This window comes from Aedes albopictus, chromosome 2 (assembly GCF_035046485.1).
Source record: "Aedes albopictus strain Foshan chromosome 2, AalbF5, whole genome shotgun sequence".
NCBI lineage: Eukaryota > Metazoa > Arthropoda > Insecta > Diptera > Culicidae > Aedes > Aedes albopictus.
This window is the reverse complement of record NC_085137.1, coordinates 82,023,913-82,096,001: the sequence shown is the minus strand read 5'-3', so window position 1 is coordinate 82,096,001 and position 72,089 is coordinate 82,023,913. Positions and strand designations below refer to the sequence as shown.

General features: G+C 38.8%; 1 protein-coding gene across 1 annotated transcript in view; it reads left to right on the top strand.

The window, feature by feature from the left end:
- The first annotated feature begins 70,619 nt into the window (after positions 1-70,619).
- LOC134287646 (uncharacterized) overlaps positions 70,620-72,089 on the top strand; it is a 9,131-nt gene continuing 7,661 nt past the window's right edge. Inside the window, exon 1 of the mRNA XM_062850005.1 lies at positions 70,620-72,089. This exon is cut by the window's right edge and continues 7,661 nt beyond it. Within this exon, the coding sequence (XP_062705989.1) occupies positions 71,436-72,089 (654 nt within the window). The 5' untranslated portion in view covers positions 70,620-71,435.

The window sequence follows — 72,089 nt, the reverse complement described above, 5'->3', positions numbered from 1 at the left end:
TGCGCTGGTCGTCGAGAAGCAAGTGAAACGCTCATGTAGACGATACCTAGCGTCGCATTTGTGGGATTAGGATGGATGTTACGATGGCCGTGATAGACAACTATGGACAGGTTTTAACGAACTCGCCTCCCCAATTGAAATGCTTGGGACACCTTTTTCAGGCGATGGGCACGCCTCCAACACCTCGATATAACCTATCTAAGGCGCGGTGGGATTCTATGTAAGTATTACCGCGTTAATACCGTTCCAACTTTTTTCCTTCTATTTTTATTTAATAGACCCAATCACGCTATCATAACAGGGCCAAATATTCTCAATAATTTAATAACACATGAAATTTTGTAACCTGTAAATTCGAGGCGAAAGCTATGCTACCCGTTCGACAGTCTGCTGAAGGCTGGAACGGATTTCCAGTGCCAGAAAGCATTCAAGCTGTTCATGAAAATTTTCTACATGGATCTTCTCTCACTCATTACGATTCAAAGCTTACGTCGTAACGAGGTGTTACAAAATATTCTGGCGACAGCACTTTCGGCCGCAAACCGATTACCAACCTCTGCTCCGTACCATCGGTTACCGGTCTACACAGTCAATCGTTTGCATTGCTTCGCCCTTCTTCTACTTCTCTACAATTTTAAATCACCATCAATCTGCTCCAAGAATCCAAGGAGTTTCAGTAGAATGAATTTATTATGATGAATTCCAGGGCGTTTCAATTGGATTATTGATGTTTCAGGGACGTTTTGAGGCATTTCAGGGGCGTTTCGGGGTGTTCCGAGGTTTTTTGCGAAGCAGTCTCTGAAAATCCTCTGAAAGTTCCTGAAATGCCTCCGAAAATCCACAAAACGGCCTCGGACTTCATGTAACGCATCTGAGACCCCTCAAAACCCTCGCAATCGCCTGCGTAATGCCGTAATTCTCTGAAGCTTCCTGAAATGCCTCCGAAATCTCCCTAAAACCCCCTTGGACCCCATGTAAGGAACTGAGCCCCGCTCTGACACCCGTTGAAACGCCCTAAGACCTCATTAAACGCCTCTGAGAGCTCCTGGTCCTCTTTGCTATTCTCTGAAACCATTAAAACGTTTTGAGGCCTGCTGGAACTACCCTGTGAAACATGCAGACGCATAAAATTGTTTTTTTTTATTAACGACACTTTACACTTAAAGTGCATTCGTGTCGGATATACGTTTGATCAATATTACATTCAAATAGGTATAATTAGTTATTCTATAATTTCACTAACAAATTTTGGAGACATTTCAAAGTTTATCCATTTTTTTACACTTCCTAGATCGCGTAATCCTCCAGCCTAAATCAGGAGAATCACCGGTATCTTTTGTTTCTGATACATGTTCAGTTTTTTTACCTTTACTGTTCATTCGATCTGCATCGTTATCATCACTGGATGTTCTAGTTGACAGCCGCCGCTTCGTGGTGGTTTGCAGTTCGTCGTCAGTTGCGCTATCTCCACTGTTGCCGTCGTCGTCGTCGTCGTCGTCGTCGTCGTCGTCGTCGTCGTCGTCGTCGTCGTCGTCGTCGTCGTCGTCGGTTTCATTCGGTGCTGTTGGTTGGTCATCGTTTTGGTTTGTGTGAATAGAAGCAGAGCACTGAGGTTCAAGTACGTCCGAGCGGGATGCTTGCTTCTGACACTGCTTTTGTTCATCTCTCTCGTGTAATGATGCGTGTTTCTCACCCTTCGCATAGGTGACGAGCGAAAGTTGGTTGTCGATCGTTATATGAGCCGGCACCGGTTTCTTCATCTTCACACGTACTGCCGTCCTACGCAAAACTGTCCCATGTTATATGGGAATCCCATATAACATGGGACAACTATGCGTAGAACGGCAGCGTACTACTCTTACGCCATTCGGTAGTCCCACAAAATAGTGTTTCCACACTTCGTTGGATACGGAGATAACATCGCCGTACTGCGCCAGGTAGTCGGATATAATGGAATTAGACATCTGCGGTGATAGGTCGTGAATCCTAATGGTAGTAGTAGGTCCATCGACGTAGATTGGGATGTAGTAGCACGATTCTTTGTATTTGATCGAGTGTTGTAAATTGTGCTGTTTGGCCATACGTGGGGGTACACCTGCATTGTGCATTTCGATGTACACACAGTTTTTCAAGCTATGCAATTGGATGCTCCTGACATCAGCCATGTCGATTTTGACATAATGTTTGAGGAATTCCTCCACTTGATCTGCTGGGACGCGCTTTGGAAGGACACTGAAGTCCACAACTTGAGTGTTCTTCCTGTATGAAGACATCTTGTTTCACTACAGGAATCGCGAAGAGCAAGAGCTGCGTAAAAGAACGTGTGTCGCGCACGGAGGGCAACTGTCAACTGCATAAAATTGTTAATTTTTTACTGGTAGAACATTAAATTAAATTTATCGACATAATATTTGCGGGAATTTGATTTCTTTGTTTGGAGCTGCTGCCAGAAAGATTCTGACAAGAGAGTTTCTGTAGCCGGGGCCCGTGGCGTAGTGGCTACACGTTCACTTCATAAGTATATGGTTATGGGTTTGATCTCAGCCCCAGCACTTGCAATTTTTCGTCAGTTGTTTTTCCCCCCTAGAGTGGCTGACACCTGACCCTCTTCTGAACGTATGCTCTAACGGACCCGGAAATTTGGATATCGGCTCTCGATAACTCATAATGGACATCCAATCTGACTGGAACAGGAACAAGAGCCACACATCAACATTCTCGTGTTCATCATTCTACCATGGACAGGGTAGAAAAGTGACAGCAGCGCAAAGGTGACCAGTTCGATATAGTAGAATTAGAATACAATACATTTAGGCTCTGACAAAGTGTAAGTGCAGCTGCCAATTGGAATCGCTCACGCAGTGCCCTAGTGGACAAAATAGCTGTACATTAGGTTAAGTGGTTGAAGAATAAAAAAAAATCTTCAGTATTTAATTAAAAAAGATAGTTTTCGCTTCTGGAATGAGTTTTTTGGTGAAAATCAGGATAAATTTATGAGGAAACTTCCAAATCACGAATGAAATCGTTTTTTTGTTCAAATTTTTTAAATATTTTCGGATTTTTCAGACATCGATACACCCTCTACTGAAGTATGAATTATAAACAACAAACTTCACATTCGATTTACTTTAAATTCAATGATCTGTCAATGAGCGAGATTTTTAGCATAAACTGTCCTTCGTTGAATTTGACAGATGATATCCAGATTCCCGGAGAATGTCTAGGATTCATCCAGAGATTCTTCCCATTCCCTGAGTTTTTGAGGAATTAATGAAGTATTGCCAGGTTTTCTGGAGAATATTTAGGGCATGAGATAGTTGCCTATGATGTAGCGCGCAAGCATCGACCGACAAACACGTGCTGTATATAACAACCGAGAGCAGTGAATCAAAATTCAACCATCGCGCAACAATAATGACAATGTCGCAACCTGTATTTGTTGCGACAAAACAACCCATGCGACATAAGTTTGTCCCAACTTGAAAATAATGGGATTAACGTCGTACACCACGAGTTTAGAGATTTTTAAGCTTTGCATTGCGATTTTCGAACGGTAACTTCGAGTCGGTAAACACTGCAACTCTGGTGAAGCTCTATCATCAAACAGTATCGACTTTGGGTTAGTAATAATTGATTATTCACGAGTTGAAAAGTACGCAACAAATTCAGCTTCCGTTTTGTCTGCAACAAAAAAATTCGAGATCATGTCATTATCTGTCACCAATAGGGATAAAGACTAATCGTCGCACCTTCTTTGTTGCTTGTTTTGTGCCTCTTTTGTCTGACAATTCTCTTCACTGACCGAGAGTAAACGGAGGAAGATGCTCTCACTCTGCTTTCGTTAGCTGAAACCGTAACTAAATTAAGTTTTATCATGGTATGGTCTTGTACAAAGATGTTTCTTAGGGTCTCAACTACCATTCGTTCAATTCTGAGCCAAATTGAACTCGCCAAACCGGCGTGCTGAATGAGAGACTGGAGGTCATCCAATTTCCCATATATTTCGACTGAACATCCCATACAAACCTCATCCAAAGGCACGATTCTAAAGGGTGCCCCGTGGAATGTTTCGACATTTTTGTATTTGGGCCAGTCTAGTAGTATATACAGCCTCTAGTAGCAACAGTTGTCGAGCTAACATTCCTTCCCTTCCCCGGTTGACCGTAAGGACGGCCAGCGCCGTCATAGACCCAATAAAGCATGAGCTCTCGAAACGTGTACATGGAGGATAGTGGCAAATCCTAAGCCTGGTTCTTTGTGCAATTGCACTAGCTCAGGTCAATCACGGAATAGCAACTACGAAGTGTACGGTCACCACTGATCATGGTCATGCTCATGCTCTTCATGGCCTCACCATTCTTCCAAATTGTGAGATGACAACATTAGTGTGCATATTGCTCACAGTGGCATTGGTCGAATCGCTTACCAAAGCAAATCCTTGACCTATGCATCTATCAATCTCTCCTTACTAACACAACTCCTTCCTGTGACAACTGTGGTGGGTCAAGTAGTTCATACAACCTCGAGTAGCAACGGTTGTCAAACTTACATCGCTTCCTATTCGCGTAAGGACGTGGCCAGCACCTTTATTGACCCAGTAAAGTTTGAGGTCTCGAGACGTGTGCATTGAGGATGGTGGCAAATCCCAAGCCCCAAGCCAATTGGATCTCTGTGCAATTTCGCTAGCTCAGGGCAATAACGGAGTAGCAACTATGAAGTGTACGGTCACCACACTGATCATGCTCATGCTCTCTTCTCACTCCTCACCTCTCACTCTTCACTATTCACTGTTAACTCATTTTAACTCCTCACTTTTCACTCCTTCACTGCCTATTCCTTACAGTTCACTTCTTACTATTCAGTACTTATTTATCACTTCTCACTCTTCACTGCTCACTATTTCATATTGACTGCACACTCCTTACTCTTCACTGCTGACTTCTCCTTGTGTTACGCCTCTTACTGTTCATTTCGCACTGCTTATTTCTTACTCCTCACTTTACACTGCTTATTTTTCACCCCACACTTTTCACTGCTCGTTCCTGTCTACTTACTTCCCTCTGCTCACTATTTATTCCTCACTCTTAGCTCCACATTGCTGACATCTTAATCTTCACTGTCCAATACTTAGTAATCACTGCTCACTCCTACTACTCACTGCACACTCATCAGCCGTCACTGCCTCACACTCCTTATTGCTTCACATCTCTCAGTGCTTCACACTCCTCACTTCACAATCTTCATAATTCACTGCATCACTTATCACGTCTCTTCACTAAGCTTTTGGTACTGCTCAAATATCAAAAGATTATTTATGAATGAAGTGACAACAGTTTTTCAACTAGGCTTTAATTAAGATTGTACAATGTACAACTATTAAATTATTTAAAGCTATCTCCCGTAGCCTCTCCAAAGAGCAATTTGTTACCTTCAACCACTCATTGTTCTATCTACAATCTACAGGAAATTCCCATGACCTTGACAACGCTGAACCCAGCACAACCCATACCACATAGTCTGTGTAACCTTTCGCACACGACTCAGCATATGGTGTTAGATGTGGTGACGCCCTTTAATCCTCGACATTCTTTATGGCTTCCTCAAAGTTTGCACCTGTCTGGAAAGTGCGGGCGCGGCCACACAAGCGGTAACAGGCCCCATCGACGACGACGACGACAACAACAGCAACGATAAAGTGGAAGATCTCCGTATAATGGCTGCTGTATGGGTGGTTCCGTTGCAGCAGCGACCAACAACGGCCGTAGCGCCGCGCCGCTTCGGATATGGTCCTATCGAAGAGGTTCGCAGCAAAACCCCTGTTCTTTGCTTCTAATGTGGACACGTGTGTGGTGGGGAAAGCGAAAACGCACGGACGTTGCGAGCCCCGGCAAGGACGACGACGACTACGACGACGACGGTTGAACCCTTGTTTATGTCGATGCCGGCAAAAGGCAGCAATGCGATGAAAGCGGATTTGAATCCCGCATCGTCCGACGTCCACACTGTTTCTAGGTGGTGATACCTGGAAAATCGGGTTGTGCCGTTTTGGGCATGGATGTGAGTGGAGGTCAATCCTTCGGTTTAATATCGACGTCACTGGAACAAAGGACCCGGAACAACAGGACAGTTTCTACGAGGGAAATTGACGGCGGTTTCTGGAGGATTTGGGTTGTACTCGGACATTTCAACAGCAGAGGTGAAATAAAGGCTCATATGGGATGATTGATTGATGGCTCGTTATAAAATAAAATATAAACAGGTTTTAAATTTTTCGACATCACACGGTTGAGGCCGTTATTTTATTGTTGTGATTGCCACATTCTCTATTTTTTTCTAGTGATGTTCAATATTTTCTAGCCACTTATTGGATAGATTTGTTTAAGTATGATGAATGTACCTCTCCTCTCTTAGAGCGACTAACACTGACCCATATCTGAGCCCATGAATGCGAACGGTCACTCCTTAAGGACAGACTTGTTAGAATCCCAAAACGGCCGCCACAATGGCCAACTTTGGTACCTACTCACGATTTCGAGGGCACAAATCTCTTCGTAAACAAAACCAGCGCACCTGATCTTCTTATTTTAAGCTTGTTACGAGTGAGCAAGAACAGAATAATTAAATGCACTGTTGTGTGATGCTTGCTTATTGTGATTTGTGCGTTTGAAGTTCTGATGCACTGTTGACGCGGGATTTTAAGACGTTTGTCCTTAAGCCACACATCAACATCCTCGTGCTCCTCATTCTACCGTGGACATATTAGAAGCCGAAAATAACACAAAAATAACCAGTGCGATATAATAAAATCAAAATTGATCACTTCAATCACTTAGGACCACTTGTCGTGTTATTTCTGCGGAAATCGAAATGACACTCGTTCTAACACCATTCATCAGTTACAAACATGTAATGAGCCATTTTCTTCCGAAGCACATTCGAAAGAAAAGCGTTCTCTTCATCAACAGTCATTAAAATCTTACACCGAATTGTTGACTCACATTAAAATTCTCCGTCGTTCCGGAATCCAGACCGTTCCGCGCCAATAATGGTGTGCAGCAAGGCACTTTTGCTGAATATTTCCAACCCATTAAACTTGGCTCGCAGCCGCTGCTGCTGCTACTAGTACTGCGCTACCAACCACGCCATGCCACTCCGTAACTACAAGCCACCACCCGTAGACAGAGTTGCTGCAGTTGTGTGGTGGCAATAGTGCTTAAATTTGCTTGATGCTTCCGCGGAGTGCTCTCCCGGGTGGCTGCGGCGGTTGCTGCTGCTGCTGCTGCCGGTACTACTAAAATAGAGGAAGTTGCAGATTCTTCAACAGTGTCGATTACGATGAAAATTTCGAGTGCAAAAACACACGCGCACATCTTGCTCGTCTCCTCTCGCTCGCATAGCCTTATCCCACATTAGAATTCTTCACGAGAGCGGTACAGGATGATGCTGTAGAAAAGGATAAAAAGGAAGACAGAAGAGACATAAGAGACAGAAGAGACAGAAGAGACAGAAGAGACAGAAGAGACAGAAGAGACAGAAGAAACAGAAGTGACAGAAGAGACAGAAGAGACAGAAGAAACAGAAGTGACAGAAGAGACAGAAGAGACAGAAGAGACAGAAGAGACAGAAGAGACAGAAGAGACAGAAGAGACAGAAGAGACAGAAGAGACAGAAGAGACAGAAGAGACAGAAGAGACAGAAGAGACAGAAGAGACAGAAGAGACAGAAGAGACAGAAGAGACAGAAGAGACAGAAGAGACAGAAGAGACAGAAGAGACAGAAGAGACAGAAGAGACAGAAGAGACAGAAGAGACAGAAGAGACAGAAGAGACAGAAGAGACAGAAGAGACAGAAGAGACAGAAGAGACAGAAGAGACAGAAGAGACAGAAGAGACAGAAGAGACAGAAGAGACCGAAGAGACAGAAGGGACAGAAGAGACAGAAGAGACAGAAGAGACAGAAGAGACAGAAGAGACAGAAGAGACAGAAGAGACAGAAGAGACAGAAGAGACAGAAGAGACGGAAGAGACAGAAGAGACAGAAGAGACAGAAGAGACAGAAGAGACAGAAGAGACAGAAGAGACAGAAGAGACAGAAGAGACAGAAGAGACAGAAGAGACAGAAGAGACAGAAGAGACAGAAGAGACAGAAGAGACAGAAGAGACAGAAGAGACAGAAGAGACAGAAGAGACAGAAGAAACAGAAGTGACAGAAGAGACAGAAGAGACAGAAGAAACAGAAGTGACAGAAGAGACAGAAGAGACAGAAGAGACAGAAGAGACAGAAGAGACAGAAGAGACAGAAGAGACAGAAGAGACAGAAGAGACAGAAGAGACAGAAGAGAAAGAAGAGACAGAAGAGACAGAAGAAACAGAAGTGACAGAAGAGACAGAAGAGACAGAAGAAACAGAAGTGACAGAAGAGACAGAAGAGACAGAAGAGACAGAAGAGTCAGAAGAGACAGAAGAGACAGAAGAGACAGAAGAGACAGAAGAGACAGAAGAGACAGAAGAGACAGAAGAGACAGAAGAGACAGAAGAGACAGAAGAGACAGAAGAGACAGAAGAGACAGAAGAGACAGAAGAGACAGAAGAGACAGAAGAGACAGAAGAGACAGAAGAGACAGAAGAGACAGAAGAGACAGAAGAGACAGAAGAGACAGAAGAGACAGAAGAGACAGAAGAGACAGAAGAGACAGAAGAGACAGAAGAGACAGAAGAGACAGAAGAGACAGAAGAGACAGAAGAGACAGAAGAGACAGAAGAGACAGAAGAGACAGAAGAGACAGAAGAGACAGAAGAGACAGAAGAGACAGAAGAGACAGAAGAGACAGAAGAGACAGAAGAGACAGAAGAGACAGAAGAGACAGAAGAGACAGAAGAGACAGAAGAGACAGAAGAGACAGAAGAGACAGAAGAGACAGAAGAGACAGAAGAGACAGAAGAGACAGAAGAGACAGAAGAGACAGAAGAGACAGAAGAGACAGAAGAGACAGAAGAGACAGAAGAGACAGAAGAGACAGAAGAGACAGAAGAGACAGAAGAGACAGAAGAGACAGAAGAGACAGAAGAGACAGAAGAGACAGAAGAGACAGAAGAGACAGAAGAGACAGAAGAGACAGAAGAGACAGAAGAGACAGAAGAGACAGAAGAGACAGAAGAGACAGAAGAGACAGAAGAGACAGAAGAGACAGAAGAGACAGAAGAGACAGAAGAGACAGAAGAGACAGAAGAGACAGAAGAGACAGAAGAGACAGAAGAGACAGAAGAGACAGAAGAGACAGAAGAGACAGAAGAGACAGAAGAGACAGAAGAGACAGAAGAGACAGAAGAGACAGAAGAGACAGAAGAGACAGAAGAGACAGAAGAGACAGAAGAGACAGAAGAGACAGAAGAGACAGAAGAGACAGAAGAGACAGAAGAGACAGAAGAGACAGAAGAGACAGAAGAGACAGAAGAGACAGAAAAGACAGAAGAGACAGAAGAGACAGAAGAGACAGAAGAGACAGAATAGACCTAGCAGGTACTTCTATTGACATTTTCTATTAGTTCTAACATCTGTAAACAGTTTTGTACCTTCTTAATTCAACCTTCTTCTATGCCATTAGCTGGACGTGCATAATTTAAATAAACCCAGATTAATCCACCTAGTGGTGATAGTGCCTTTCTCGTCGAATATGTACTCAAAATGTTTCCGTCGCCATAACCCGAAGTGTTCCTGAATCCTGAGAAATCTCTAGAACGGAATAAATCTCATTTTCTTCTTTTCTTTTGTCACAGTGCTCGTTGACTCGTCAATTTAGGGGGGGAGGTCTCTCTCTCTCTTCTTGGCGTAACGTCCTCACTGGGACAAAGCCTGCTTCTCAGCTTAGTGTTCTATGAGCACTTCCACAGTTATTAACTGAGAGCTTCCTCTGCCAATGACCATTTTGCATGTGTATATCGTGTGGCAGGCACGATGATACTCTATGCCCAAGGAAGTCAAGTAAATTTCCTTTACGAAAAGATCCTGGACCGACCGGGAATCGAACCCGTCACCCTCAGCATGGTCATGCTGAATACCCGTGCGTTTACCGCCTCGGCTATATGGGGGGGGTTTTAGTTGAGAAATAGTAAATGTAAGTATTTGATGAAAAAATACTTAAACAATTAAGCAAAACCGCTTAACTCGTCGGATTTGATTAGAAATCTTCCGGAAGACTATAATTTCACCTTAACATTAAAAAAAATATTGGTTTATTCAATTGTGCCGTTCCTTCAAATGTTAAATTCCGACCAAAATTTCCAAGGGGGACCCCTTTTGACTGAAGAATTTTATCAAATCCATAATCGAATTTGGAACTTATTGATGGCTCATAATTTGACGCTATGTTAAACGTATAGGCAGAGCTGAAAAATATCAAACCTCTCAGTTGACTGCTTGACCAGCTTCACTCACGGAGAAAAAAACACTGTAGTTTGAAACAACAAACATGTTTGTTAAATGATGATCTAATAAAATAGCTAGCTAGCACTGGATTTTTTTTCTGCACACTTTAGGCTATATTTTATTATCATTGGTTATAAGATTCATGTAAAATTTGACAAAAAAAGTGCAAGCAATTGAAATTTCCCATACCCATTCAAATTTCAACCGTGTTACAGAGCGCGAGGGCTTAATCAGTTGCATCAAAATTGTTCGCAGTAAATTTAGACGCAAAAGGGGATTAGTGCTATAAAATTTAAATTGTATGTAAAAACGTTGATCCATCCTACTGTATAATGACGCCTCAGGAATCTAAAATGATGTGATTTGACAAGATCGCTTAAATTTTTATCAAGATTTTGTTCTTTTCCGCATATCAATTGCTTGCATCAATTTTTTTCACCTTCGTAATTTCAGCGATGCATCCAATCCTGATTCTGCAACACTGCCAGTTATCTTAGATGTGGTCAGAGTTTATTTTCTTGCTGTCCGTTTAGCTGGTTATCGAACATTTTTGATGATTTGATGTTTCGCATGCATGAGTTTGGTTCAGTTTTTTAATTGGTCACATCCGGCAGGACATCCGGAACCGGTTCCGGAACACTACCGGTTCAAATACGGTCTGAAACTATATTCCTGCTTACCATTCAACTGGTTATCGAAAAAGCCGCTATTTGACGTGTCGCATGCATGGGTTATGTTCACTTTCTCATTTGGCCTATTCCGGCGAGACATCCGGAGCCGGTTCCGGAACACTACCGGTTCAGATATAGTCTGAGACTATTTTCCTACTTCCCGTTCATCAGATAATCGGAAATGCCGTGGTTTGATGGGTCGCATGCATGGGTTTGTTGCATATCTGGCCCCTTCCTGGGGTGCCGATCCGGAACACCTAAATGGCCATAACTCCGGAACGGCTGGACCGATCTGAATCATTTTCAATAGGAAACAATGGGACCAGATTCCGCGTCGAATGAACCATCGGTCGTTGAAATCAGTTCATATTTACTATTTAAAAATGAGGTGACCTTTTTGTACACATACACACACACACACATACATACACACACACACACATACATACACACAGACATCATCTCAACTCGTCGAGCTGAGTCGATTGGTATATATCACTTGACCCCTCCGGGGGCTCTATCAACTTTTCGTTTTTGGAGTGAACATATAGCCTTTCGGTACACTTTGGTGTACGAGAAAGGCAAAAATGGTATAAAAAGAGGGAATACTATGCATACATCAATGCAGAGCTTTAATGAGTGAATCTGGTTCGTCAAAACAGGTCCTGCTCTTGATTATGTGAGATATTCTAGGTTCTAGAGCATGGTTTCCCAAACTGCGAGTCGCGACCCCCTAGGGGGTAACAATATTTTACTGTAACAGACAACAAATGAGAGAATTTCAATGGTGGGTCGCGAAAAGTACGATTGCTGGCCAAAGGGGGTCGCGCACTTGAAGGTTTGTGAACCAATCTCTAGAGAGCTTCGGGAGAAATTGTTTTAGGGGATTTCAGAAGCCTTCTAGGGACATTCCGTCAGGTTTCTTTGGTGTTTTAATAGGTTTGCGGCGATTTCAGAAGCATAATACTATTGAAACTATTAGGAAGGTTCAATGACGTTTCAAGGGTCTTTGTGGGCGGTTCAAGTTGTGTAGAGAGGCCCCATTGAGCCTCTGAAGGGCGTTACAAGGTGTTTCATTGGTGCTTCAAAAGTTTCAGGAACATTTTAAGGGCATTACTGGAGGTTCTTGGTAGAGGTGGGCAAAACGGCTCACTTCAGTGATTGGATCTGAATCGAATCCATCGCATTAGTGAACCGGACTTGTGAGCGGATCAGCGACTCCGTTATGAACGACCAAGCCTCACAGAGCGAATGGGATTGCTTGCTTCCAATTTGTTCTTTCAAATACAGCATGCGACACTCATTCTCTCGTATACCCGTAATATCTCTCTCCCAGCGCCAGCACCACACAACACACTGCTGAAGAACCAAACGAACCAAACTTGAACCAAACACGTTTCGTCAGATTTGGGAATGAACCAGATCGATTCTTTTAGGTTCTTTCTCACAGACGCTTGTAAAATAGTAATCCGGATCTCTCTGTGAAAGATCCACGGCTCACTCGCTCACTTTACAGATATGGATCTTTTCAGCGGGTCCGGATGTGATTGCCCATCTCTAGTTCTTGGAGCGTTTGATAACATTTCAGGGGCGTATCAAGAGGTGAACTTCAAAGGGTTTCTGGAGCTTTTCAACGGCTTTCCAAGTTGTTTCAGGGGCATTTCAAATGGATTACGGAGATTTCAAGAGAATTTCAATGGAATAGTGAAGGTTCCAGAGGTGTTTCAAGGAGTTCTAGGTTTTTGTTTGTGAGGGGTCTCTGAAACCCCTCCAAAACTTCCTGAAACGCCTTTGAAAACTCCTACATTTCCCACGGACCACCTGTAACGCACTTTAGAATCACTGAAATCCTTGAAAATGCCTGCCTAACTCCTCTGCAACCCGCCGAAAATCGTCTGAAATTTCTTGAAATGCCTCCGAAATCCTCATAAAACTTCCTCAGATCCTATATAGGGAATCGCGCCACTTGGGGGGTGGCTTCTATTTTCGTCTGTTTTCCGCTATAACTCAGTCAAATTTGAACCAATTGACACAATTTTTGGAATGCGGTGAGATAGGTATAGTGTCTACCTGTGTGCAACATTTGAAGTCAATTGGTTCAATATTGACTGAGTTATAGTGGGAAACAGACGAATATCGCCATCGCCCAAGTGGCGCGATACCCTATGTAACGCACCTAAGCCTTTTTGAAACTCTCGAAAACGTATCCGTAACGCCTCATAAATCCGCCGAAAATGCCCCTGAAACTCCCGAAATACCCCTGAAACCCACTGGTACTTCCCTGAAACCCCCTGAGACTCCTTGAAGAGCCCCTGAGATCCCTTGGTACTACTAAAACCTCATTAGAGGACCCTGAAGCCCCCTTGAACGTCCCTTAGCTCTCCTGATACCCTCTGAAATCCCCTGAGACCCAAACAGTGCAGTTCTGTCATGGTAAAATAAGAGATATTCAAGATTTCAAATTTCAGCGCCGCACTTGTACTAGTACGCCTCCATGTAAATGATATCAATATTGCATCTTACCAAGAATTGAGTAAGGCCTGTATCCGCAATAATCGGGACACATAAGTACAGCTGTAGCTTTCAAATCAATTGATAAAATTGGCCAAATAATTGACTGAGATCTTTTTGATGAATGTTAATTAATTGTACCAAATTTCATAAAAAAACGATGCATTACATTTAAATGTGGATGAATAACAAACAGACGTGGGTTTAAGTATTTTGTACAATTTTCATTCGCATAATAGATGGTTCTTTTACGCTACAGTTCAAAGTTCGGTGATGATAATTATGAAATTTCGTTAGCAGTTATGATACTTATAGATACACTTTCTTGCATAATTTCACCAACTTTGATCATTTGGTTTGAAAGCTACTGGTGTTGATAGAGATGAGTATTAGTGAAAATTTGTCGTGTTTTTCATGCGCGATGTTTGCCTATTCATAACTTTTGAATTTCTCTGCCAATTTACATAAAATTTGCACAGAAAATAGTTGATTATGTGTTTGTTATGCATGCAAAATTTGATGATTATTGGTATTGTACTTTTAATAATACAATCGAAACAATGAAGGGTGTTTGGCTACCAAACCCAACATAGACCCAATAGTTGATCGATGTTGGTCCAACAGTGGCCCAACATTCGATAAAACCCGACATTCGGCATTTTTTCAGTCTGGCGGAATTTTGTGGGATTTTTCGTGTTCGTGACAAGCTACTCATTCGAATGACAATTTATTCAATTGACAAGGATTCGCTTCTCATTTGATAGGTGCTGTGATTGAATGAAACCGTTTTGAACATAACGAGAAGGAAAAATGACTGAACAGATTGGTTGGTTAGTGTTGAATGAATGAATGAATTGAATTTTTGCAACACTGGATAGGACATCAATTTTTTCGAAATTTTGGCTATGCAACAAATGTTGATTGACAGGCTTGTGTTCAAAATTTTAGCCATTGCCAAATTTAAAAGTTACATCGCTGTCAAGCAAAACTAGGGGCTGTAAACATTCAATGGCGCACATTCTACTCTTTCATTGCTAAATACAACAAAAAGTACTGCACCGATACACATGAAATTTTGTAGGTGGAATGAACACATCTTAAGATATTATTAGGCCAAATTCCACGGAATGAATTTTCATGTATCTTTTGCAGAGTTACAGCTGCATGTGTCCCGATTATTGCAGATACAGGCTTTATTTCGAGAAAACTTTAATACTTCAATAATGTATTCCATTTCACGTACTTCTTTGAAATTTCCTAAAGGGTACCAACAAAAATTCATTTAGGGATTCTTTCAAGATTTATCACAACTTTTCCGGAATTTGCATAAATACATGATTCTTGCAGGATTTTCTAGAATGATTTCAACACGAATTCCTCTGAAAAATAATTTAAAGATTTCTCCACATTAAACTCATTCCTGTTTATGTTTTTCTGTAAAAGTTTCTTCAGAAATTATTTCAAAATTATATCCAGGAATTTACCTTTTGTTTTTTCAGCACTTTCTAAATAAATTTCCCAAAATAATCATCTTGAAACTAGTAAACGGAGTTCTTCCAAAACTTTTTCTTAAAATATTTGATGAAATTCCTCCAGGACTATCATCAGAGTTTCTGAGATTCTTTAAGAGATTGTTTCTTTCTGGAATTTCTCGAAATAATCCTTGAGGTTTGACTCCATATTTTCAGGAATTCTCGCAGGTGTTTATTAAAAAAATACTCAAGATAATTCTTTAGCGATTCTTCTGGAAGATCCTCCAGATATTCTTCCATGTGTCATCTCTCCAGGGATTTTCCACACAGTTCAAAACTATTACATCGAGTTCGCTGTAACAAAATGACCTCCATCGCTTTCAACACAATTCTCCTTCGGATTGCAAAATTACAGGTATTCTGCAGTACGGAGCTTGCTTACAACTTTGCATTCAAGACATAATTTTATGTCAAATCTAATGAAATTAAATCGTAATTTAAACGTTCTAATATTTTCATCACATGTAATGTTCTTTCTGTGCAGGATTAATTCAGAGCTTTATTCAGCGATTCTTTCAGATTTTCTCCATAAATGATCCAGAAATTTAGCCAACGATGTTCTCAGCAATTTCTGCAGAAGTTACTCCAGAAGATATTTCTTGGCATTTTCAAGGATTTTTTCAGGATTTTTTTTAATTTGCCTAAAATTTCCTTCAAAACTTGTTTTTTTTCATGAATTATTACTTCTGATGTACCTCCAGGATTTGCTCCAATAATTCCTTCAGCAAATTCCCCAAGAATCCCAAAGATGTGTATTTAGAGGTTTCTCAAGAACTCCACCAGCACTTTTGTCTGTAATTACTGCAGACATACTGTATTTACTGCAGAGATTCTTTCAAAAGTTCCTTCACGGATTCCTATGGTAATTTTTTCAGAAAATCCTTTAACCGTTATGTGGCCGGCAAACTTTTTGCTTTTTTCTACACCGTATATTTTAAATGGGTGCTGGGTACCCGGGTACCCTGCCGGCCACATAAGGGTTAAAGTTATTTTCAGAGTTCCTTTAAAAGTTTCTCATGATTTTTTTTCTTTTTCAAGAAATCAAGGAGGTATTGATAAGTTTCCTAAGATTTTCTTAAAGGTATTCATCCAGAAATTCTTCCAGAGATAAGTCAGAATTTTTTTCATGAATTTGTGTATAAAAAAGACGCGGACACCGTCTTCAGCCAAAGGCTGTACAGACTGAATGAAACTTAACACTAGACAAGGGACACACGGAGCATGCACCAGTGAATACGGAGAAGAAGCTATTCTCACGAAAAGTTCCATCGCCCGGAGCGGGAATCGAACCATCACCCCACAGCATGGTGCGACTAGATGCTTGGTGACCCTAACCACACGGCTATGAGGCTCCACTCCACAGAATGTTTGTCTAGGAATCTTTTTAGAAAATACTCAAAAACTTTATTTGGGAATTTTCAAAGGAATCACCATGAGCTTTCTTCAGGCAATTCTCAGCAATTTCTTTAGAAATTTCACCAGAAATTCTTTAAAGAATTCTTCCACTATATCTTGTGCAATTTTTGACAGAGCCAATTGAAAAAAAAAAATGCCTAAAGAAATATCTTAACTAATACCTGCAGATATTCCAGATAAAATTCGTGACCGTACTGCAGGACCAGTTTCTTAAAGAAGTCCTCATAGGAAATTCTGCTAGAATCTCTGACGGAATGCATCAAGGAAGCCTTGAAGAAGAATTTTCGAAGGAATCTATGAAGGATTTAAAAAAAAAATCTGAAACTCTGCAGAAGTTCCTGGAGATATTCAGTAGAATTCCGGTAGAAGTCTCAGGAAGCACTGTTGAAAAAATCCCCGAATTTCAGGAAATTTTGAAGATCTTCAAGGAGTAGGACCTGAAGAAAATCCTCAGCAAACCTGAATTTTGATGAAAATTCCTAGAAAAATCCATCATTGAAAGTCGAGGAGAATTTTCTGAGAGACCTCCTGGATCAATCTGTTCGTATATTTCAGAAGGAAATATTGTTGTTATACCTCGAGAAATGCCTTGCTTAGCTACCGTAAAGATCCTTACAAAAAACCTCGGAGGAATTCCTACTTGAATCACTGAAAGTGATAAGTATTAATAATATGTAATATTTCCTGCAGAACTTTCTGTTCTTGTGAAAATTTCAAATGGAAACCCTATATCAATTACTGAACAATTTCCTTGTGGACTCCTAATAAATACCTGTTTGAATTTCTGAAGGAATATCTGACAAAAATAAACACTGGTAGAGTTAAGAATGAAACTTTGAAAGAATATCTGAACGAATTCCTGTTGAAAATTCTTAAGGTATTCTTAGAGAATTTCCTAAGATTTTAGCAAACAGATTTTTTTTCCTAAGAAGAATTTGAAAAGTAATTCCTAGCGAAGTTTCAGAAAGGACTTATTGAAATCAACCTAGAAGAATTCTTATAAAAATTTCTGTAGAAAATCTTGCAGAAATATTTGTGGCCCTGCAGTTATTTCCTTTAAAAAAAACCTTGAATAATTTCTGAAAAATCCGCTGGTATAGTTTTTGAAAAAATAAACCCTGGTAGATTCTAGGATCGCATTCCTGTAGTAATTGCTGAATGAATTCATGGAACAATTTTGGATGGAATAGAAGACTTCTCAAAAAAAAAAAACCTTTGACAAATTTATGAAGGAATCATATAAAGATTTTTTCAAAGGAATCTCCAGGGTAATGTCTTGAAGAATCCCTGTAAAAATTTCTGAAAGAATATTGGGCAAAAATATGAATAAATCTGAGAAAAAATTTCCAAAGAAATCCATGTAGATTTTTTTTTTTGGTTTGAAATCCGTGGATGATTTTCTGAAAGAATTCTCGTGCGGGTTTCTGTAAGGATCTATGGAAAAATTGGCGAGGAAACCCATTAATGCTTTTCTTGCGGAATGCTCGGCGAAATTTCTGTAGGATGCTTTTGAAGAAATTCTGAAGGAAAATATTGAAACATACTGGAAAAACTTGTAATGAAAAGGCACGAAATGATGCTAATTGACAAAATGGGAGATGAAATTTATGGACAAATCGCGTTCTGTTAGGATTTGAATCCACGACTCCGTATTCGCTAGACCGGCGCTTTTACCAATTCTGCAGAATCATTACCTGTTCTGTAGCTTAGTTGGTTAAAGTGCCGGTCTAGCGAATACGGAGTCGTGGATTCAAATCCTAAGAGAACGCGATTTTTTTCACAAATTTCGTCTCCCTATTTGTCAATTAGCATCATCTCGTGTTTCAGACATACCAGCAAATCAAGTAAAATGCCATTAAAGGTCAATATATTGCCTAAGATCGCATAATCGTCCCATATGAATTGGAAACCCAGCAAAGATGGGACCGATATGCAATCATAGGCAGTATATATCATTGTAAGTTTTTGAAAAGTAATATTTTTATGAAGTGCGTTTATACTTGGAGTTAAAAAAAATATCTTCTGATTCTAAGAGCTTGTTATTCATTGAATAACTTGGAGTAACCTCGATGACACCACTGGTCCTGAAACGCCACTGCAGCCTCCCTTTGCCTTCGTTATCGTCATTTTACATTTTTTAGGGCACAATCGCCTTTTTGTGATGCGTTACGGTTAAAGATCAATCCGAACCCTAGTGACATCCGGTTTGTCAAGATGGGGTAATATGTTTTGGCAATAAGGATTCATGGTAGAAAGACCTTGTATCTGTTTTTAAAATTGCATTTATTCTGCCTTGTTGATAGTTAAAGAATCGGACTTTGCCCACCCGAGACTACACTTGATGTTAGGAAAACAAACATGCCTTACGTATCTAATTGCGTACTAACCTATCAAGGACTGTTGAGCTCTGGTAGTTTAAGGACTCACGTGCATTCTTATTGCAGAGCACATTCTCTAATTTGACAGAGTTTTGCAACTAGTCTTAAAGTCCCGGGTTTTTCTTTGATGTCATGGGACTAAACTAGTAGCATGACATAGATGAGGCTAGAATTCCGATGCATGGATAAATATCAGTACCACCGTTTTGTTTTTTTCTCAGAATTCGAATGGATTGTGTTTGATTAGGAGCGCTATTTCACTGGGATTTTAATCTCTATGATAACGAGACCTTTTCATCGTAATCGATTTCTTGCACCTCTGGGATAACAAAACAGGAGCTGTACAGAAATCGATGCTTAATTGCTTCTCAATGACAATGGAGTAGTACGACATGCACTAAATACTAAGGATACGGGTAATGCCACAAAAGATCTAAATACTGGTCGCAGTGGCTCACTCGAACAGAAAAAAAAATAGCTGATGTTTTTTGGAAGCGTGCGAAAATTAATGTCAGAGTTCATAATTTGACAGTGATAGAAGCTTAGGTACATACCCAATGGTGTTGGCCTTAAATGTCCTTGTGGTTCATATGCTTATGTGATACGTAACCTTTGTGATTAGGTTGCGTAATTTGTTATGATAAAATTTTGTTATAGTACGATTAATTTTCTTAAAAATACTTCGAAGATAGAAAAATATCTTTCAGAATATTAGTCCAGGGATTCCTTCGCAAATTTATCCAAATATACATCCTAAAATTCTCCCGCAAATCAGGGATTTCTTTAGTATCTTTTCCAGGGACTCCTCCAAAAATTGCACAAGTCTTGCATGAAATGCTTCAGAAATCCCTCCTTGTAGTTCGGCCAGGGAATCTCTCGGATTTTTTTTTTTTACATAAACTCCGGGAATTTTCCAGTGATCTTTTTACAAACTTCTTTGGCAATTTGTTCAGATGTTTTTCGAGGTGTTTTTTCAGAAAGTCTTCCATAAATTTCTTCCAAAATACAGCCATTTATTCCTTTCGGAAATTAGTTATAGAAATCAACTAGAAGTTCCTACAGAAATTCCTTCAAAAATCCTGAAAGGATTTTTCTTCAGGAATCTCTTTTTAGAAATTTCACGAATTCATCCAAATTTTTTTCAAAAAAAATCTTGCTTACAGTCCTCCAGAAATTTCTTCACTAATTTATTGAGAACTTTCTCCATGGATTCGTTTATAAATTCTCATGCACATTTCTATCAAAGCTTTCTAGAAGTTTTCCTTCAGAAACTTTACATGGGGGTAACTTTAGCTGAGACCGGCCCACTTTTTACACCTTGTCTCCAAAAATGTTTAAAGTGCTGATTTTCTGAAAGTCCTCGCTTAAAAAGTAAGAAAAATGCATTTGGTTACTCAAATTGGTGGACCCCCCGTTAGTTGGAGCCACAACAATTTTTGCAGACCCCTCGATTTAAGTAAAATGGTGGCTCATTTAAACCGTTATAACTCGAAAGTTTCTCCAAAAACCACCTCAAAACGAATTGTTGTTGAAACGAGGGAAGATAGAGCTACTATTTACAATAATAAAAAGTTAGGTCGGCCATATTGATTTTGGCCGCCATCTTGGATTTTTATACCAAAACATTGTTTTCACCACGATGGCAACCACCGATTTTCAAAATTTTTACATCAATTGAAAGCTAAGACAGGTATACATAACATATCAAAAAATTAGAGATGTCTTTTTCTCCTATCAAAAGTTATCTGTAGTTTTGTAAATTAAGCCACGTTTTCTCCATACATTTTCATGCGCGCCGGCAACGACATGCCACAGCGTCCGAGTTTACGCCTGCATGTATACACATTACACATGCACCTGCTGCAAAATTTGGGCAAATCGGAGGATCGTTTCTGTTTTTGGCTGTTTCGGGTTTATTCAAATATTTTAGACCCCCTCCCTCCCCCACGTAACAAATTTTATATGAGAAATTTTGAGATTTTGAATGAAGCGTAACGCAGCCCTGGACCCCCTCCCTCCCCTCTTAGCGTTACGTAATATTTGAACAAACCCTTCTCAATGATGCGGGCATTGTTTTTATAACTTTTTTAGTGTTTTGAAAAGCTTAAACCTTCAGCTTTCCATTAGAGGGTTCAGATTTGAAATTCGAATTCGTGAACACTGCGAAATAATGCTGCATTTATGTAAACGGCCGGCACCGGGCCCAGTGCGCAAAAGTGGCATGGTTTACAAAACGGCAGATAACTTTTGAAAGAAGAAAAAGACATCTCTAATTTTTTTATATGTTATGTATAAATGTCTCAGCTTTCAATTGATGCAAAAATTTTGAAAATCGGTGGTTGCCATCATGATGAAAAAAATGTTTTGGTATAAAAATCCAAGATGGCGGCCAAAATCAATATGGCCGACCCAAATTTTTATTATTGTAAATAGTAGCTCTATCTTCCCTCGTTTCAACAACAATTCGTTTTGAGGTGCTTTTTGGAGAAACTTTCGAGTTATAACGGTTTAAATGAGCTACCTCTAGCGAATTTGAGTAACCAAATGCATTTTCCATAATTTTTTAGCGAGGACTTTCAGAAAATCGTCACCAACCACCAACCAAACATGTTTGAAGACAAGGTGTAAATAGTGGGCCGGTCTCAGCGAGAATTACCCATAGTATTTGTAAGGTATTACCTTCTGCTCGGAAAGGGGGGGGGCGGTGTTTGGTGGTCTACACCACCACCCCCCCCCCCCCCCCTATTACCGACGTTTTATACACTAGGCACCCCTCCGCCTTTTGCCAAAATTTTGAAAAACCTCTCCCTTAGTGCCACTTCTGTGCACGTGCGCCTATCACTATCATGCCCAGGATTATTATCATCGATAATTCAGTTATTCTAATGTCGCATTCTTCAAAGATACAATTGTTATAACCCTAAAAACTCCATATTTCCATCGTACCAGCCTGTGGCGGGATGTTCATAGCAGCCACAGCTTCAACAGCAACAGTAGTGGCATCATTTTACGCTTCTGAAAACACCCGATGAGAAGTAGGTACCTATACCTACCAACGCAACGCAACGATTCCAGCACTCCAGTAGTCACCGCCAACCAACAATGTAACCGAACAATTTCTGCACCCGAAATCCGACTGGATGTGCGCGAAAGAACTTGAGCCGGAGAAAGCCGGAGCGAGAGCAGCAGCACCAGCAGCAACAGCAAGAAAAGTTTCGTTATCTGCATTTCCCGGTTTTTATTCTCGTTGTTAATACAAATATTATTGTTATGATCGTCATTATTACAACAAATAGCATTGAAATTCCCGCAGCACAATGGTGTCCGGGGTGGGTGGTGGCGCTAACAAAGTACTACGATGCGGGAGATGGTGGACCCCAGGAGGTGTGGGTGTGGAAACACTTTGTCGGTTGTTGGGATTGTTCATGTTAGGTACCTCCACAGCATAAAGAAAAGTCGACTTGTAGTACGTTCCAGAAGAAGAGCTATGGATGCGCTGGCGCGGGTGGTCTAGGTGGTGGATTTTGTTTGTTCTTTTATCTGTGTCTTCTAGAAGGACTTCATTTTCATCGACACCGGGTAGGTTGGCTGTGTGTACCGCCGAGGAAACCGAAAAACATCAGTGAAGTGAAATAAAAAGTTCCATATTAAAAGATGTATTAAGCGAAGTGATGGTTTGAAAAACTGCACCCCGACACGGTCGTTCCATGAATATATTTACCGAACCGGCCATCATCGACGGGAGCCGGGAACGGCGACAGTGAAGCGCATGACTTTACCGTGTCAAGTGATCGATGGTTGTGTCGGTGTGGATCGGTGGTGGTTTTGTAACAGCCAAGCGAGCGCAATTTCCATAAGTTGTTCTTCTAGGTCTCGCTTTCGGCGTAAGAACATACGAAAGCAACGGGGAACGATTTGGAAAAAAGTTTTAATGCGAGAGAATTAGTTGAATGTATCATTTCCTGAATGCAGCACGAGCTAAAATAAAACTGATGGCAGTTTGGGCCATTCCTTTTTACAAGGTAAGTTTTTCTTGTGTTTTGTATGTATCTGGGTATTCTTGAAAAAAAAATAAATGACATGCAATCCAGGCCTCATTATGTCGTCCCGTACAGTGTGACAGCTTGCGGCAAGAGGATTACGCTCCGAGTAATAGCTGATGTTTTTTTGGAAGCGTGCGACAATTAATGTTAGAGTTCATAATTTGACAGTGGTAGAAGCTTAGGGATATACCCAATGGTGTTGGCCTAAAACGTCCTTGTGGCTTATATGATAATGTGATACGTAACCATTTGTGATAAGGTTGCCCAATATCTTATGATACATTATTGTTTTATAACGAAAAATTTTCTTTAAAAAAAACTTCGAAGATAGAAAAATATCTTTCAGAATTAGTCCAGGGATTTCTTTGCAAATTAATCCAAAGATTCCTTCTAAATTTCTCCCACAAATTTCTTCGCAAATGCTCATTTGAAAAATTTAATCAGGGATTGATTTAGTATTTTTCCAGGGATTAAACCTTTGAAGATTGCACTAAGGATTTCTCTAGAAATTTCTGAAAAGTATCTTAGAAAGTCTTGCATGAATGCAAGAATGCAAAATGCTTCAGAAATCTCTCCTTGTAGTTCGGACAGGGAATCCTTCGGAAATTCTTTTTAATATTAACTCAGAAATTTTTGCAGGGATTCCTTTACAAACTTCTTTAGCGATATTTCAAGATTTTTATCCTAGTGTATATCAGAAAGTCTTCCATAAATTTCTTCCAACATACTTACATGGTTACCTTTCGGAAATTTGGTCTAGAAATCAACCAGTAGTTCCTCCAAAAAATCCTCAAAGGATTCCAGAACAGAAAACAGAAATACAGGAAAATCGCCTATGTGAATTAAGGTATTTTACGTACTTTCGAATTTCAGCAAAATGAAATTAATTACGGGGTTTCCTCAGAAATTTATTTAACGATTTCCCCACAAACTCCTTAAAATTCTTGAAATAAATCTAACAACTTCAATCGATTTTTCTCATCGGGGATTTATTCAGATGTTTCACTATTTATTCCACTGAAATGTCTCAAAAGATTATAATAGAAAATCAAGTATTCCATGATTTTTTTTTAGAAATCCTTTATTGATCCCTTATAAAATTTTTTGAGAGGTTTCTTCAGAAAATTTCTGAAGATTGTTTTTGAAAAATCCAAACAGTTTCAAACAATAAATGAATCGCTTTCGCTCTTCGTATAGATCGATGAGATTAGAATTGAACCTTATGACAACTAGGTTGCCGGGTCATTAATTGGCTCGGTAGCTTAGTTGGTAAAGCACTTGTCTAGCGGGCTTTAGGACATTTGGTCGATTGACATTTGGTCGAATGACGTTTGGTCGAATGACATTTGGTCGAAAGTACGTTTGGTCGAAAGGACATTTGGTCGAAACCCATTTTGTGGAAGAAGAAGCATATGACATTTGGTCGAATGGTCAATTCGTCGAATGGACATTTGGTCGAAAGGCGCTAACCGATGAAAAGAGATTTAAGTGGAAAAAAATATTCTAGATTTGGGTATCTGAATTTATTTGTTACTGAACTTATTTGGTTGAAAGTATGTTTGGACGAAAAATATGTTTTCACCGAAAAAAATCAATAAATCTCGAAACATAAAATTCAACGGTGACGAAAAACCTCACAAAGAATAGACGTTAAGTTGTATAGCAATTTAATCATGTTAATAATATCAAACATTAAACAGCAAATATTTCATTCAAGGGTGTTTATTATTAAGGTAACTTGTTTTGCAATGTAGTTTTCGTTGGCATTGGTGAAGTAGTTGATTTCCCATCGAAGATTTCTCCTTATCTTTAATATTGGCTCTTCTTCCAAGTTTCATAATTTCACTGCGTTTTTGTGTAGCACATACTGGCTTTTCCATCAAAGGTTTCTCCTTCTTTTCAACATATGCTGTTCTTTCAAATTAGCTATTTCAGTTCTACCGCTGTTGTCGTCGAGAACAGACGGAATCAAACGCGTTCTCCGGTTCTCTTTTACCAGCTATTGTGCTGTACATGCCGCAGCTTGCAAGCGCGCTTTGTTCGTCGGTCGTTCACCGTAGCTTCATACGCTGAGGTGCTTACTGCGTCGTCGTTCGGATAGCGAATAATTGAAATGTGTGATGTTATTAACACCGCTCAATTTCGTTTCCCGGTGGGCAGCCCGCGCCCCACTTGGACGGAAATTGCCAGCTTCCTGAAAAAATTGGACACGGATTTGACGGTGATGGACACAGTGTACAAGACGGCCCATGATCGTTCTTTATTTATAAAATTTACGACGTTGGAAGCAATGCTGCAATCACTGCAGAAAAATACGGAGCCGATAAAATTCGTATATGAAAGCGGGCAATTGGTAGATGTCCGAATGTGTGTCGCAGGTACCAATGTGAAGCATGTTCGGGTGTTTGATTTACCGCCGGAACTAACCGATGACCAGTTATCCCACGTAATCGGAGAATTCGGGAAGATCGAGAGGATTGTTCGAGAAAAGTTTCCCGAAGAGCTCGGTTTGGGCCACCTGTACAATGGGGTGCGTGGTGTGTATATTGATATAAAAAAAGATATTCCACCAGCAATCGTCATTGGGAAGTGGAAAGGGAGAATTTTTTATGACGGCTTGAAAAATACGTGTTTTTTGTGTCGAGCGGTGGGTCACCGAAAGGATACCTGCCCCCAACGGCAAAAGCGGAAGATCCACGAGAACCAAAAGCAGGAGGAAGCGAAAGTCAGTTCTTATGCTGAAGTTGTGTCTGGAGAAGCGAGCGGATCAGCAGAACAGGAAGTTTCGGAAGAATGGGTGGACGAAGTAATTGAAGTTTTGGACGACAACGGACACCTCTCGGATACGTTTGAAGTGGAACAAACGCCGTCGAGAAGTTACGATAAAGCAACGGATTTGGAGAAGGAAGTACGCCGTAAAGAAGGTATTGAGAAGTTAGAAGAGGTAGCCAGAGCGATCAAGGATGCGATGACAAACCCGAACGCTAACCAGCGTAGAGCTCAGTTCGCCGCATCCGGTTCCAGTTCTGGCTCTGGCTCGCGTCCGAAAAAGAAATGTACACGTAGAACTTTTTACTAGAATGTATTAACATTGTTTTTTTTAGAATAACATTTTTTTTTTGACTCTCGGCTCCGTAAAGTTTTGTATAAAACGAATGAGCCTAAATAAATAAACCATCTGAATAAAAAAAAAAAAAAAAAAAATAGCTATTTGTGCTGACAGTGGACATTATGGTTGTGATTTTTTTTATTGATGATTTTTCCTTCTTTTGAACATAGGCTATTCTTTCAAGTTTCGTATTTGTACTATGTTTAAATGTTATGGCTGCTGTCTTTTTCTCATGTATTTTTCCTTCTTTGAAACATAGGCTATTCTTTCACGTTTATTAACCCTCCTAGGATGTTCGGTTTTTCGCACCACGATGGCGTAATGCACGTTCAGCGTGCCTGTTTGGATCATATTGACCCCAACATCGTTTTCCTGTACGCTGTACAAACTGCTGAATGTTTCATAAGAAATTTTTCCTTTTGAACACAAGCTGTTCTTCATTAGCTGATGCCTTTTTTTTTAGATATTTTTCCTTCTTTCAAACACAGGCTGGTCTTTCAAGTTTACTCATTTCATTGCGTCATGTATCAACTGCTTTTTTTTCATCAGTGGTTATACCTTCTGGGGTTTTGTTCAAGTTTCCTGATTTTATGAACTATGTTCATATGTCGAAGATGCAGATTTTTCATCTGATATTTTTCCTTCTTTTAAGCATACAGGCTGTTCTTTCATGTAGTGTTGCACTTGAACTGAACACGAGTCGAAAATATTTAATATAAATGCTTTCAATGTTTTGATTGAAACGCAGTAGAAATTTAACTTGCGTGTCAGAGCTCAAGACCGCCCGTTCAGATACCGATTCAGCTCCGAACTCATATGTGCTTACTCTATCGATATGTTATGCAAATAAACTGGTCCGGTCACCCGGAGTTTCAGAAAATCCGTCAATACATTGTGGGGTTGAGAGGGGATGAGGTGTAAAAAAATGTTATTGATAGCCATGACTTTTTGAGATTTTTTTTCTGGAATAGCCCACCAATGGACTGATGACAAGACTAATTGGTTTATTGGTTTATGATCTTTGATGGTTATTGTAGCTGACATGCCGAACATATTCCTGAAAATCCGGATTTTCCGAAAACCACGGTAATCAGACCGGTTCACTCGGATAAGCTCCCAATAAAACATAAGTTTCTGAATCGAATCCCAAGATTATTCAAATCTTTGAAAAATGGCAGATATATAACCATTTCAGTTTTGAGGATACCAGGGTATCATGCGTTCCAACTTCCAACTGAAGAATTTTCAAATATGTCTGATCGCAGCGTGCCGAGTTTAAACTTGAACGCGTCACTTTTTTCATGTTATCCTCTTATGGTAGTATCATGCACTGCAAGCAAGTATCATCATTCGGGTATCGCTAGGTGTATTTTCGGACATTCTCACGTACAAAGTAAATAGGTACTGCTGATTTGCATTGCTCTAGCAGCGAATGCCACAAGCCGCAGAGCAATATTGTTGATAACGAGATGATAGTTTTCCAATGACAGGTTCAACAAAAGTTTTTTTTTTCGTTGATCTGCGAATAGTAGCCCCATTAACGTCGGCATTCTGCAGTTCACGAGCCAGGTGCGCAAGACGTGTGGGTTGAATTAAAGTTCTCACGTTCCAAGATTTGATTTTCCAATCGTTATCCGTAAATCGTTGCCTGGTCTGTTGCCGTTAAATCAATCCGTTTTCTCTAGTTTTGCATTTTTTCTGGTAGGTGACGGTTTAAAACAGGCTTTCTTACCGGGGCTGCTCTGCCTACATGGCGCTCAAGGGGCTACCACCTAGGGTACGCACCTCCCTATTGAGTATTCTGAACGTACCTACTCAAGCTGAAGTCGGAAATACAACAGTGCGCGGACTGCCTTACCTGCTAAGCACATAACTCTCATCTAGCGGTTTTTGTCATCGGCTGGTCTAGTGTCTTTTCATCAGTCAGTGCCTTTCGACCAGATGTCCATTCGACAAATTGTCCGTTCGACTAAATGTCATATGTTTCCTACTCCATAATATGGGTTTCGACCAAATGTCCATTCGACCAAACGTCCGTTCGACCAAATGTACTTTCGACCAAATGTCATTCGACCAAACGTCATTCGACCAAATGTCATTCGACGAAATGTCATAGATTCTGTCTAGCGAATAAGGGTCGTGAGTTCCAATCTCACCTGAGCTGTGGATTTTTTCTCAATTTAACCAATAATTTACCCATCTGTACATATGTACGTTGAGTTATTTGAAATTCATGATTGGCCACACGGATTGGTATTACCGAAAATTTGCACTTTGAGTGAGTCATTCTATGAGTTTTCTTAAATCTTCCTCCATAATGTTTTTCAGGAGGCCATAGGACAAATTTTTCAGGAAATCATCCACGGAGTACTTCAGAAAAGCTTTCAGTGATTCTTCAAGAAAGTCAAATTTTCTTCAGAAATTAAAAAAAAATCATAAGTAAATCTTTCACAGAACCCTTCAGGATTTCTTTCAGAGAATCCTTCGAAAGTTCTTCCAGGAATTCTTTTAGAAATATCTCTGGATATTCCTTCAAAAATTCCTGAAGCAATTCCTCCACCAAGGGATACCAAGCCCAAGGAAGTCTTCTATGAATTTCTCCCAAAATTAATCCAAATATTCTTTCAAAAATTACCCCTGGAATTCGGTGCGAAGAACAAGCATAAGCCTAAATTCACGTACCGTCGCGTCGTTGGGGGTGAGAATGGGTCAAAAAATGCATACTTCCACATTCGTTGCTCAATATTGTTCGTGCAGTTGAAAACCGGAATTTTTGACACTTGAAAATCGATGTTTCTCCCAAACCGTGTGTCGGACGTACGTCGGACAAAGTGTGCTGGATAGAAGGCCAGATCCGCTGCTCAGCGCACAACGTCCGACGTTAGGTTTTACGTATGGAATTGGGTAAAACTTGATTGTCGCGTGTAGAGAAACTTCGGGTTTCAACCGCGACGACAATAACTTTCGCTTCTTTGTATGAAAAAGTTCTTTCAACATTGGAATGTGATCATTTGTATTACATGCTGAAATGTTAAAAAAAATATTTGGAGTTCATCATATTTTCTAAAAAACTACAAGTTAGGGTGGCTCAAGCTTGTATGGCAAAACCACATGTCAAAAAGTTCGATGGGCCCCCTTCTCATTTCGTTCTATATGACGCCACGATGCTCTGGTCAAATTTTCAGCTAAATCCGTTAACATTAGGGCGGTGCTAAACTCGTTTGAAGTTTGTATGGGCGTTTATATGGGAAAACATCGTTTTTTGCATTTTTATTCGGAGGGGTTCAAATTTTCCTTAAAACACGTAATCGATCCCATAGAAATATAGCCTGGGATATGCCAAAAAACTTTGTCGAAGACCGCAAAGTGATCAGACACTTGCGAATAAAGCTATAGCCTAGACAGTACCGGGCTCATTCAATGAGATTTTATTGCTATTGTTATTCCTGTACATGTTAAATGTTAAGCACCACCAGATGGTCTGCATGTAATATCTTTTCTTACAAGCTTCGGATGACTTTGCGGTCTTCGACAAAGTTTTTCAGCACATGTAAGACTATAGTTCTATATAATCGGCTATATGTTTTATGTAAAAATAATGCCCCTTATGAGAAAAATGCTAAAAACGATGTTTTTCCATATAAACTCCCATACAAACTTCAAACGAGTTTAGCACCGCCCTAATGTTAACGGATTTAGCTGAAAATTTGACCAGAGCATCGTGGCGTCATATAGAACGAAATGAGAAGGGGACCCATCGAACTTTTTGACATGTGGTATTTTGAGCCACGCTACTACAAGTGTAAGAAAAATGACCCATTCTCACCCCTTCGAGGGGGTGAGAATGGGTCAATGGAACCGAATTTGGTCCGCATTGACAACAAAGCAAGTTAATAAAATTCTGGTCAAGGTTGATACAACTTACCAATAGTATATTATATGATAAATATGAGTTTGAGATTCTAAAATGTATCAATCCACCTAAATTGCGATGTTTGATCGAGCCTTAATAGTGGCATTTTGAAAAAGTCTTATTTTTAAGATTTTTTCGATGAATTATCAAAAAATAACTAATTGCTCCAGAAACCTATTTTTTTGACAGGAACTGCTGGCAACTACGAAGATGACAGCATAAAATTTTTGATTCGATAATCGCAACAGTTGATGAGATAATGTTTTGACCCAATCTCGCCCCTGGGGATTTTTTTTTGATTACCGTACGGGTTTGGGCCGAAGGGTCTCAGATTTTCATGAAACTTCTTCCACAGGCAGGGCTCATGGATATATGAACAAAAAAAAAATGAGAAAAATTAAGGGTCGCCTATTTTCCCGGAAAATTCAGGTGGAATTTTTTTGTTCTCCCCTGACACTACTTACATTGAAAAATCATAGCTCAAGAACGAAGCATCGTAGAAACAAAGCTTATTTCAGAAAATGAAAGCAAATTTTCTCAGGAATAAAAAAAAATGAACTGGAAAAAGTTTTCCACAAAATTTTCCACAGTTGAGAAAATTCGTAAAGAAAAGCCGGAAAAACTATGCCCGTACCCGTGGAAAATATTCTAAACAATATTTTTGAGAAGGTTATTTTATAAGCTTCAATCGCAGAAATTTTCCGAAAGCAATTTTTTTCGTTTTTGAGTTACGGCCAATTTTGTTAAAAAATGTCCAAATGTGCCATAAATGCCTTTTCTTTGAAAAAATATAACTCAAAAACGAAGCATCGTAGAAATAAAGTTTTTAAATAAACATGAAGCAAATTTTCTCAGAAACTCAAAAAAAATATTAAGTGGAAGAAGTTTACCACAAAATTTTCCACCGTTGAGAATTCATAATGAAAAGCCGGAAAACCTATGTCAGAACTCGTTGAAATTTTTCTAAAACATATCTTTGAGAACGTAATTTCATAATCTTCGATCGCTGAAACTTTTGGAACAGAACAAGAACAAATAATATAGGCTTACTTGGTCATTTTCCCAAAATTGGCCATAACTCAGTAACGAAAAAAATGCATTCCAAAAATTTCATCGATCAAAGCTTATAAAATTACCTTCTCAAATATGTTTTTTTTTATTTTCCGCGAGTTCGGGCATAGTTTTTCCGGCTTTTCTTTATAAATTTTCTCAACTAAGAAAAATTCCGTGGAAAACTTTACTCCAGTTCATATTTTTTGAATTCCTGAGAAATTTGCTTCCATTTTTATTAAAAAACTACTTTGTTTCTACGATGATTCATTCTTGAGTTATTAGGTATTAGGTATCTTTATTAGAGAGATTTTCAGCCCGAGGCTGGTTCATCTCTTGTTCTTGAGTTATGATTTTTCAAAGAAAAGGCTTTTATGGCACATTTGGACATTTTTTAACAAAATTGGCCATAACTAAAAAACGAAAAAAGAAATGCATTCCAAAAATATCAGCGATTGAAGGTGATAAAACAACCTCCTCAAAATTATTTTTTCGAAAATTTTCCACGAGTTCGAAAATTTTCCACGAGAATTTTCTCAACTATGGAAAATTTTGTGGAAAACTTTATCCAGTACATATTTTGTTTTAATTCCTGAGAGAATTTGCTTTCATTTTCTAAAAAAGCTTTGTTTCAACGATGCTTTGTTCTTGAGTTATGATTTTTCAAAGGAAGTAGTGTCAGGGGAGAGCAAAAAAAATCCACCTGAGTTTTCCAGGAAAATAGATGATCCTGATTTTTTCTCATTTTTTTTTGTTCATATAGGGTACTGGTTCCTTTATTAAGCATGTCGCTCCCATTTTCATCCTACAATGGGACAAAGGATTGAAGCGTTGTTTATTTATTTATTTTTGTATTCTTGTTAGACGCATGAAAACAAAAAGAACGGAATCAGTCGGTGCCGTAATCGCTTGTTTTCGAATAGGATGAATATGGGAGCATGAGATTACTGATGGAACACATACCCTATCCATAAGCCCTGAGTTTGATGAAAATCTGCGACCCTTCGGCCAAATTTGTACGATAATTAAAAAATTCTCCCGGCTCTGATCCATTGTCACCCCCAACGACGTACTTATACCGATAAGAGATAAGAGAAAAACTGTGATTTGCTCCTAAAATTTACCAGGAATTAAATTTAGAAAAATCTTCAAGGAATTTGTTTAAAAAGTTTATCGGTATTTTTTTAAGAGATTCCTGTATAAGTTCTTTAAAAATTAATTCAGTGATTTCTGCAGAAAATTTTCCAAAGATTCCATCAGAAATTCCTTCAGGTGTTTGTTCAGGGAATCCACCGGAGTTATTTTTTTTAGAAAATACTCTAGAGATTTCATTCAAATATTCAAATATATATTCTCGTATGACAACTCCTCCAGAGATTCTAGCATTACTTCAGTATTTTGGAAAGGAATTCATCCAAAGATTCCTGCAGGAGTTCGTGCAGAGAATCCTTCAGGATTTTCTGCAAATATGTTTCTATATATTTTCTTAGAATTTATCCGTGTTTTCCTCTAAACGGATTCTCAAAAAAACTTATTTAAAAATATTTCCTGAGAGTGTTTATGGGAATTTAATAATTAATATCTCAAGTGTTTTTTGTTTTTTGTTTGTTTTCAGAGGGTTTTGCAGTCGCTTACCTTTTCGTTCTCCAAGTATTCCTTCAGGATGATTTTCAGACATTCGTCCCCAGATTTCTCCAGGAATAAGATTTTTTTTCATAAATCCCTCATTTTTCCATTAATAGCACAAGGGTTTCCCGAGAAGTTTCTTTCGCTATTTTTCAAGTTTTTTAAAAATCGTTCAAGAATTTCCCTGATATTGCTTCAGATATTCCTGAAGAATACTTCCTCAGATTTCTACAGGGATTTTACAGAAGATTTATGCAGAAATTCTTGCTAGGATTTTCCTGCAGCTATTCTTATCTCAGAATTCAATGGATTTCTTCGGGAATTTCAGCAAGAGATTTCTTCAAAAGCCAAAGGAAATTTTTATTAAAATTTCTTCTAAAATTCTAAAAGTTTTTCTTCAGAAATTTTCCCAAGAACTCAGTGAGAAATTCATTCATTGATTCCTGTTGAAATTGATCTTTAAGAACTGCTCCTGCGGTTTCATCAGAAATATCTTTTGAAATGTCTTTAGAAATCCCTTCATATATTCTTCTGCGGAATTTCCAAAGGTTCTTCCGGATATTGCACAAAAAAAAACTGAAGAATTCTTTAGGACGTAATATCCAAGGAGTCCCAGGAGGAATGTCTTTGAAAATCCCTTGAAAGCTCCTGGAAATACCTTTGAAGCTCATACAAGAAATTTCAGAAAATTTTCTGGAAAACATTCCTGAAGTAAATTCCGAAGATACATCTGCAGCATTTTCTGGAGAAATGCCTAGAATTAACCATTTTAGATAGTTATTCTAGGCACATCACGACTGCGTAGTGCACGTTAACCAACCCGTCAATAACAACATGGAGAAGTTTTATTTGCGCCTGCGAGCGTCCTAGGACCACTGAAGAAAAAATTGGTTTTATGTTTAAGTGGATAACCATTTGAAGGTATTCATAGAGTACCTCTTGGAGAATTTCTTAAAAAATGCTAAAGAACAGATTCTGGAGTAATTCGTGCAGGTATTGTTGAGAGAGTTATTGTAAAAAAATCTGAAGGAAATCCTGAATTAATCCAAAGCAATGCCTGTATGAAGGAACACTTGAAGGAACTATCTAATACCATGGATGAACTTCAAAAAGAAAGTATTGAAAGAAAATCTAGAAAAATTTCCAAGTAAATGCCCGAGAAAATCCCAGGATAAATTAAGTAAAATCAGAAGGAACCTCTGGAAAAATTCATGCAATAATTTATAAAAAAATTTCCGAAAAAAAATCCAAATTTCTCTAGAATAAAATTCTAGATGAACTTCTGAAAGAATCTTTGTGAATGGAGATGAACCAGCCTCGGGCTGAAAATCTCCCGAATAAAGCTAATAATAATAATCTTTGTGGTCAGATTGCTTCTGGGATTGAACCTTTTGAAGAAAGTTTTTGAAGAAATCTGAGGAAAAATCCTGGAAGAATAACTAAAATTTCTTGAAAAATTGCTTCCGGAATTTTTAGAGAAATTCTAATGGGAACCTCATATAAATAATTTTGACAATATTTCTACAATAATTACTTCAGAAATGTTCGAAGAAATACATGAAGGAGTACAAGCATGAACTTGTGTGGCAATCCTTGAAGAAACTTCCTATGGCACCCCTTAAGGAATCGGAAGGAGTTTCTGGACCAGTTTCAGTTTTTTTGTGAAATTTTTTGAGCAACCCCTAAAGAAGTCCCAAGAAAAATTCCTGAAAGAGTAACAGGAGGAATACCTGGAAGGTTTTTTTAATGCATAGACAGGAATGTATTTTAAACCGATACTAGGAGGATTATCCATAGGAATAATTTCTAAAACCATTATAAGAAAATCTGCGGGATTCTTCCTTTTGTAAATAACCCAGATTTTTTTTGATAAATCTTGAGAAAAATTCAAAGAAATTCTTACTTAACTCATAAAAGGAAGGAATGCCCCCAGCGCGATAATTACAGAGTAGTTTTGTGAAATATTTGTAAATGGAGCTGTTTCCTGGAATATTTTTTTAGTAGGCGCAATAGTGAAACAGTTTCCCTGGGGGCGTACCACTGGGCGCTGAAATTTAAAAACCTTTAATAAACAACTCTGATTTGAGCATAACAGCACTGATAGGTTCTTCAAGAAATTCATCCAGAGATTCTTTAAGATGTTCTTTATAAATTTGTTCAGAAAATTCTTCAAGTCTCCCGTTGATTCTTTTGAAAGTTTCACCCTGGATTTAAAATCTTCAGGAAATTTGTCTATAGATTACATTGGAAATTCCTCCAAAGGATCGTTCAAACATTCTCCCTAGGAATTTCAACAGGAATTCCTTCAGAAATATTTCAAGAGTTTCTTAAGGAATATTTTCATAGGTTTATCAATTGACTTCTTCAGCAATTTGATAAGGTGATTTTCCATGGAAAACTATTAATATTTTTTCCAGGCTTTTCACTAGAAGCTTTTCAAGGAGTTTTTCCATGTTATCTTCTATGATTTTTTTCAGAAAAAATCCTAAGATTTTTTAAAACATTTCTCAAGAATTCTACTAGATATTTTTGCAGGAATTCTCCTAGCCCCTCTTAGCTCTTGCGTGCAGCTTAGGGTTCCGACTAGATCGTCGCCAGAAAGGTTGTTGGTGTTACCCTCCATGGACAATCGCTCCACAAAAGCCTCTCTTGCACTCTCATTATTATCCGTTGCAAGAAAATAGAGAGCGAAAATGGTACAAAATCGCTAATAGACCTCCGCTCGTACGTTTAATCGTTATGGTGTCTTTTACAATAAGTGCGCGAATGGGCCAAAGAATACTGCGCCGAAGACACCAACACGATTTATCGTACTGGCGGAGGTATACAAGCACTTGCGCTCAAAAATTTTCGCGCAACACATAATAGCATGTATTTTGCAATAATTCCCGCATGATGATCTTGTTTGGTTTGGTCGCATTTGCGTAGATAATTTATCGCGTTCTTACATGCATTTCCGTCTTTCACTTTATGACTATATAGTTAACTCCCTCTATGAAGGAATACCAAAAAGCACTGCATCAAAAATTCACTGCACCTAAAAGACTTGCACGATAACAAAAAAAAAAAGAACGAAATTCCATTCCACTTAGTTCTAAATCCATAACAATGCGCTTCAACAACGAGCAACCAGCGTTTCTGTTCTCCTGGTTATGCACTACAAGGGACCGATGAAGCACCTCCGGACACAACCACAGCCCACTCACATTCTATCTTGGAGCCAACAGCCAAATAGGGACAGGATGTGCGGCTCATTGGCTGCTGCAATAGGTGGTTTTGCAAGCCATAGCTTCCAACGTAGGGGAAGATAGTCCAAAATATGTCGGTGTGATGAAATGACCCAAAAACGGAAGATCCGGTATGTATCCAAGCTCACATTGTTCAATAACTTGAAACAATAATTATGTGGAACGAGCTCACCAATAAATCATGATTATTGTGTACACAGCAGAATATAATCAAGAGGAACTGAGCGACCCATTGTCTGGAAAGTTGAAACATGCATCTCAATTATTTGCGGCATTAGACTCGAAAATTTTCAGAAAAAGGATACTCGGAACACTTTGAAGCATCCGCCCCTAGTAGGCAATGGATGCGCAACCGAAGAACAAAAGCTTAAAATGGCACAACCGCCAACCGTTTCTGCTCGCAATTCAAATTAGCTAATGTGTGCTCATATGAAATGAACATTTGCGAGTTTTTATCACCGTTATTAACATTACTATTGGCCATTTGGCGAGACGTGAGCGAGCCTCGGTTGTTCCTAGCAGTTCTACCACCAGCAGCAGCACTAGAAGCGGTTTTCCACGACCTCGATAATAACTGTCGGAGGGCTGCTGATGCGCTCCAGTCAGGCAGAGAAGCGGTGTGTATTTGCGCTTGGGTTGTTGCTTGCAGAATGCAGTGAAACTGTTGTAGGTATGTACCGAAAGTGGAAGGATTCCCTTCATCTCTTGTTTTCAGAATAGTACGATTGGGCAGCCAAAAAATGCTGATCATGGGTGAACGATGAGTAGAGTTCATCTAGCACGGAGTCCATTCCATGGGAAGCCCCAATCTGGTTCCGGGTGTTGCACGTAACGATTCACACGGCACGAGACAAATTTGTTGGGAATATCCTGACAGCGACTGGAATTCCATCACCGACATCGTTTGAATTTAGGCAATTAATAGCCTTTTCGGTTCGAGTTGGACTTAGCCAGTCGGATCTTCCGCCATTTGACGGTTTGGGAATTGATCTTTTCAATAGTAAACATGCCAAAAATTGATACTCTTAGAACACTTTCTGTTCAATCTTCAGTCTTTGAGTTGGTCTAGTTCTGGAATCCGTAAGTTTTATTTTTCTTCTCAGTTCAGGTTTAAAATGCATTGCCCAAACAGTTGGAACTGCAGATCTCTCAATTTTATCGAGACCACCGCATATCGTCGATCTACTGAAGGATCACGCCACGGGTTTGGCATCGTAGCGCTGCATGCAAGTGTGTTGAACAGGATCCATGGTGCTAACGTTTAGATCTAATCATACCATCTACTAGACTAGATCTGCAGCAACACCCGCGAACCAGGAACACCTCTCATCGTGACGGATGATAAGGAGAGGCGCGTGTTCTGTTGGTGAAAGATCGACGAAAAAAATGTGTTTTTTGAAACAGCAAGTTCGAAGAAGAACCGCCCTGATTCAGTCCGTCTAAGGTTACAAACAATGACGAAAGTTCATCCGGAACTCGGACACTTGATTAAGATTCGTCAAGCAACGCACGAATCAGTTTAATCAATCTAATCAGCTCGTCGGAAAGTCATGTTTGATCATAATCTGCCATAACTCGTTTTCCTTCACTGAATCGTACACCGCCTTCAAATCGATAGGTCTGAAAGTTGTACTCCCGAAATTTATCGAAAATCTGAGGCAGGGTGAGCAGCTGGTCCGTCATTGATCGGCCCTCACGAAACCCCGCCTGATGTTCGCCGATAAAGGATTCTCCAGAACTCCGGACTAAATGTTGTAGTTTTTTGAGAGGTATTACACTCCGCCCTTATTTTACGCCGGATTAGAAAAAAATAGATTAACGTCTATTTCAATCATCGCTCTAAACCTTCAATAGTTTTTTTTGTTTTAATAAACACAGGTAATCCCTCCCCCTGGATATTCGATCTTGACGCGATGGGAGGGCTTAACCCATTAGCACTTTAGCGCCAGTTCATTCACCACCGCTTGGACTTTGAGCTAGATATATCTAGTTTACGAGTTGAGCGCAAGTGAAGGAATCGCCGTAAGTGCTAATGGGAACCAAAGGAGTATCCGTCGTGCATTTATCACAAGTCAAAAACAAATTATAATTCAGCTTGCATAGACCTAATCTTTGCATTCTTTGAATTTACTCAAATTTAACAACAATTGTTAAATTTTACGTAACGCAAGAGTGGGTAGAGGAGGTCTCTGCGTTACACTCATCATTCGTTACTTGAATTCGTTAGTACACAGGACAGGGGACGCTAGGATAAGTTGACTTACAGCCTTACAGATTAGATTCATTACAATTAGAAAATTATGGACTGATTAGGTAAAGATAAAACTGTTGATTATAGGAGTTTATATTTGTATTTCTTATTTTTATGGGTTTTGTGAATTTATAAAAGTTGACAAATAATCATTATCATTTTTATTTTTGACAAAAATCAGTTGACTGAACTTTTTTGTTTTTATATCTTAGACGGTATTATTTCACTGATCAAAAAAGCAGGAATTTAGTTAGGACTTAGGACGGTTGACATTGTAAAGGGTTACGATGGATATAATATTACTTTAGACTGAGATGATCACAGATATGCAGAAGACGACTAGCGAAATTAGAAACACAATTTGATACATTATTGACTATATTTTGACAAATAGGCTTTGACAAATTTCTTTACAATATCGAATGGAAGCTCAAAAAGTGTTATCTAACACTAATATGAGAGTTATTTGGGGATGATGCTGGTGCTGTCAATGACTAACATCGGTTATTGACACTATTGGTAATCAGCTTGAAATAATTTTCAGAATGTATTTATAACTGAGGATATTATCGGATTATTGTTTGGGGAAGCTGTCAGAAAAACTAGTTGCCCATATCGGCTAAAAACGCTAGCTCTGGTAGCTGTCTTCGAATAATTTTCAGAAATATCAAATCTTTAAAAATTAGCTACGACACATTTTTTTTTCTTTTTGCTCTTTGTATATTTTTTAAGAATAGTACTCTGAAGGCGTTAACATAGACATAGACACCTTTTTTATCTCTGAATGTTGTCCAGTGACCTCGGAGATTTTCGATTATTGAAATATTGTTCAATTATCAAATCATCTTTGGAGCTTCCATTCGATCAAAACACTAGTGCGATGGGAAAAGTTAAAAACAGTATTTTTAAAAACTACTACGACCCAATGCTAATTACTACACACTTTGCTCAAGTTGACGACATCGTCTAGTCCATCGTGAGTATTGGTCCTAGTAGAGGGAAAGTTGGGAAAGGGTCCAGGCTTTGCTATCAGCTGTCCTGCAGCTCCACCTGGTCACTCTTCAAAAAAAAAAAAATAAATAAATAAACACAGGTAATGTTCAGTAAAGTTCAAAAAGACAACAAAGTCCAACCAGTGATAGCTCCTGATATCATTATTTATTATGTTAGATGGCAACACTGTTCAAATAGAATCATATATTGCTGAACATATACATATACATTTATGCAAAATAAAAGACTCTTCAGCATAATTTAAGTAGATGCCAAATGCTGTTTTATGTTGCATTGAATAAAACAAAGTTTTTTTTAAGACTGGCAACACTGCTGAACTGTAAATAAAAATATATAATTCACTATAGTTATAGTTTTAAATAACGTAACACAATATCAGCAAGTCATCTAGCTTGACCACACCTTGAGTGCTTGTTTTTGTAAAGTTTGGTTCTTCAAAATTATCTCTGCAACTGGCAACACTGCATAATGTTAACCCTCGAGCGATCGCGCTGTTGTATTTTGTACAACACGATGACAAAATCTCACTTTCTGTATATCGCCACAATTGACATATTTTAAATTTTTCCCAAATCATTCTACCTAAGTTTAATAGTTTAAGGGAGTCGAATACACTCTAAAATTTTTTTCCTTAAAATTACGCGGAAAATAAAATTTTCAATAAAAAAAAATAAAATAATAATATTTCAAAAATAATCATAAAATCTCAAAATGTTTTCATCTCAAAAAATCCGTACCCCAAATTGGCTTCCAGGAAAAATATAAAAGTGTGGGGATGTTCAAAAATAAAAATTAGAAAAATCAAAAACCGAAATTCGCGAAATCGAGAATTGAAAAGAATCATCTTCCAAAACATGTTTAAATCGATTTTAGATGACGAAAAATGATATTTGGATCAAAATCAAAAATTTGGGCGTTAGAGGGATAATAATATTTATAATTTCAGGTAAAATCAGGTAATTGATTAACTATATAATTAATTATATTTAAATTACATGATACTCGGGATTTTGAGAGGGGTAGCCTGAGGAAGCTAAATGAACTGGTTTCTGGGTAAATGTTCGTGGGGTGGCCAGACTTTATCACGAGATAACAAACATCGTGTTGTCTTCCGAAGGTTTCCAGTGAATTTAGCTTACCCTGCTAGAACAAACCATCAGGTAGATCATTCCCTTCCGGTATGACTCTGCAGCCATAGGTAATCCTTGCGCTGATGGTGGGTACACAATCATCATCATCAACATGAGGTGGTGCTGACGCAAGAAGCTCTCGTACTTTAGGCGAAACTGGAAGCATTTTCTCATTTTTTTCGGTTTTTGATTTTTTATTAAATAACGAAGCAATATTTTCAAAATCGGTTTTCGTACGCATGTAGAATATGGATCAAGGTATCTTCTATATATTTTTTTGATGTGGAAAATGTTTTCCATTTTTGCAGAAACCATTTTTTTTTTGTGAAATTTTGTTCAAAAATGGTTTCTGCAAAAACGAAAAACATTTTGCACTACAAAAAAATTCAGAAGATAGGGTCTGGGACCATTTGGGCAGGAGCACCTATTTTGGGCACTTGTTGCTATAACTCAGTCAATTTCAAATCAATTGATATGAATTGTTGTACATGGCTAGAAACTGTGCGTATCTTACCGTATTCCAAAAATCAAGTCAATTGGTAGAAAATTGACTGAGTTACAGTATCAAGTGCCCAAAATAGGTGCTCCTGCCGAAATGGTCCCAGACCCTACCTTGATCCATACTCTACATGTGCACGAAAACCGATTTTAAAAATGTTGCTTGGTTATTTAATAAAAAATCAAAAACCAAAAAGTGAGGAAATGCTTCCAGTTTCGCCTTAAGCATCGATTAACACGATTTAACCATAATACCAACATCGAATTTGATTGTTCTGTTAAGATTAAGTTGCATCTTTGAAGTTATTTTAAAGTACAGAAATTTTTGACGTCATTTGATAACACATATTTTTTGTAGTAACTGCCAACACTGATCATATAGATTCAAATGTAGCTCAATATCACAGTTCCGGTGTGAGATAGGCTATTTCAATGTTCGAAAATGTTATAGTGCACCATTATTACGCATTGCGACACAAAAAAATGTTATTGCTTGTAACACTGGCAATACACATTCAAATATAGCTTTATACATCTGATATAGTGCAAGATAGGCAATTCAAATGTTCGACAATGTTGTAGTGCAGTACATTGTTTCACGTTGGGACAAAAAATTATATTATTGCTGGCAACACTGGTCATACATACTTAAATCAAGCTCAATACTGACTCAATTATCCAGATAACTAAAAAATCACCCCGGATAATCGAAATTTACAGGTAAGGGAGCCTAACTTTTGTTCTTTTATTGTTGATGTTTTTCAATCAAAAACAGTCAATAAACGTGGTGGATAAGTAGTGTGAGGTTATAGTGCTTAAATTCAACGACTGATAATATTGATATCATATATTTTGAGAATAGAGTTTTAGCATAAATATCGGCATATTAATAATCAATCATGTTGTTTTTGAAATTTCACATGTTGCCATCTTAAATTGTGCCAACAATTGTTTGATCCCCGTATAATCGACCATTTTTGCCAGATAATTAAATCACGGATAATTGAGTCCGACCTGTATCTCAGATCCGATATGAGGAGATAGACAAATCGAATGTGCGACGAAGTTCCCGAGCAGAGGAGAATATCAAATTTATAACAACAGAATCATATAGCCTGTTTTTATATCATAATTTGTTATTATTAACTTATCAAACTATTACACGTTTTGTTGGGCAATCTTATTTTGTTATGATCAAGTTTTTGAAATTCATCAACTAATTAACATTTCTTGTTATTATTCTACTATTGAAAATGTACAAATATGTGTTGAGATATAACACATCAATAACAAGTTATTAAATTCACTGCAAGAATCGTTGTTATTAAGTTGTTCTTGGACCTAACAAAAAATGTTATTAAATTGGCCTTCCAGGAACATTTTTTTGTTATGATTTATGTTATTTTGCCGCTTATGGCAGACAAGTAAATAATATAATAAGGTATGTTAATAACATAAAAATTACTGATTCTGTTATACAGTTATTATGCCAGAATAACACTTTTTATTATGCTGTTGATATTCTCTTCTGCTCGGGTTATAGTACATTGTTTTACATTGTGACGCAAAAGTGATTTTAATTCTGGCAGATTATATTAGAACATTTCTGGAAAGAATACCAGATATCCCAGCAAAAAATCGAAAGAAATCCTGAAAAGAATCCCCGGAGAATGCTTGGGATGAATCTTTGGAGAAATTTCCTAGTTGATACTCCTAGACCAGCGATCCTCAAGCCTATTTTTTCAACTGTTTGTATTGCACATCCTAGATCCATATGTGAAACATTAAACACGTTATTCTAGGTTATTTTCGGAGTAGAACAACCTCCTCAAGAAACATTTTAAGAAATTCTACGGCAACATTGAGAACTCATCGTCATGTGCGGTTCGCGGGCCGCACTTTGGTGATCACTGTCCTAGACCACAGGGGATTCCCGAGAAAATCTTTCAAGAATTATCAAGAGAAATAATCCTTGAAAAAACCATGGATGAATCTCAAAAATAATCTAATCTATTCTAAAAATATGATGATTTTCGGGAAGTATTAAAGAAATTCCGGGAAGAATCCCCTGCAGCAATGCTGAGAGTGTTCTAGATTATGCTCTGAAAATATCCCAACTTGGTCCAGGAGTAATCAATGAAAGTATTCTGAAAACAATCCCTGGTGGATTACTCGAGCCGTGAATACCAGGTCACAACGCATCATCTGTACATAGACTGCAATGTGCATATGACAGTATCGATTGCACAGAGCTATGAAATGTCATGGACGAAAACGGCTTTCCTGGGAGCTGATTAGACTGATTAAAGCAATGATGGATGGTGTGGATGGTGTGCAAAACTGCGAAAGGGTTTTGGGTGAACTATCCACTTCATTCGAATCTCGCCGGAGATGTGGACCGACAAGTGGACCGACTCACATAGCAACTCTTCAACATCGCTCTGGAAGGTGCAATTCGACAAGCCGGGTTCAACAGCCGGGGTACAGATTTCACAATATCCGGTCAATTTGTGTGCTTTGCTGGCAACATGGACATTATGGCCAGAAGGTTTGGAACGGTAGCGGAGATGTGTACACTCTGAAACTGGAAGCAGCAAAGTTTGGACTGTGGATGAATGCGTAAAAAAGTACATGCTGGCAGCGGAACCGAACACGACCGGATCCGTCTGGGTAGTAATGTTACGATAGACGGGGATACTTTCGAGGTGGGGCGAGGAATTCGTCTACCTGGGATCCTTACTGACGGTTGACAACAATGTCTCGGGGAAGTGGAAGTCGTACCTACAACGGGCTTCAGAAGAAACTGCGGTCTAAAAAGATTCACCCACGCATCAAATGCTATTAGGACAGGTGGTCCTCTACGGACACGAGGCCTGGACGAAGTTCGAAGATGACCTGCAAGTACTCGGAGTATTCTTAACGAGCATCTTCGGCGTGCAGGAGAATGGTGTGTGGCGGAGAAGGATGAACCACGAGTTCGCTGCACTTTACGGTGAACTCATCATCCATAAGGTGGCCAAAGCCAGATGGGTATGGTGGGCAGGGCATGTTGCAAGAATGCCGAAAAACAATCCAGCAAAATTGATGTTCGCTACTGATCCGGTTAGAAAATGAAGGCGTAGAGCAATAATTTGTCCGAATTTCTCATGCTTCATGATCAAGATTCAAGGACAGACGTAATGGAAAAATGCTCTCGTTTGCTACCAGCATCGTCATTTGGTTGACATATAGTGTAAAATCCGGCCAAGCCCAGTCTCCGCCGTCGCCGCCACCGTTCCTCGTAAAACATGAAAATGAAACCAAGCCCAGTCTCGGACGCTCGGAATAGGTACAAATCCAGTTGGGAAATAAACTACACTGCTAGTGTGGAGCCCGAGCCAAGCTAAGCCGGTCTCGGTGTGTCTATGTGCCATCGAATCTGTGTTAGAGGAACCCAGAGAGCCAGAGGAGGCAATATCCTTGTGGCTGTGCTTCTACTACTGGTGGTCCCTCAGTGTGTCGTTCTCGCTTTGATTATGGTTACATGGTTCAGAAAATGTAACAAAATTTATACCGGATGGATGTATTACAGGTTCCGTGTCGTTCTCGAGTGGATAACGTCAAGCACACCGGGCGTGGAGAGAAGCCAGGTGAAAGTGGTCGGTGACCGAATCCTGAAACACAGGGACTTGATGCCGCTTCTTCCTGGGAATGGGAGGCAGGCGACACAAACAGAATCTCAGTCGGTCTGTCGGTCGGTCCGTCGCTGGAAGCTGATTCAACCATGTGATTTGTTCGGGACGCCAGATTTTGCAACCAAATTGAATCCGGGACCATCACTATATGGCAAGCCGGGTTGGGACGGGATGGATGCGACATATTGATGGATAACGCGATCCGGGATCAGAAATGAGATAGCGGCGACAAAAAAGCTATTGCGTTGCACTGTGGTCAAAGAGGGGCATTAAACAGAATGTAGCAAACATCGAAACCCCATTCCTGACTTCTAATAAACTAGCAAAGAAACTGCAAGTATGCTTAGAACAATCAATTGAAGAGTAGGCTTTGTCCTAGTGGAAATTTCACGCCAGAAAAATAGAAATGTAGTGGTGTCATCGTGGTTACTCCAAGTTACTCACTGAGTAACCAGCTCTTGAGGTCACACATTTTTTTTTTAAATGACAGTATGAACGCCCTCACAAATATAAGAAGAACCACCTATTTTTTTAGTGCTTCCACACATGTAAGAAAATAGCTTTTAGGTGAAATTAGGAATGGTTTCGCTTTATCTTTTATGAAAAAAATCGCCTTGGGTACAAGCTTGGCACTAGATATCTAATAGTTTTGCTCTTACATATTTGTATTAAGATTTTTTTGTGAGATTGGATTTTTTACTTACGCTTTCTCAAATATAGGAATATCTGCCAGGTGATTTTGGATGTGTTTACGCCCTTACATAAGATACACCGGGGCAAGTTAAAACGGGTGGGGCAAGATGAAACACGAAGTTATGAAAAAGATTTCAATACAATTTGGTTACTTATCCTTGGTTAAAAGATTGTTTGAATCAAAAACTATGCGATATGGCGAACAAACTGTTTACCATCATTAGAAAACATCATGTTAACCCACTGTTTCATCTTGCCCCACCCGTTTCAACTTGCCCCGGTGTACCTTATTTCAGCAAAATTGTTGAATATTCGGTTTTTTTGTTGCGTCCATAGACGTGTAAAAAAAATCACATTTCTGATATTGGAATGTACCCTTTTGCATCCTAAATATATATGGTCATTTCTAAGTTTGTGCGCCCTTATACACTCCCGATCAAAAGTTTGGGGTCACCCCCTCAAAAACCTGCCATTTTTTAGGCCCATATCTCCGTCAATTTGCGTCCGATTTCAAAACCCCAGGTCTCATTCAAAAGATAATAAGTCAAAGTAACTTTGAACTTGATTTAAATGAAAATTTTTCAAAAATGTTTGTATGTAAACTTAAGCTAAAGTTACCAAAATTTCTAAAAAATGCAAATAAATTTACGACAGTTTCGCTGCAAATTTTAAGATGAGAGCAGTAATATAACCTATTTTCTATAAGCCTTCGACTGCTTTTTACCGAACCTAGCTAAATAATCTAGAAAAAAAGTTATTGAGTAAATTAACTCTTGATGTCATCGACCAAAAGTTTGGGGTCACTATCGTAAAACATGGAAAAGTGATTTGTTGATATCTTTGTCATCTTTCATTCAATTTTAATTCTTCTTGGCTTATTTGAAACATAATGAACGGTACTTACTGCAAAGACATTGAACCACACATATTTGTTAAAATTTACATACTAAAACTTAATGTAAAATTGCATCATTTTTTGAAAGTTTGTAAAATGTGTTAACTTTAAATAATATTTTAATACATAAAACTTGTTGAATATGTTAAATTAAAAACATCAAACGTAAATTTAATTAATTACCCTTGAAATGAGCCAAAAATAAATAAAATTGAACTAAACATTACGAAGATATTAACAAATCACTTTTCCATGTTTAACGATAGTGACCCCAAACTTTTGGCCCATACACCATTTTTAGAGGTGATCCCAAACTTTTGGTCAATGACATCAAAAGTTAATTTACTCAATAACTTTTTTCCTAGATGTTTCAGTCAAGTTCGGTAAAAAGCAGTCGAAAGCTAATAAAAAATAGAATATATTACCAATTTCATCTAAAAATTTGATTAACCCAATTTCCAGCGACACTGCCGTAAGTTTATATTCATTTTTTAGAAAATTTGGTAACTTTAAGTTAAGTTTACATACAAATATTTTTGAAAAAGTTTCACCTAAAGCATGTTCAAAGTTACTTTGACTTATTATCTTTTAAATAAGACCTCGGGTTTTGAAATCGGATGCAAATTGGTGGACATATGGGCCTAAAAAAATGACATGTTTTTGAAGGGGTGACCCCAAACTTTTGATCGGGAGTGTATATATAAATGCGATTTTGAATATGTTTTCTTACGCAATACCAAATATGAGATATTTTATTTTGTAGTTTTTATATGTTTGCGCACTAAAGAAATTAAATGAGTGCTCTTGTGAATACTCAAAGCTTATCGCCAAATTTTTATATGGGCCGTAACACTCGGCTGTACTGCCCCCCTCCCCCTAGAGCGTTACGTAATTTATGGACGGCGCCTAAGAATACCGTGAAAGAACCTCTTTGATTCTCTCGATATGGTTGCGCCCGAAAAGAAAAACTTTTTATCTTTTATTTAAATTTTTCCATGCATTTCGTTTGAAAATTCTTTAGAACCTCTTCCATGGATCGTTTCAGAACCTTGTTCAGAACTTCCTCCGGAATTTTCGTTAGAGGATCGTCCACAAAATTCTCCAATAGTTCATTTAGAAAAGCTTTCATGAGTTTCCTTAAAATCCCTATGAAAAATACACGCTTGTTGTACACAGCGTGAGCGTGGTGCCACTGACGGTGGTCAAAGATGCGACTGTTCAAGGGTTAATAACACCAAGAATTTGGTCTTAAATTCTACCCAGATCCCGTTATCCTTCAGATATTCCCTCATGGATTTCCCCTAGAATTCTTTTTTAAGATTCCATGGGTTATTGCAAAAGGAGCGATACTCCATTTCTAGCGATTCGTTTAAAAAAGTAAGAAATTTCTCACAGGATTCTTCTCAGAATTTTCTACATGTATTTTTTAAGAAAATCTTTCAGCTTCCTTAATAAATTCTCCAGTTGTTTCTTTTGAAAATTTTCCGAAAATTCCTTCAGACATTCGTTGAGATGTTTTTATTTCAGGAGCTAGAGATATTGTTCAGAAATCGCTCTAGATATTCCAATTAAAATTCTCACATAAATGTGTTCAAAAATTTCTCCACGGATTAATCGTGAAAATAAAACAGTAATTTTTCCAGAGAATCTTGCAGCTTATAGTGACTCCGGCAAGCATTCCCCCAGAGATTACAGAGTTTCCTCCAGATATTCCTTATGTATTACAGAAACTTATCCGGCATTTCCTCTAAGCATAACTCCTGTAATTTCTCCATGAATTCTTTAGGATAATTTATCAAAAAAAAAAAAAAAAATAATTAGGAATCCCTTGAGAAATATCACAATTGTTTTTGCTAGGGATCTTTGCAGACGTTTATGCATATCCAGATTTTAAGTTTTTTTTTTGTTCGGCCATAGATTTCTCATAAGAAAATCCTCAAGAATTGTAAAAAATTCTTCAATGTTTTTCTGACATTTCTTTGGGATTTTTTTTTTATCTCCAGGGACTTTTTATAAACTTAAGGGATTGCTTCATGAATTTCTGCAAAGAATTTATTGTAACGTTTCTCCATGGATTTTTGTCAGAAATTCTTATAAAATTTCTAGGGTGCGTGTACCAGTTATCGCACTACCTAAGGAAAACTATTTCTACTAAAATAAGAAGAAGACCGACGAATGTCGTTGACATGTAAAATGATTGATAAGCTTTCGTACTTTACAGGAAAAATAGAAAAACGGAGCCAAAACTACTTTTAGTATTTATTACAGCATGTGCCAATGATAGGAACCCTGTACCAGTTATGGACACATTTTGTAATTTCAGTTCCACTTCGCACTATTTACATGCAATCCTTATGGGATTAGCCATAACTGGTACACTATGGTGAAATAGGGTGCAAGGAAGCCGAAAACTTAAGGAAAATAATTTATTTCTATCAAAATTCGAGCAAATTGTGAAGTTTGAATGACCGCAATCATCATTTGTGATCGTGGTCTTTCGTTCACAATTTGTTTCTTGTTGGTTTGCATCGTTAAAGGATGGAATTCGACTATGGCGAATTTGAGGTACTATGGCCATAACTGGTACACTGAGCCTATATAATTGCTGCATTCCTTGGAAATTCTTCCCACGGTTTCTGCAAAAATTCTCTGAGAAATTCTTTTAGTTATTTCTGCAGAGATTTCTACAAATATTTCTTTCAATTGGGGTGCGATTCCATACGAAGTATCTCCTGGGATCTCTTTAAAGATACCTGCAGTTTTTTTTAATATCCTTGCAGATATTTTGCAGGGATCACAAAAATACTGATGATTTTTTAAAGGAATCTCTGAAGGAATTACTAAGAAATCCATCTTAATATACATTTGGAAAATCTTAGGAAAAATTCTCAAAAAAAATTTTCGAGAATTTTCTAGACAAATCTTCCTAGAGAGATTTCTGAAGTTATCTTTTGAGCAATTCCTGAATAAACGCCTACTCAAGTAACTTTTTTATGACCACGGTAATGTAAAGGCGCGCCATTGTAAAAAGTACACCACTCCCAAAAAACCTCGCTCGTCGTATACAGCGCGAGCGCGGTGTAGTTTGCATATCAAACTGCATATCAAACTGTCCTGAAAGGTTAATAACGTTCAATAAATTTTATACCTTTTGTTTTGGTTCTATCATGATTCTAGGAACCTATTCTAGTTTATTTAACTAAAAAAATACCTTATGATACCCCTAGAGTATTGGAAAAAAAAATGAGAGAGTTATGAAGGAACTCTGCAAGATATCCCAAGGAAAAAATGTTTGAAGAAATTGAGAAGATATATTTCAGAAAAAAATCGTAGAGGAATTTTTGAAGAAATCTCTTAAAAATGACTGTAGAAAATGCAGTTAAAAGTACAGGTGGAATTCTTGAAGAAATCTCTCAATAAATTTCCGAGGAATCCCTGGAGGATGCTATGAGTGACTCTTTGTAAGAACTCCTAGAGATACTCTCACAGGTATTCTCAGATAAAAAATCTAATAAAATTTCTGGAGGGTTTTTCACACAAAAATCCTTAAACTACTTCTTAGAAAAATGATGTGAAGGAAATCCTGCAGAAACAAAAAAAAAACAGGAGGAATTCTTTAGAGAACCACTGAAGAAATGAATTTTTGAGGGAATCTTTGGAATAATACCTGAACGAACTGAAGAACCCTTTGCAGATATTCATAGACGAATTTCCGTGAACATTTCTTGAAAATGGCAATACAATTGAATCTGAAAAAATCCTTGAATAAAGGTCTGAAGAAATCCAATTCAATGCCTGGAGGGAACTGTCGGAGAAACATCTGAAGGAATTCGTGAATAATCTTTTGTGAATTTTTTTGAAGAACTTTCAAAAAAATGCCCGAGAAAATCCTTATATAACTGTAGTAACCTCTGAAGTAATTCAAGCAATAATTTCTAACATAATTTCTGAATTTCTAAAAAACCCTAGAGGATATTTTGAATGAATCTTCGGATCTCTGTAAAATAATCTTTTGAAGGAACATTCGGACGAATTCTTGGAGAAACTTTTGGAGAAATTTCTGGAAGAGTTTTCGGAAGATTCCCAAAAAACTGTTGGAAAACATCTTCAATATTTTTGTAGGAATTGCTTCAGATATGCATGACGGAATTCAAGCATGAATTTTTATCAATTCTTGAAGGAATTTCCTATAGTATACCTCAAAATTCCAGGATAAATTTCAGAAGAAATTTTTAAAGAAACCCATGGACCAATTCCAACTTTATTTTTTTGAGAAATTCCTCGAGAATCTCCTGAAGAAGTGCGAAAGAAAATTCCTGAAAGATTCTCTGGAGAAATTTTCAAAGAAATCCGATAGAAACGCATTTTGAAGTGGTACTAAAAACCCCTCATGCCAATATTGTTCCAAGATATCTTGCGAGAATCTTCTTCCTGTAAACATTCCACAAAATGTTTGATAAATCCTCAGTGAATCACCAAAAAGATTTATGAAGGGGTCCCTGAAGGGTTTTCTACGAAACTCAGAAATTTCAGCAAGAATGTTCCTTGCGCGAAAATTACAGAAAAAAATAGTTGAATAATGCTGCATGAAGGGGTTTTCCCGGAAAATGTTTAATCAAGAGCAATTATGAAGCCATTTCCTCAGGACGGACCGGTGTAGGGGGCGCTAAAATTTTGAAACCTTGAGTAACCAGCTCTGATTTTACAATGACTGCACTGAATGAAACACCCTAACAAAGGAGCCTGATGATTTAGAGTCAAAAATACACGTGATGGAAGCTCTGATCTGGTGCCACAATTTTTTCTACCTTCATTAACGAAATTTTTTGACTTGTAGCTAGTTCATCTCGAGACCCACGGTTTTACATTCCTTCAGAAGAAAGATCCCACGTTTTGTGAGTTTACCGGGAGTGGTTTCGATCCCTCGTCCTTGTCGTTATGGTCAAGTGTTCTAACTATCACACCAGGTCCGTTCCACTAACAAGAAATTGTATATATTATTTTAATCCACAGTTTTCTGACTCACAGTACATCGCATCGGGTGGAATTTTGCAGACGCGCTTGAAAACAAACAAATGAAAACTAAGCGAAGGAAGCGCAAAAAAATCGCAGCAAATGCAGCACCCATATGACCGTGTAGGTACGGCGAAAAAAATGGGCGGTCACGAGCCCAGCTGCGAAGAATCATGTCGCAGGGAGGGAGAAAAAGATTTTCAATTAAATTTGTGGCTTACTCTTCGCAACCGACCAGCCGGCCACTCACTCGACTGCGAGCTGTCCTTTCTCCCCACTCGGACAGGCGGTCGGTGGCGATCCTACCAATGCAATGATTTCTTTTCCTCGTGTCGTGTTATTTTGCTAGACATTTTGCCCTATTTCTCTCGTACGACACTGAAGTCCAATCGGAAACGATTGGACTTATTTTTTTTTCTTCTCTATTTACCTCCGAATCAACCCTTGTCGGGCGGAGTGTGTTTGCCACTGTTGGAAACAACTGCCAGCAAATGTATCAGTGGATTTTTTTAAATGGGGTCTCGTCCGAAAGGACTTTGCCAGGAGATATTACGGCCAGGACGTGTTCGACGACGGTCAAGTAACAAGCCGGGTGATTTGTTTATCTCTCGATTGGAAAGTTAGGGAGATAGAATTTCTGGTAGAACAGCATACCACTTAGTTCAACGTCAAATTGTGATAACACTAAGTCAACAATTTTCGCCATATCACTTCAGATCTCCCAACGTCGAGCTCTTGTCTGATCTCGTTGCATCTGGTTCGTCTATCTTGCTCCCTGCAGTTCCCACCTTCTTGTGTATACCGGATCAGAAGCGAACACCAACTTTGCAGGGTTATTTATCGATATACACGCAGTATGCCCCGTTCACAGTCATGTCAGTTGACTACTGATTCTGCACCACCGTCACTATCGCTCTAGGCCGATCAATGTCAAGACGACAAAGGCAGGCCACGCTTTGATACTGACCCGCACTCCAAATCACAATCATTATTTATTGAACTGATATTTTGGGGATATTATCCATATGATGTCCTATACAACACATACACACTACTTTCGACGTTATGTTTAACGCATAGAAAAACCAAAAAAATCAACGTTATTTCCGACGCCAATATAGTGCTAAACCCGCAATATTCATGTTGTCCGCAAATCACACAAATTGACCGGATTTCGTTAAAATCGCACCGCAGTTGTTGAGCCTGACTCGTCGCTTTACACCTTCCAGATAGATGTTGAATAGCAGACATGGGATTCTTGTCGCAATCCACGGTGATCTCCAAATATACTGGATAGTTCTCCGGAAGCTTTTTCGCAGATTTGCGCACCGTCTATCTATCATTGCTTTGATCAGTCTGGAATAAAGCCGTTTCCGCCCACAATTTTCCATAGCTTCCATGTGGTCAATATTGCCGAATGTTGTCTTGAAATCGATGAACAACAACGATGGGTCCTGGGTGTACGGCATATCTGGATGATTTCGTTTCTTTTTTAAGTTGACCATCAATGTTAACTTCATTTCCCGATAAGCCTAGATAGCTGTGTATAGTGTCAGTAGCGGTTGTCTCAATTGGCTAAGAATAACACTACGGATCGACTGATCCAGTGCAGTGGAAAGAGTCCACTAAACAGGTGACCCCTAATGCATGGTGTTATGCGGCTTTATGCTTACCGTGCCAAGGAATGAATGGTTGGGGGAAGGGGGGGGTCTTATAATAACCTAACCACAAACGGTGCCTGTGGAGCAGGGATGCCAGATGATATTTCAAAAAATCTGTATTACTCTTTTTAAAAATCTGTATCTCATACAAAATTTTAGAGCACAATATGTATCCCACACAAAAATAAAATGGCCTCTCTAGCTCAAAAATCTGTATTTCATATAAAACGAGATCTGTATGGAAGCTCAAAAATCTGTATAATACAGATAAATCTGTATACACGGTATCTCTGTTGTGAAAAATTAGGGCGCCCTCCACACGCCCTTACTGCACTAACCGGAGCAATGAAGCAGTGGACCTTGCGTCTCTCCAAGATAATCAATTGCCCTTCTTAAGTCTCAAATTTGTGGCTAAATAAGGGCGGGATAATTCAAATGTTGTGAGTAAGCTTACATTACTACCTACACACAAACCTCTATTTAGGTCCTTCCATTTAGGTAACGTTACCTAAATGAAATCTGATTGTGTTTAAAGAAGTTGGAATGTTTAAGATTGGCGATAAGGTTGGTTTAAGGGAATGAAGTTTCAAGTGGCATTGATGGAAGTTCAGGGGGAGCAATGAAGAGAGATGGGGTTGGTTTGGGACTGTTTAAGGTTTCCTAAGAACTTTCTTGAGCATTCATCGAATCTACATGCATAAGCACATCCCGACTAGAAAAATATATCAAGTTTACAACACATTGTGTTATGATGATATATTTTTTTTCTATAACTTATTATGTTATAAACTAGATCCCGGATGATGTTAAAATAACTAAAACTGTAACAAAAAGTAACCTATTTTGTTATAAGCAGAACAAAATTATAACCCAATATGATATAAATTTTAGCCTTAGGAAAACTAGTTTCTATCATATTTTAATACAATTGTGTAAAATGATGTTCTGAATGTCAAGCTTCAGAACTTAATTATTTTACAATAAGTTATTGAACAACATTATTATTATTAGCTTTATTAAGGAGATTTTCAACCCGCGGCTGGTTCATCACCAATTCATTGAACAACATTTATAACATAATATAATACAATTTAGTTTTAATATTTTTAAACACCAACGATGTTAAACATGATTATATCACAATGCGTTATACATATCATGGTTTGTTATAATTATGTTATATTTTAGTTAGAATCTTCTAGTCGGGATAAGCTTAAATGATTAAATTACGAAAACGCCTTCGTAACGCCACTGAAACTCGTCAAAAATCCTCTGAAGCTGTTTGAAATCAAGGATATTTTCGATCACTTGGCAACCGTTTGACTCATTTGTCCATAACTCAGTTCAGAAGCATAATATTGAAATGTAGTGTTCGGCAAACTTGTAGATTAGTGTTTTTCCCTTGGTTTTTCCTATAATTATCACCAAGGACGCCATATTCTAACAAGTAAGCCGTACGCCACATTTCAATAATATGCTTCTGAACTGAGTTATAGGCAAATGAGTCAAATGATTGCAAGGTGATCGAAAACATCCTTGTTTTGAATGCCTTCAAAATTCCCCTAAAACCCCCTCGGACCCCATGTATCGCACCTGAGACCCTCAGAAACCATAAAAAAGCCTACGTAACGCATGAGCATTGAGTAGCGGCTCTGAAGCTCGCCAAAAATCATCCGAAACTGTTTGAAATGCCATTGAAATCCCCCTAAAACCCCCTCGGACCCAAGTAACGCAACGGATACCCTCAGAAACCCCACGAAAATGCCTACGTAACACCTCTGAAACTCACATAAAGTCATCTGAAGCTTTCTGAAATGCCTCCGGATTCCCTCTAAAACCCCCTCGGACCCCATGTAACGCACCTGAGACCCTCAGAAATCCCAAAAAACGCCTACGTAACGTTTGAGTAACGCCTCTGAAACTCGCCCAAAATTCTCTGAAGCTTTCTGAAATGCACTCGAAATCCCCTTAAAACCCCATCGGATCCCATGTATCGCAATTGGGACCATTCGAAACTCCTCGAAAACACCCCTGAAGCCGCCCCCCAAAAGGGTAACGCCTCTCACATCCCCCCCCTCCTGAAACTCCCATAAAATCCCTCTGAAACCCCACATGGCTCCCTTTAAATCTCCAGGCCACTTCTTAAGCTTCTTTGAAGTCTTCAAACCCATTTAGGTAATGCACTGTATCCATTTAGGTTATGAATCCATTTAGGTAAAAATTCTATTTCGGCAGTCCCAACCCGTTGCCTAAATGGAGGTTTTGGTGTTTATGTTTTCGCTTAATGCGTTTTCGCCATTGGCGTTTTTTTATTGACACTGATCCTGTCCAGCATCTGAAGTAAACATTAATTAGAGTTGCTTCAGTTTGATGGAATACTAAGGTAGTATAGTTCACGGATAACTCCCCATAGAATTGCACCTAACACAACTCTGCATGAGCAGAATTTGCCATGAGTTGACTAATCGGCATGCGTCAGATGAGAAGTCTCCATTTGACCTTCTTTGCACTTTTGAGTGTTCCTTCGCAAACTTTGCGTATTCAGGCGTCGCTGCTCAACAAACTAGGAAACCTGTACTAATTGGTTGCGATTGGTTGACATTGTATGGACAACAAGTGAGTTGCATTGTGGTTTTGTTACTACAACGCCCTTCATTGTGGTATACCATAACTATTGCTTTGAAAGAAGCTTGTCCTCTGTGGTCTGTGCGGACGTATTCCTGAATAGAACTCTGATCTGTTCAAGTTTAAAATATCTTCGGATAAACCTGTCTTTTGTATAGGGGTTGTGTGCTAGTAGTGGACCCTGCGCCTATAGTGGACCCCCTTCAGATAAACTCGAATATAAATGCCCAAATCAATTGATTCCAGGAAACTTCCACCGGGAGAACATCAATTACATTGCTACACAGCAGTTTCTGGCAAACAAATGACCCAGTGGCCGCAACAATAGGTTATTTTAACTATTTAATGAATGTAAACACTCAAAAGGGTCCACTATACGCACACTCAGGGAGGGTCCACTATAGGCACCGTCGGCGGCGTGACAGCTTACATGGAAATCAAATGGGGGGTCCACTATAGGCGTCAAGATATTTGTAAATAATCCTATAATGGACCCCGGTGGTGTCCATTATAGGCAACACCGATGCGTATTTTAAAATGCGTGTTTCACTGAAATAATTTATTATTGTTGTATGTTTGACGGTCTTAACATAAAGAGGGGACGTGAAACTTGTTGAAAAAACCTACTTTGGAACAATGCACTGCCTTAACATAGCTAAAGAGCCGCAGAAGTAAATTTCGATGGCTTAGGGGGTCCACTACTAGTACCCAAACCTATCTACGAATCTCTAGCTCCTGCCCCGAGGAGCACGGACAATGACAGGCCGCCAGTGTCGACTGCAGAATACATGCAAAACAGGTTGTCATACAGACAGCAGTCAGGGAAACAGATGCATGACGAATGAAATGTGGTTAAGCTGTTGCGTGAGATTCTGAATGCAGAAAATAAGGAATTTTGTGAAATTTATTGGATTGTTATATTTTGGAAGTATTTCGGACTGAAGTGCGCTAGATACGATAGCATACGGTGATCTTGTGAACTAGTAGTATCACTTGTGTGAGTAGCGAGCAGAATCTTTGGTTTAGACGTTAGGAGTAGGTTATGCTAAATACTTAATTTATATTGTAGGTCCAAATACTAGCTCGCACGTCGCTTCTGCATACATCAGTAATACTGATTCAGTATACATTTTTCTCCATAGTAGGACCAGGTAAAGATTTGTATCCTGATGATTGCCTAATAGTGTATTAAATGGGACTATCGTTGCTTAGTTATTTAGGTGGTGACTACTGAATTCCTCCGCGTCGGCTAGAGTCCCGAACCGGTAAGGAAAGACTAAATGTATGTACATATGAATTCCCTCAAGATGTGAGAATAAAGCTTACATTTCTTTCGGCTTTGAGCTGCACAAATTAAAGCCTGCTGCGAGATCATTTTTCCCTACCAACAGTAGCTATAGAATCGATTTTGTGGGCACTAAAAAGCTCTGCTTGCTTCAAATCTCCAGGAGCAAATGGGGTTTTGTCCTATTTTTCTCCAGAGGAATTTGAATATTTCAAACATGTACCCAATAGAAAACTACAATAGTTCAATTGTAGTTTTCTATTGGGTATATTCATGGCGTGGAATCTATATATATATAAATGCAGTGGCATACGTGGGACCGCGTATAACTTGCGACCGGGTGGTCCAATTTTGGTCGTCTAAGTTTTGTTTGGTTAGTTTTCACTCAAGGAAGGTTTATGAGGCAAAAAACATGGGAAAATTTAGAGTTTTTGAAAATCGGGTTTTCATGCATTTTGAACGGGGACTTGGGCTTGGCGGGACTTGAAACGTCAAAAAACGCAGTAGGCAAGACAAAGTTTGCCGGGGACAGCTAGTAACTCTATAGTTTTATCCCGAAAGGGTACGTGCGTTGTATGAAGAAGAAATGAGTTCCAGATTTATATGGTTACCTCGTTCTTTCTGAAATGCCTGAAACGCATTGTCGATAATCACATCTGTGATGTTCGTCTGGCTAACACGCTTATTCATGTGAACTCACATGCCTCCCAACTTGGGATGTGACTCTTTTACACAAAGTTGTATACGTTTTCAAAAAAGCTCTCGCCCAAACGTAGTTTTTGCTTGGGTGCTCTCTTGAATATTGAGAATGATTTCGATGACGTGCCTTTCATTGTCATATTGAAAGTCGCATGACGTTACAAGCTACCTCCAATGAGCTATAGGCTCGCTTTATGCTTATGCATTTTCCAGTGTCCTTTTCAAGGCACTGATTAAACCCGTTGTGGTATATACCCATGATATGAGCTATGAGCTCTCGTTGTGTTTATGCGTTCATTCCCTCTTCTACGGCATCCCTTCCTATTTCATCACCTTTCCCTTTCCAAATTCCCATCTCTTGTCTCATTCTCCCTCAGGGAAATGATGAAATAGGCATATATGTATGGCGATGGCACAAATGTCCCAGCTGGAGGATAACGTGCCTCTGGAGCCGGCCTTCTGATACCTGATACCTGAAAGATGCAGCGAGCTATATCCACCGGCGTGGACTTACCCCTTTTGACACCAAGAGGTGACCGAGAACCGGGGTTTACGGATAGTTCAAGCGGCGCACGCCCGGACGTGGCAGGGGACCAGCAGTGCCTCTGCTGGGCCTCTTCAGAAATTCCACACATCCGAAAGCAACTCTGTACTACCCGTATCCCATCCATGTATTGCTTCAAAGATTCTTTCAACATTTTTATTTTTTAGAAATTCAGGATGTTTTTGTTTCTGTGGGATTTCTTCAGACATTTTACGTTCAGGAATTTTTCTTCGAAGATTTTTATGTAATTATCTCTGAAGAAATTTCCTAAGAAATTATTCTATGCATACCTCCGGAGATATCTTAACGCTTAAACAAGATCCCTTGTTAAAGCCCTCAAGATATTTCTAAAGAAATACCTGTAGAAAATATTAGGAACCATTTCTGAGTAAATCCTCAAAGGATCCACAGAGAAATTCTTAGAGTTATCCTTAAAGGAAATGCTGGAAAAATTTCTGGGGAAATACATGGTGAAATATCATGAGAAGTCCTGAAAGTACCTCTGTATGAACGAAGCTCTAGGGAAATTCCTGCAGGTTTTTGTAGAACAATCCTGTAGAGTTAACTGGACGCATTCTGGTGGGAATGCGGAACAAATTTCTGGTAGACTTCCAGAAGAAATACTTGTACGAATTTCTAAATGAATATTAGGAAGATTTTTCGAAAAAAAAACTCTAGAAGAGTTTATGAAAGAATCTTCGACATAATTTCGTAATTTGTGAAGTAATTCCTGGAGAAATCTGAATTCTGAGAATTCTGAAACAAACTTTCTGGAGAAATCCATGGAGCGATTTAGAAAGCAATCCATTGAAGTTCTCTTGATGGAATTCTGGGATAAATGTATGATACCTTCAAAAAGATTTTTTGAAGAAATTTCCAGAAATCCCTGAAAGAATTTCCGAAGAAAGTTTTGGAAGAATTCCTAAAAGAGTCTGCGGAAGATTTTTTAAAAAAATATCCGTGGAGAATAAATTTGTGAAGGTATTCTGAACTATTGATATTCTGAAGAAACCGCTGGAAGCATTTCTGAAGAAATCTGAGGATGATTTCCTGAAAGAATCCTCGAATGGAAATTTGAAAGAATTTATGGAGGGTTCCTAAGAAATTTTCCGATAGTTGATTTTTCTCGGGAGGAGTTTTTTGGAGATTTTATTTGGAATCTTCTAAAGGTAATTGTAAACAAAAATAATCTAGAACAGTTTCTGAAAAAAAAATCCGTGGCAGATGTTCTAATCCAGCTTTAGAAAGGAATCCGTAGAAAAAATTACATGTTTTTGCCTTTCTCGTACACTAAGTGTACTGAAAAGGCTATATGTTCACTCCAAAAATGACTTTTTGATAGAAGGCCCGGAGGGTCGAGTCACATATACCAATCAACTCAGCTCGACGAATTGAGGTGATGTCTGTGTGTGTGTATGTGTGTATGTGTGTATGTGTGTGTGTGCGTGTGTGTGTATGTGTGTATGTGTGTGTACAAAAAACTCACATCACTTTTTGGCAGTAAACCTCAACCGATTTTAATGACCGACGGTTCATTCGACGCGGCATATAGTCCCATTGTTTCCTATTGAAAATGGTTCGGATCGGTCCAGCCGTTCCGGAGTTATGGCCATTTAGGTGTTCCGGACCGTACCCCTGGGAGGGGCCAGACATAAAAATGCAACAAACTCATGCATACGACGCATCAAAACACGGCATTTCCGATAACCTGATGAATGGTAAGCAGGAAAATAGTCTCAGACCATATCAGAACCAGTAGTGTTCCGGAACTGGTTCCGGATGTCCCACCGGAAGTGGCCAAATATAAAAGAGAACCAAACCCATGCATGCGACACATCAAACAGCGGCATTTTCGATAACCTGATGAACGGTTAACAGGAAAACCGTATCAGACCATATCTGAACCGGTAGTGTTCCGGAACCGGTTCCGGGGGTCCCGACGGAAGTGGTTAATTATAAAAGTGAACCAAACCCATGCATGCGACACATCAAATCACGGCTTTTCCAATAACCTGATGGCCAGTTTTTAAGGATGTAGGCTCAGGCCACATTAGAGACTGCCGGTTGTATTCCGGAAACCAGTTCCGGGTGTCTCGTCGGAACTTGTCTTACATAAAAGTGATCCAAACCCATGCAAACGATCCATCAGAGCGCGGCTTTTTTGATAACTTAATGAAAGGTTAGCAAGAAACTAGTCTCCGACCATATCTGAACCGGTATTATTCCGGAACCGGCTCCGGATGTCCAACCGGAAGTGTGCAGCCAAGCTACATCCGGCCGGATGACATTTGGTCAAACGTGAACGACAATTTGCATCAAACGATTGGACTTACTACTTTGATTTCAGAAAAAGTGTTTTATGGTTTCGGGTGGTTAGTACTTAAGCCGATGAGAAGACCCTCATAAGACACTCCTCACTATACAATATACACTCAATTATCTTTTTAAGCTGTTGATGCGTCCGCACAAAAAAAAAGTTCGTATAAAAAGAGTACGCGTAACTTCAAGAAATCGCGGAAACAAATCCAAATGAATTTGTTTACGTTGCCCTCCACAAATGAAAAGTTGCAGGAAAAAAATATACAACAACACAGTTATTCAAACTTTTACTCAAATAGCATCAAATTAGCCAATAAATCATATAACCCACGCTGTTTGCACCATTTCATTGCAGAAATGGAGAATTGATCATCTCGCCTTACAAAAATCCAGCTCACTACTTTCAATCTAGTACTTCACTGCTTGCCTCCTATTGACTAGGTACTACAAAGTTGTTCAGCTTTGTGTTACAGGGTACAAAAATCCATGCGGAGTGAGGATGCTTTCACTACTATTCTTCAATACATTAGTTTTCTTGAATAAAAATCGGTAAAAAGTTCATACAATATAAAACATGCTTTTTTATGAGCTGGAATGAAAATCAATACGATCGAAAAGAACCCAATCTAAGCTGCGGTGCAACAATGATCTCAATAGTTGTCGAACCACCACATCTTGACAAGAAAAAGTTCGCCGGAACAGCTAGTTCCTTATATAACTCTATAGAGCCCCTGTAGCCGAAGCGACCGAGGAAGTTTTCTTTAAAAAATCCTTCACTTTCTTGAGCATAGAGTATCTGCTTGAACGCATAATTTCCCCATAATAATAGGAAACCCAACACGATTACACGCATTAGAGGACGTTAAATTATTATGGAGTGTTTCACTAGAAATCTTTAATCAATTGAAAAAATAAGCATGATTTAGTGCATGTCTTTTGACGAACTTCTGGTACTAACCTTGAAGGAAGTTTACAACAAAGATCAAAAAGATTTTTTGAAGGAAACCCGTGGGCAAACTACGTTCTAGCAATTTATTGAGAATATTCGAATGCAAGCTATGTTGGAAATTTATAAAATCTACATAGGTAATTTCTGAAAATCTTTTAGGGAGGGTTATTTTATTCGGTGGGGCAGTTTTTGGATGTTATAAATTTCAAACCCAGGGGCCCATATAGTAAGGCTATAACTTCATGCCTGCCACCTGATATACACGCAGAGGAAGCTCTCAGTTATTAACTGTGAAAGTGTTCATGAACTTAGCAGCAGGCTTCGTCCCAGGTGGAACGTAACGCCAAAGAGAAGATATTTTAAACACATACATTTGTTCTGAAACCGATATGGAATTATGTCGGACATGCATAAAAGTCGTTAAGTTTGTCGTTCCAGTAGGGTTTCGAACTACTTGGCCACCCGCGTCAATTCCCGGCACCTGACAGCAAAACAAATCAAAATAACACTTGCCGCATATTTTCCAAACGCACTTCCGTGGGTAATCAACTCCCGCAACGGGATCCACAGTCAATTAGCTATCAGTTCTCCAAACACGCAGGCGAGTGCACTTCGTCAGCACAGAGATGGGTGCCGAAGTGCTTTCCCATTTGATTTTGCTGGAAGTTCGCTGGACTAGGTGCAGTAAACTTGTTCAAAATCAACTTTCCGGCAGAAAATCTTCACAACAATCACTGTTAACAACAAGTTCACGCAATAAGGTATCTGATCCATATGAAAGAAGTAGACGAAAACGGTCGTTTTGTTGTGATTTTAGGTGATACACAGTTTTGTTTACCTGTGGTGCCGGGAGTGGGGTCAAAACCCCTACTGCAGATCAGTTATACAAACATTGCATTGATGAAATCGGCACACGATGCAACAACACTGGGGTGGTAATCCGATGACCGCCACTTTCTGATGATGCAGACCGGATTCCAGATTGCACCAAAAATCTTCGGGGTCTGCAACGCACGCAATTCCGATGCAATTCACTTTCCAACTGAAGGTAGGCCAGATCAAAACAAAACAAACTTTGGAACTGACATTAGCAATCAAATTTTGTTTACCACTACCATCGTATTCCTTTTCATATGACCATTCTCTCACAAACACTTCTTTACATCTGTCAACTTTTTTTTTTGAAAAAGGCCTTTTCGAACTTAGTAATATGGCAACACTAAAGGTCCGTACGCAATAGAGATAAGTGACATTTCATCACACGAACACTAGCTTGAATTTTTCCATACACAAAAATGCACGCCAATTCAAAGGCTATTCAGATTGCATATGAAAATATTACCCAACTGATTTGGGTAAAACGGCTAAATAATGATAAAACTAACAACCGGGGTAAGAGTGCACATATTTTCCCCCAAGTTTCACTACTACATCTACAAAAGAGACACGCATACATTTGAACGTGATTACCACTATGCCTGCAAAATTAGCAACCGGTAATAGAACCGGTTCGGTGTTAAATAATGCGAATTTTGTATTGTTCGTGCAGTTTGAAATTGGAATTTTTGACACGCGAAAATCGATGTTTCTCTCAAACCGAAAGTCGGACGTACGTCGGGCAAAGTGACCATATCCGCTGCCCAGCGGATTAGTGGTAATCACGTTCAAATGTATGCGTGTCTCTTTTGTAGATGTAGTAGTGAAACTTGGGGGAAAATATGTGCACTCTTACCCCGGTTGTTAGTTTTATCATTATTTAGCCGTTTTACCCAAATCAGTTGGGTAATATTTTCATATGCAATCTGAATAGCCTTTGAATTGGCGTGCATTTTTGTGTATGGAAAAATTCAAGCTAGTGTTCGTGTGATGAAATGTCACTTATCTCTTTTCGTCTGACGTTAGGTTTCACTTGGAAAAAAAATCGATTGTCGCGTGTGGGGAAACTTTGGGTAACAACCGCGACAAACAATATATACGTCACGGCTTTGGTCGCTGCATGCGTTGTTGGCGCTGTTTTGTCGCTACTGTAAACGGTTGCGTATACATTTCATAATGGCGTAACTGCTTTTTGAAGCAAAACCTTCTTCCATAGCTGTGTAACGCATTCCATGGCTACCACGCAATCCACTATCAGAAAGAGGAACAATTTCTCTTGCTAGTACTTTTTATACGGTATGTGAACATTTGGGCAGGAGCACCTATTTTGGACACTTGTTGCTTAGTCAACTTTGAACTGATTGACTTTAATTTTGAAATAGGACTAGATACTATGCCTATCTGATCGTGTCTCAAAAATTAAGCCAATCGGTTCAAAATTGACTGAGTTATAGCAGCAAGTGCCCAAAATAGGTGCTCCTGCCCAAATGGTCCCAGACCCTACATTACGAGGGAAATACAATATAGGCCCAAATTTTGAAATATTGGTGCTGTTGTCAGTCACTGTCGCTGTAAAAGAATCGCGTCGCCGAAAAAAGTCGCGTCGGTTAGGGAGCGCCTTTACTGTGTTTGAGCCTGTTCAATTTCTGTTGCTGCGGACGTCCGAAAGAAAAGCTCGTCCAGGCCGTTGAAACATACGGCCGATAGTGGACGTGCTTTTTGCGACGGAAGATTGTTTTTTACAAAAGTTGAAGAAAACGCATTTAAACTATTTTTAAAGCGACCTAGATTGGTGAATATCAATCTTACTATTAATATAATTTGGTGTTTGAAGCAGCTGTGTAAAGGTTAGTGGAGGTTTTATTTGAAAAATTGTTAACTTCAAGGTGATTTTTAAAACTCAATCAGACCTGGTTTAAGGTCACAGTGGACCCTGTCTTATATATAGTTGGTCAAAAATATGTTATGCTCCATTTTTTTCCTACCAGCATACCTTCACCGGGAGATAAGGAATCATGTCCCTGGAATGTAGTTCCATAAAAAGGATTTAAGCTGGAAGTAGTAAATTCGATTATTGAAACGAATTTGTGAATGTAAACAGTCAATGGGACCACTATTTGCTAAATACAAGAGGGTCCACTATAGGATAATTTAGAACTTCGTCGGTGGATATACAATGTAGGGTATTTTAGCCAATAGTGGACCCCTTGCAATTATTCCCAAATTTTCTGCTCTAATATGTTGCCACCGGTGAACTTCCACCGATACACCATAACTTATGTTCCTAGACAGCTCTTTCATGTGATGAAACTAGGCTGGAAGGCGATAATTTGATTTTTAACCAATATTTTTTCAAATATAAAAACTGGAGGGCCTCTGTTGATTAAAATCTAAGGCGTTCCACTATTGTCACCGATAAGAGATTATGATCTTCCCAATAGTTAGCTCCGGGATGTTCATTATAGGATAATTTGATGGAGATTTCAAATGATTGTTATATGAGAAATATGTGTTTTGGCACGATTTTTGTGTGTGATATGTAGGAAAGGTTAGTAGCACAACCTATCGAGCATACAAAAAATTCCGAGTTTTCATACAGACGGCGTTACGAATAGGGAAGGGGGACTGAAAAGGCGTTTACCATGCCCTACCAAGGGGTCCACTATTGGCGATTAGAAGTACAGGATATGTCGTGAAATTTTACAAGTTTGAAAAGGAAATATTAGTTCCCTATCAGTTTTATTTTTTGGTAAATTTATCGATAAAACGATTTTTTTACCCCGTCCCCACAAAAATGATAATCTGGAACGATTCAATCATCAAAATACGAAATGAGATTTTACAAAACCTAACCTCTCCTTAGGAGCCCAATTGGTTAAAATATCCTACACGGAACCAGAAACCAACCCAAATAGAGGTTCTTTTCACTCATATCGGCTCTTCCGTGTGATTACCCCGATTGTAGCTTGTTCCGGTGTTTTCTCCGCGGTCAATCCTAATTTCCGCACTTATTGTAGAAGGCACGAACATGATATAATGTATGTACGATATATGAGCGATTTTGGACAATTTTGAGCGATAATTTACGATGAAACGCGAACTATTTTGAGATATAGGCTGAATGTTTCAGTTATCATAGTGGTTACCTATTTGGCCATAGTGATAATTTGAGATAATAGGTTAGATCGGTGAAGTACTAGATTTGTAGTAATGAGCTGAATTTTAGTATGGTGAGCAGATCAATTCTCTGTTTCTGTAATGAAGTGGTGCAAAAAGCGTGGGTATTATGATTCCTTTCCTAATTTGATGCTGTTTGAGCAAAACTTTGGGAAACAGTGCTGTTGTTTTCTCCATTTCATGCAACATAAACAACATAGTTATCCAAAGTTTTGCTCAAACAGCATCAAATTAGGCAAGGAATCAAATGGAGAATTGACCTGCTCACCATACTAAAATTCAGCTCATTACTATAAATCTAGTATTACACCGAACGTGCCCCATTCAAAATTTCGCATCTTTTAAATAGTGTTGATGAGAAGATACATTTAAATTCTTGCTATTAAAACTTTCATAATGGGGCACGTTCGGTGTTGTACTAGATTTGTAGTAATGAGCTGAATTTTAGTATAGTGAGAAGGTCAATTCTCCGTTTCTGCAATGAAATGGTGCATAAAGCGTGCGTATTATGATTCATTGCCTTATTTGATGCTGTTTGAACAAAACTTTGGATAACTATGTTGTTTATGTTGCAAGAAATGTACAAAACAACCACACTGTTGCCCAAAGTTTTGCTCAAACAGCATCAAATTAGGCAAGGAATCACAATACCCACGCTTTTTGCACCATTTCATTGCAGAAACGGAGGATTGACCTTCTCACCATACTAAAATTCAGCTCATTACTTCAAATCTAGTACTTCACCGATCTGTCCTATAGGTCAAAGCTTGAAAAATTTCTAAATTTCCACTATGACCATATACGGAACCACTTTGGCTATAACTGGTACACTTACCCTCGCAGTTTGAAAAACGGCAGTCAAATGAGAAACATTCAACCTCGCATTCAACTAGAACCGCTCTAATTTCGAGTTGTGTAAACTAGTCAAGCCCAAAATTGTACCAATTATGGGTAGTTAGTTATTATGGAGAGTCTATGGAATCAAAGCGATTAAATTTACATTGCGATAACAGTTTGAGAAACTTGCAGTCAAAAATTTTTAAATTAATGATGCACATTGTCAAAACTTACATGTCATTGACCAGCTAAGCAACTTGTAGAAGACCCCATCACTCAAAGTATAGGCCTTGACGGCGCCGCAGTGCTGCCGCCTAGCGGGAGTCGTATGGCAAACGTGAGAAAAAACGAGACAAAACACGTTTGTTTATACTTCTTCACGCACACGATGACAGATACAAATGGGATTTCCCATTGGAGTGAATGCATTTTTGCTGCCGTCAGAGCCAATTGAGTCATGAGATATGTGAGATTTCAATTTCGTAAGTGTTACGTCTGTTTGTCTGTGATACTAAAAACAAAAAGACGTAACACTGACGAAATTTACATCCCATATATTTTGGCATGCTGATTATTTTGAGAGTTGGTGTCTTCGGCAAAGTTGTTCGGCTGGTCAGGAATATTGAGTAGAGTAGACATAGATACATGCACACCACTTACAAATCTGCACTGTGATATGACTTGATTGGCATTTGAATTCGCACTACTGTTTAATCAGTTTGTTACCAATTAAATATCATTCGAGAAAGAACATCCAGGGCCTCTTCAAATTTAATGATACTTCACTTCAATTCGTTGTTGACAATGTTTTGATTTCAAACAAATAATTCAAGCCTTACTTTAGCAAACACCGTATGTAACATATGTAAACAAAAATGATATTTCCATATGAGACGCTGAATTTCGTTAAGGACTACTTGTATCATTCACCTTTGGGGATGGTTTGTCCAGGGGTCTCCAGTTAGGCTATCGATCGCCAATCCGGAGACGGCGGGTTCGATTCCCGATCCGGTCGGAAAAAAAATTTTCGACTCCCTGGGCATATTGTATCATTGTACTTGCCTCACAATATACAAATTCATGCAATGGCAGGCAAAGAAGCCCTTCAATTAATAACTGTGGAAGTGCTCAAAGGAACACTAAGTTGAAGTGAGGCAGGCGAAGTCCCAGTGGGGACGTAGAGCCATAGAGAAGAAGAAGTAGATGGTTTGTGAAAAAAATACCCGGATTTTTCAAGTTTCTGTAATGCTCAATGTATAAGTTGCTATGGGAATAACGAACTTCCCCTTCGATTTTCTCCGTTAGTGGATTTTGTTACATACGGTGTTTGGTAAAGGCTTGAATTAAAAAAAAGTGTTCAACGCACCCACATTTGATACCTTCAGATTCACTACTATCTGTGTTACCACTACACTACTTAACACCTGTTAGAGAGGCATAAATCGAAGCGAATCACTTTCTACAACCTGTCATCTATTTTCACTTTCATGCTTAAAACAGTCATTACCAATCAACACTTTGGATCGTACTGCTTTGTACAGTAGTGCAAATCGAAGTGATTCTCAATTGATTTCTTCGGAGAATTTGTTTTGGTTCTCAAATCAAAAGAGTATTTCTGATCAAGTGGATTGCGATTTAAAAAAGTTAATGGATTTTTCCCTTACATCGAGCGTGCAGAATTTTTACCGTGTAAAGTCCCGATTCGTTCGTTGGCGGCTCGTTAAAATTTAACAAACGACAAAGATTTTTCTTAAGGGCCTAACTGACTTGATCGATTTCTCTTCGTCGACTCTCTCTTTCGCTAATAACTTGATCAAAACAAACAAAATCATTATTCTTTTTGTTTCTATAGCAACATGTGGTCGTCTTCTTCGCATTTCAACCAAAAAATCTTTGGAAAACTCAATACACATTTTGTAATAACACAAAGAGAGGATCGATGAAGAGAACTCGAAAATGTCAATTAGGCCCAAATGAAAAATCAGTGTCGAAATGGGCTGTCTCGATGGTTGAATGTTCGCACTAAAAAGCATTGTCAATGTCAAAATCGATGTCAAAACGAGTTTGACGTCTGACCGCCGTCGCATCGCAGCTCCTATATACAGAACGTTTGTGCAAGTATGTGAGTGCTTCGTGACGTATTTCGCGTCACTTGCGTGTGTCTAGAGCATTTTGATCAGTTGTCAGTTGCCCCAACGAACGAACACGATTCGCTAATCGGGGCGCAGTCGTGACCCAACGAGCGAATCCTCACTGAAGTAAAATGTTTCAAGCGTATATGAGTAAAAATTTTCATGAATGCTCGTTTAGATATAAATTTTGACAGTTCGTTTGAATACAACGGATTCATCTTCGCAGATCTAGGTTCACTCTACTATTGTTCGTGCAGTTGAAAATCGGAATTTTTGACACGCGAAAATCGATGTTTCTCTTAAAGGCGGACGTACGTCGGGCAAAATGCACTGGATAGAGGGCCAGATCCGCTGCCCAGCGCATTACGTCCAACGTTAGGTTTCACGTATGGATTTGGAGAAAAATCGATTGACGCGTGTGGGAAAACTTCGGGTTTCAACCGCGTCAACAATATCTATTGACGATCAGGCACAAAGCTTAATTGGGTTCTTTAGGGGTATCCAGATTATTGCATAATCGGAATCTCCGTCCAAAAATTAGTCGAAATCCAAAATTTCATCATTTTAGGTGCCCGGGAACTATTTTTAAAAATCATTTAAAGTTTGTATGGGGATTTTTTTTTGTTCGGGGCGAACTGTCACTTTATCGATTGAACTGTCATTCTAGCCACGGAAATTAAAACTGTTTTGTTTATTTAACCATCAAAACAAAGGAATCGGAACGCAATAAAATCACGTTATACTCAGAAAAATGAGCTCTTTCGATTAGGCTAAAGAAAAAGGCAATATTTAATTCACTAAACAACCCAATTGCACAGCTGGTGCTTTTCTAAAAGAATAAATAACGAATCCTAGACTGAATTACGCGAGAGACGAACCAGCCAAGGGCTGAAAGTGTCTATAATATAGCTAAATCAATCAATCAATTGAATAACTAAGGAATTCTATTACTGATGGAAGAACAGTGGAATTATTGCAGATTTGGATGACAACAATGTTGATGATGACATTGATTTTTAGGTTAGGTTAGGTTAGGTTAGGTTAGGACGCCCATTCCTGTCAAATTTTCATTAATAAAAACGGCTCGTAAAATAGACTATAGTCAATAGCCTGGTACACGGTTTTTATGGGAAAATACAAAAAAATGGAAAAACTCTAACTCCTGTATACTTTTTGAGTTCCACTTTGGTCCCGTATCTACTGTGCAAAATTTCAGATCGATCGGAAAAACTATATTTTAGTGCCCGCCGTTCTTAGTTTTCTATACGATTTACTATGGGGAAATTTCACTTCTGCAAAGAAAAACCGCTAGGAGTCATCCCTAGATCCTTAAAAATAAGTCGACGAATGATTTCTGTACAAAACTTCACGAGGAATCAGACCTCCGAAGACCGCAAACCGATGCGACGTTCGTGGAAATAGTTATTAAGCCTCCCCCGATCGATAAAATGACGAGGTTTTATTAGTTATTGTTATTCCTTACATGTTAAACAGCGTTGGCATGCCATTCGGGTTTCAGTCAATAACTTTTTCCACATGCCTTAGGGGCTGTCCATTAATTACGTAAGGGAAATTTTACGATTTTTCGACACCCCCACCCCCCCCCCCCCACCCCTTGTAAGATTTTTTGTATGAGAACCCAAATATTTTTGTATGGCGCGTAAGATTTCTCAAACCACCCCCTCCCCCCATAAACCCTTACGTAATTAATGGACAGCCCCTTAGATCGCTTTGCGGTCTTCGGAAGGTTGGTAAAATTTCCAACAGAAATCATTCATCTATTTATTTTTAGGGGTTAAGGGGCAACCTGTTGCGATTTTTCTTTGAAAAAGTGATTTTCCCCATAGTAAATCGTATGAAAACTTCAAATGGCTGGCGCTAAAATATAGTTTCTCCGATCAAGCTGAAATTTTGCACAGTTGATATGGGACCAAAATGGAACTCAAAAAGTGTACAGGAGTAAAATGTATTTTGGTGTCCCACGCTAATAGTCAAGAACTTACAGATGATGAGCTTTCGGCTGAATAGTTGTTTGATTCGAGTTTCTGCTATTCTGCCCCTATTCGCATAACAGTCCCATGTTTGCTGGGTTTCCTATTCACATGGGACTGTTGTGTGAATGAGCGCAGTATTGTGCGGCCGAGTGTGCGACTCTAGTTGCAAAAGCATGCTAATTTTATTATTTATCTAGAAATATTCAACAAACTGTAACTTTTTATAAACCAATAATTCTTAAACTTTGACTGCTAGTTACTCAACTACAGTAGACGTTCGGTCGGTGCAAACGGTTTAACTGCAAGTCCGGTAAGTGCAACAAATTTGCAGTTATCGCACCGCTATCCATCAAAACTGTGCGCCAATAAAGCCCAAATAAACAATCGAATGAATTTTTCGTTCATTTAACGTCAATTGATGGGTTGTTGACGGTTATCTGATGTTGCAGTTATCGAATTTTGTTTGCTAACTGAAATGTAAACATGTTGCAGTTATCGAACGTCTACTGTTGTTACCTATTATTGGTACATTTTTAAGCTTTATTGGTTAACTCTATACGAGCGTTTCCAGGAAAATATTCCTATTTGACTGACGTTTATTAAACTTAATAATTCAAAAAAAATGGACGAATATGTCAAATATAGTGGTCTTTGATTACTATTTGACTCTACTAAAATATGTCTAAAAGGAAACCTTGAAACACCACTGTGACAGTCGGTTCGTCGGTGTAACTAGCGCCTGCTAGTGACGGAATCTCGCGTCAAGCCTTTGACTTACAAAACAGTTGTGACGAAGAAATAATTTTTCTATGTGCTCAGCGATATATAAAATATAACATTTGTAAGTTTTCTAGCGCTGGCTGTTGGTGGAACTTCGAATGAAACGGAAGGACTAGTCCAATAGCTTAAGCCAATGTGTATTGTATGTTGCTTTCACAACAAAACGCGCCACTTTGAATAGGTCGTAAGTTTGTTGTGATTCCTGTGTAGATTCGAACTATTCAAATCGAACACCAGAAATATTGGTCGTTCACACCAACAGTGTACTCACAACTGTTGCGATAAGAATAACAAGTTTAATACGATCAAGCATGGTATTCTGAAGGCAACAGTTCTTTCTCCTCCAACACCAACAATAACAAAATAATAAATAAACTCAAAATATATAAAACATACGGTGAAAGTTCTTGTTTTATTTGCGTCCCATCCATAACAACGTTCCAACAGCTTATATTCTGGACCTATGCATGTTTTATTTCAGCAATCGCTTCAAAATGCCGAAAATAAAAAAGCAGTCGTGTCTGCAGAAAGCAAAAAAAAGAAAATGTTACGATAAAATTCGAAGTGTAGTGGCTTTTTCTGAGTGTGACAGTGATCAGTGTGACAACGTTAGTGAGAAGATGATTAGTCGTGGTACAGGAAATTGTTCTGAGGAGAGGAGTGCAGAATCAACAAAGCAGGCGATTGTCAACTGGAGTGCAAACACACGGAAGGAGAAAAATAAGCAAACCATGAAGATAAAACGAAGTGTCAACGCAGAATACAGCAAACAGGAACATGCTAAAAATAAGCAGAGAATGAAGGATATGCGAATGAAGAATGCATATAAGGAATGTGAAAGGGAGAAAAATTCACAAAGAATTGCAGAAATACGATCCAAAGAGGAGTATAAAGAACAAGAGAAAAAGAAAAATGCACGAAGGATGGCCGAAATGAGAAATAATGAGGAATACAAGCAGCAAGAGAAACGTAAGAATTCGCAGAGGGTGATGAAAAGCAGACAGCAGGAGAATTACACACAAACAGAAAATAAGAAAAACAGGCAAAAGATGGCAGAAGTAAGGAAAGATGAAAATTACAAACAGCAAGAGAATCAGAAAAATGCTCGAAGAATGACAGAA